Source organism: Lycium barbarum, chromosome 6 (assembly GCF_019175385.1).
Source record: "Lycium barbarum isolate Lr01 chromosome 6, ASM1917538v2, whole genome shotgun sequence".
Classification (NCBI taxonomy): Eukaryota; Viridiplantae; Streptophyta; class Magnoliopsida; order Solanales; family Solanaceae; genus Lycium; species Lycium barbarum.
This window is the reverse complement of record NC_083342.1, coordinates 120769029-120841117: the sequence shown is the minus strand read 5'-3', so window position 1 is coordinate 120841117 and position 72089 is coordinate 120769029. Positions and strand designations below refer to the sequence as shown.

The 72089-nt window shown below is 34.4% G+C and overlaps 3 protein-coding genes and 1 long non-coding RNA gene across 5 annotated transcripts; 1 reads left to right on the top strand and 3 right to left on the bottom strand.

Moving 5' to 3' along the window:
- Nucleotides 1-33657: 33657 nt before the first annotated feature.
- LOC132645976 (large ribosomal subunit protein eL22y) lies at nucleotides 33658-35783 on the bottom strand. Its single transcript, XM_060363274.1, has 3 exons — nucleotides 35647-35783; nucleotides 35307-35571; nucleotides 33658-33989 (listed from the first exon to the last, which is right to left on the bottom strand). Exons 2-3 carry the CDS (start codon nucleotides 35537-35539, stop codon nucleotides 33845-33847), a joined length of 378 nt encoding a protein of 125 aa, XP_060219257.1. The 5' UTR covers nucleotides 35540-35571; nucleotides 35647-35783; the 3' UTR covers nucleotides 33658-33844.
- Nucleotides 35784-40534: 4751 nt separating this feature from the next.
- Nucleotides 40535-46412, top strand: LOC132645975 (uncharacterized). 2 transcript variants are annotated; one of them, XR_009584213.1, is made up of 3 exons: nucleotides 40731-40950; nucleotides 42371-42595; nucleotides 45727-46412. It is a non-coding gene; the product is annotated as an uncharacterized LOC132645975 (long non-coding RNA). The 2 variants fall into 2 exon arrangements; XR_009584212.1 differs by having other exon boundaries at nucleotides 40535-42595.
- Nucleotides 46413-49124: 2712 nt separating this feature from the next.
- On the bottom strand, nucleotides 49125-50759 carry LOC132645974 (uncharacterized). The gene is made up of 3 exons (XM_060363272.1): nucleotides 50548-50759; nucleotides 49639-49729; nucleotides 49125-49528 (listed from the first exon to the last, which is right to left on the bottom strand). The coding sequence occupies exons 1-3, from the start codon at nucleotides 50621-50623 to the stop codon at nucleotides 49378-49380; spliced, it is 318 nt and encodes a 105-aa protein (XP_060219255.1). The 5' UTR covers nucleotides 50624-50759; the 3' UTR covers nucleotides 49125-49377.
- Nucleotides 50760-68973: 18214 nt separating this feature from the next.
- LOC132644541 (uncharacterized) lies at nucleotides 68974-70209 on the bottom strand. The gene is made up of 5 exons (XM_060361127.1): nucleotides 70179-70209; nucleotides 69887-70128; nucleotides 69407-69631; nucleotides 69229-69321; nucleotides 68974-69133 (listed from the first exon to the last, which is right to left on the bottom strand). The coding sequence occupies exons 1-5, from the start codon at nucleotides 70207-70209 to the stop codon at nucleotides 69104-69106; spliced, it is 621 nt and encodes a 206-aa protein (XP_060217110.1). The 3' UTR covers nucleotides 68974-69103.
- Nucleotides 70210-72089: the final 1880 nt, after the last annotated feature.

Here is a 72089-nt window from a genome sequence, read left to right as displayed (position 1 = left end):
GTGTCTGCGTTAAGATGCGCATATTTGAAAGTTATCAACACTGGCTAAATGTTAAATGATTTTTCAAAATTGGTTATTATAAACGGTGTCATTCTAACGAAATTGTTTCCAATGAAAGAAAAAACATTTAATTGCACGGTTCGGCCTTCAAATGGGCTGGTCTTTGATTTTTTTCCCCTTCAAACGGGATGATCTTTAATTTTGGCTCTCCAAAATCGGACTCATGCCTAGCGAGGCATAAATTTTTAGGGAGCAGAGATAACTTGTAAAATATTACGATACGAAAATATAAATTTATACCCCGCTAAAAATTATTTGTTATGAGGGGAAAAAAATTAAAGACCAGCACAAAATAGGAACAAAGTGCAAATGAGCAAAGAAAAAAAAAGTTTTTAAGGCCTATGAGGAAAGGAAGTGGGTGCTTAACTGCTTACCGAGCTAAAGCCTAAATGCTTCTAAGGAAAGACGAACATCAACAATATCTCGTGAGGATTGGTTGGTTCATGGACTATGCTAACATAGAAATAATTGAACAAAAGATGAGATAATCGGGAACAGAATTTGGTGGAATTGAATTAACCCGGATTTTTCTTTTTCGCTTTAGACATTTACTAATTCCAATTTATGTCGAGTAAGTCCACTTATAAGGAAATAAAACACTCTCTAGCAAGAGGTTTTCGTTCCTAGAACTTAAACATCATTAGGAGTGATTGGTTCATGGATGGGCGAAAAGTACTAATCTTTTAGAAACTGCAATGTTTCGTTCTTAAATGAGTTTACGTTTTATGCACAACTCTTGTATTTTTACACATTCAGATCACTTAATAGCTATGTAATTACGAGTAAATCTGTTGGTAAGTGTTAATTGGTAATCTTTTGGGGAAAGAATGAAATAACATTGAGTTTAAGTTTCATTATTGATAATGTGAGAAAATATTTATAATCAAACTGTTTATGTAAATTTCTTTAATAGGCATCGACGAAAAGCTGTTAAAATGATAGCTAGGTATAAATAACTTACTCTAATTCATTAAAATATAGGAGTACTAATGTTATGCAGAAAATTTACATTATTATTATATATCCAGATATGACCCAAAAATGAGAATAGGCGGCAACTAATAAGAGTCCATTTTCAAAAGAGAAGTAAATGAGAGACTGGCAAGAACATGATTAAGTGAAGGACTGAAGGGCAGGCATGTGCGTGTATACATATGTATAATTGTTGATAATCATGATTCATGAACAAGGCTAGGAAAAAAACTTTAGGTTTCATCAGCTGAACTGCTGAAGTGCTGTCGACTTCGTAATTAAGAAGCCAAAAATTATTTTATTGTCAAAGCCTCGACGTGTGTGCATTGCGTGTTCAAACATCAACTAGTAGTGAGTAGTAACTACATTGATTCCCATTTCTTGTCCCTCTGCAACTACTCTTTACTTTTCCCTGTTGTTTCACTTTTTTACGCTATTGCTGTTGCAGTTTTGTTTAACTAAGGGGTCATTCTTTCTTTCTTACTCTTCTGTAACAATTTAGTAATTAACTTCACATCTTCATTTCAATTTCCAACAAGTAATGGCCCTATAGCAAAGAAACCATCTCTACTGCAAGAAAATCCCCCACTTTCTTAGGTAAAATAACCCTCACGACTACAGTTTTACTTTCATTTTGACTGCCAAATCAACTCATAAAAGACTTGGTAGTGTGAGATGTGAATATAGCTGCTTACGCCAATGTGCATCATTATCCCTGCAAATAGGACAGATCCAAACGTGTGTCTTTGCTCATAGAGAGTCCGTACTCACCGTGGGTTCTGCTACTTCTGCCCTTCCACAAAATACCAATTGCCAATTCCTCTGTCGGATATTATGCTCTTTCTTTTCTCTCTCTTATGCTTTGGTTAAAACTCAGTTTCAACTATCTGAAATTTAAGGGGTTATTTTGTAGCTGGCTAAAGTTATGCACGAATTAGTAACATAGAGATAGAGCCTGTTTGGATGGGCTTAAAAAAAACAGTTTATAAACTGCTTTAGATAAGTTAAGCCAAACGGACCCAATTATTTTTTTGGGCTAATTTTAAGCACAAAATGACTTTAAGCTGGCCAACTAAACACTCAACAAAAGCTGAAAACAACTTATAATCTGTTTTTAGCAACTTATAAGCCAATCCAAACGGGCTCATATTCATGTAGAAATTAACTATGCAGAGTTAAGCTATTCATGTATTACTAATTCATGTACTCCCTCTGTCTCAATTTATGTAATACAGTTCGGATTTCAAGAGTCAAACAAGAAAAACATTGATCGCGATTTATTCGTATGCAATTTAAATATTTTAAATTGTTGATTATTGTGACTTATGGTACTTTTTATATAGTTTCTAAATATGTAATTATTTTTCAAAAAACTTAAAGATTGTATGTCCATACTTACGGTCGAAATAAAGAAGTTTGACTCTCGAAATTCGAACTGGATCACATAAATTGGGACAAAGGGAGTAATTAGTTATTCCATCTACTATGCTACATAAAATAATACTTCCTCAGTCTCAATTTATGTGGCACTGTCTGACTAAAAACAAAGTTTAAAAAAGAAAGGATGACTTTTAAAATTTGTGGTCTAAAACAAATCTTAGACATTTGTGTACCTATAAATCATTTCTTAAGCGTAAAAGGAGAATTTTATTAAGTTGCTTTCTAATTATAGAAAGATAACATTTTTTATTGGACATACTAAAAAGGAAAGTGTTTCAGTAAAATTGAGACAGAGGGAATGCATAAATTGAAGCATAACTTTCATGTTTTAGTTATGTACCGGGATGAATTGTAAAACGATAATCAAACATCATAATTGGTGTGTTAAATTTTTTACAATGCAACTAAAAAGCTACCAAACATGATATAAACTATGCTAGTTTTAATACATGAATAGTTCCCTCTTGAGAAGCAACCAGACGACCCCTGAGAGCTGAACTTTTTATCTCTAGATCAATAAAGATTTATTTAATTAATTCCAGTTAAGTGATTTAATGAGGGCAAATATATTTTAATTTAACAATGATTTTGTGGTGAAAATTTATGTACAAACACATAGCATGCATTAATTGGTTTGATATAAATATCCCGTACAAATAAATTTTGGTTCTTACTCCATGTAAGTAGCAATTGATTGACCAGAAGGTCTTAAATTTCAAACTTCTATTTAAAAATGTCATGATGCCATATCCATACAATAATGACAAAATAAATTTGGGGAGTATCCCTTACAAGGTTTGTTAAGTTACAAATTACGCAAGATCTAGTTGGATCTAAAGGTTCTCCGCACCAAATTGATAGCAATAGTTTAATGAAATATACAATTATTTCAAATTAATTAGCATTAAGTAGTTAAACGTGTCAAATTATCTGGCAGCTGGAAACAAGGGTAAAGTTGTGAACTAGGGTTATAGCAGTATGTATCGTATTTCTGTCATATTACTCACAAAATATTTATTTATATAAACTGGTCATGTTTATGTCAATTATAGTACTCATCATTTTCAGAGTAATTGATGTAATTTGAGATCACGGATCAAAATATTGAACTTCTCAGAATCCATTTTTCAATTATTAAAGTAAAATTACATAAAAAGTAGTATATTATAAATCACAATTTGTTGTAATGAAAATATTTAGTACATATAATATTTGAAAAAATTATAGCCAAAGACTAAGAACACTACTATAAAAGTCACGTATTTAACATACTCATCACGTACGATATTGTCTAAGTAATCGGTGAAGGCTCGATTCTTAGAACTATTATATTGTTCTTACTTCTTAGAGGTGCAAGGTGCTAAAAAAATCCCTCCATTTTTTATTCCCTCCCCTTGTCTTGGTAATCTGATAACGAAAGACTAATAAGCTCCCAGATTTTCAATATAAGGTTGTTGTTAAGAGTCCCCCTATGCCACGAACAACATAAATTATTACCAACTCTAGCTAATATATGTACTTTTGATCTTTACAGAAACTGTAATTACATCGGCTAATTTTGTTTCCCTCGATATACTATATCAGGTAAGAGAATTAATTAACGGTTTTAAGTGCTACAAGATATATATTAAAAGTCCCTATCAAAAAATAAAATAGATATGTATATAAATTATAAGGGCCTAAAGTTGTAGAGGCCTTAACTGTTGTCTAAAAATAATCTGTATAAGTCTAAATAAAGTTTCTGAATCTATAAAACACTTAGTAAAAGCAGATTACACAATCTATAAAAACTTAAAACCAGTAAATTACAGAAAATGGACAAATGAACAGAAACAGTGTTAGAAAAAATATATTCAGAACATAATCGAGCCCACTTAGTTCAAAGTGTGTCCTTAAGGAAATTATTCCCTTCACAGTACTCGAGGTTGATGGAATATCCCCTCCCAGGATAGAACGATTATCTTACCAAAATAGTAGTACTCCAAATTCTGGTAACGGCGAACCACTCAATGGCAGTATATCACACAGAAAGAAAACTTTTAAGAAGAGTAGAAGAATAGAGGATTTCAGAAAATTCGTAAGTAATAATCTGAATATTAACTGGAATTTATAGCCATTAACGCACTGGTTGGGAAAAGGGTCGCGGGTCAGACACGCGGATCCGGGTCACTAACGATTATCAATCCAAATCCAAATCCAAAGCCGAAGCCGAGCGAGCGACGACGGTGCGTGGGGTCCTTTCCCCCTCAACCCTTTTAGCAACTAGAGAAGGTGTAATGTAATATGTACACCTCTCTTTTTCTCTCTTTTTCCTATGTGGGACAGATGCTTTAACCAAAGCACAAGGAACCTTTTACATTTCTCAAAGCAAAAGGGACCTTTTATATTCCCTTCACTTTTCATCCCATCATTTCCCATTCACCAATATCAAAAAACCCAACATTAACAAGCTTCGGCCTAATAGTTCTTCTAATTCTTTTAATCAAACTTGTGATTACATGCAATAGTTTTTGAACTAACACGTCGGGAGAAGATTCGTAACAGTATGATACTTTTTTTTTGGTTTCCCCGTGTCTAATGTTTGGTATTCGTATTGGGGACAACTAAATTTTTATTTGCGCCGGAAAGTTCCACATTGAGATCAAAGCGCTCCATAATAAAGACAACTCCGTACCCAGAAAACTCAAACCCGAAATCTCTAATTAAAGATGAAAGAGTACTTGTTAGTTGTCACTCTACCACAACCTTGTTGGTAACACTATGACACTTGACTGAATACTTTTAACTTCATAAATTCCACCTACTCAGTTTCAATTTCATCACAAATGTTTGTTACTGTAAAACTAATAGTAGTGATCAAAATGTTTAGTAACCTTAATAATGATGCCTCAAGATGGGTTAATTCAGTTTTCAAATTGAAGGAGGTTTAAAAGAAACTAGAGAATTCTTAATAATATAGTAATTAATTATTTTAAGAATATTTCGAATTATTACTTTTTGCTTTTACTGAGAAATGATAATTGCAAACGACCAAAAGATAAATGCTAGAAGAAAGATTCACAAGAGAACAGTGAGGCCCATCTGTTGAGTATACCTTGCCATTGTACCTAGATTGCACTGTTTTTTTTAATTACTATTTTCCTTATTCTTTTGTCTGCAGGAATTAAATCATCATCTCTAATGACATTGCCGTATGTGTTACTATATGTAAACACTGGCATAGGACGTCAGCTAAGCAGGAAACATTGTTTTTCTAGACTAATGTACGAGGCTGCTTTAGATCTTCGTGGACTACTTCCCCTTTGAGTGTAACAAGCCTGTTGTACTGTTTCCTGAATTCTCTGTTTTGGATTTGCTTTTAAATGATCCCTTCCAGCAAAATCTAACAAAAGATACACTTTAGGTCAACATGGACCACCAGCAGTTTATCTTCAATATTTCTCCTAACACTAAATTAAATAAAAAATGTTCTTACCTCCGTCACCTTTTAAATTATTTGGTTTTGCTTCATTGGAATTAGCAAGTTCTGGCCTTAAACTGTTTTTTTCTCTGTTGGAGGCTTGGAGCTCATATTGATTATTAAGAACTAGCCAATACTACATTGTCACAAGGAAAAGAAAGATAACTTTAACTTGCTGAATATCCAAATTACAACCAAAAATCCATTGATATATAAATTGGAATGTCCTTACATATAAGGAACGTATTATTGAAATGTTAAGAAAAATTTACATTATCATATTACAAATAGAAGATGCAAAAATGCAAGAATTCTTCAGGGTAAATGTACTCAAACTAATTGCCAAATGCCATATTAAGGAGAGACAGAACATAATGGGTAGCAAAGATAGACAGACTGCTTTAAACCATACTGCGTAGGACCACTAGCCAGATCCACGTTTGGTCCATCTCCCTTCATTGTCACCTAAAAAGAGCATGACAAGAAAAACTTATTATAGGTCTATAGGTTTCCTTCATTCTACAAAGAAACTCCCACTGTCAATTCTCTAGAAAGCCTGCAAAAAAGAATTGTTGATATTATCATATCTTAACCAGAAATTAAGCTATTTAAAGAAATATACTATTATATATTTGTATTATATTCTGTCATATTTAAGAGCATAGTCATGCATGCCATTAGCCGTTAATTTTCCTGAGGTGCATATACTTAAAAGTAACAACAACGATAATTACGTCTCAATTTACAATAAATTAAAATTATAAGTTGTGATTGACTATATGAATAGTTAAAGAAACAACTCCTCTAAATTCTGAAGAAGCTTGAGAGCAGAGGAGGGAGGAAACTCATGTTGGAGAGGTAGAACACGTGCAAAATTCATGCAAGACAAAATGCATATATCTTTGAATTCAAGAACTTGCACGTGCCCTGCTTCTCCAACAAGAGCTACCCACCCAATTAATCCAACATTTCCATAACGAAAGTTAACTCTACAACTTCAACAAACAAACAAAAAAAAGATGAAATATTTTCTTGAGGAGGGGGAATTATTCATTTTGAACTTGGTAGTGACAAAGAAGCTTGGGGTAGCTCAAGTATTTATAGCTGGAAAAAGATGGGAGGGGGGTGTTAAGAATGGGGGGGTGGGTGAATAAAGAGAGACAGAATTAAAGTAAGGAGGGACAACAAGAGTTAAAGCTTGGAGTCTTGGAGTGGCCAAATCTTTAAAGACCCATGGGTGAAGCAATCACAAATTGTCTTTTGGATCATTCATTTTTCAGTACCAATTGATGCTGTGGAGTAAAAAGTCTATTCATGACTTTGCAAAAGTTTAAAAGACCCTCCCACCTATTTATAACTTTTACCACTATACTACTATTTACAATTTACAAGAAAAGAAAAGAAAGATTGATGGCATGAGGGAGATTTCAAAACAGAGGGAAAAAATCACAAGCAAGTGAAGTACTATAGATGATTTCTTGTTTTTTTTTTTTTTTTTCTTGCAATGCAATGCCCAAACATCAATCTCTTTTGAGTGCACCCTTGTTTGGGTGGACGTGTTGCATACGTTTACAAGTCCAAAGTGTATGGCTTGCATTTCAAAACCTATCAAAACACGAAATATTATTAGATTTGACCTCTATTTGACACCACACTTTTCCCCCCCACTACTCCCCAGTTCAACGCAAGTGAAGTTCTTTTTAATTTCCTTCTTATCCAATTGACATTTGAAATTTATGACCACTTTCTTTGCTTTTCTTTGAGGGGGCCTCAAGTTATTGTTCATATAACTTATATACTATTTAAATAAACATACTTGACAGAATTCTTAGATGAAAAGTTAATTATATTAGGCCCAGCTAAAAAACAAGATTTGGTTTCTTTGTCAGTCGGAACACAATTATAATAGATATGCCTCAATTCCACCCTTCAATAAATGAGTTTTTATTTTCCATATCATTTCAATTTACAACCGTCATAGTTGAGCATTGGTCACTCACGATTAATTATAACAACATCAGTTTTTTAAGTCGATTGACTCTTCTCCCTCGAAAGATTGTCGAACTTCATGTTATTCATTCATATTTTCTTTTCTTCAATCAATGAGATAATTCAATCGTCAATTAGGATTACTATCTACACTCAAATTTCCTTTTTGAGACCAATTAAGGTCCTAGCTTAAAAACACATTTCGTGGTACTACTAGTATCATTTATAAAAAACATAAACTTTGCCACGGAAAGAAAACTAGACTCACGCAAATTTATGTGTTCTGACCTTAAAACTGCCAATTTCAAGAATGGTTCCATTTTCAATTTTTAATTTTTAACTTTCATATCTTTATCGCTGTTTTTAAATTTCTTTGTGAATAATTTGACTTAATATTCTAATCGTAAATAGTTATTTGAATTATCTGGTGTAACTTACGGACTTTACTAATACTCATACACATTGCTGATCACCATAACGCATTGTCTTTCTGAGAAAAACGAATTAGTAGTAATCTTTAGTAGTTTATATATCTATTTATGCTTCATACCAATATATATGAGTTTTACTACTACTTCAATATAAGTAGAAGCACGCATCTCATATCTGCTAGTATTTACTTTAACCAGCACAAATATTAAATAACTTTGTTCTCTAATGAGTTTCAGCGTAGGATATTTGGAACCAAATGGTACTAAAAATAGCAAACAGAAACCAAGATTTTGAAAAGAAGGAAATAAGAGGGGCAACATCTATAAGCAAGGGATATTGAACGCTACAACACAGAATGTTCCTGTTGCAGCTAAGCCTTTTTTTTTTTTTTAAATTAAAGTCCATTGGGCTTTTGACCTAGGGCTAATTTTATAAATTTTATCAAAAAATTCAGAAGTTTGTACAACTCTAGCCAAAAGGCTAATGAAAAATACAAATTTAAACTAATGATCAAATTAAGACTTATAACTTGTCTTAATTTGATATTACAAATTGTTAAAAAATTACTAATAGAATGAAATTTGAAATAATTACTCCATAAAGAACTTCTGTTTCTATATCTCACATGCTCTATATTTGGCCCTCTATATGCACCAAGGCAGTACATTTTCTAACTAATGACCAGTTCTCAGTAGGATGAGTATCCCAGGGTGCTAATACCACCAACTAAGAAATAACCACTAAATAGAAACTGTATGCCCATGTGTACTCAAGAGGTCTGTTGTGTTCCATGTGCTCAATCATTAGGAGCAGTAATTCCACTTCATGTCATTTGTCAAAAGTGCCTCCAACCAGTTGCAATTTATGCTGGTAAAACATCTCAACATCCTGATTACACTGTGTTTCGCTGCTTGTTGGTATTCCTTCGGTGTGGTTGTTCTGTGGTACCTATTGAATTAAAATCCTCCATTTATGTTAGTTTGTGTACCTGCAACCATTAGCAAACAGTTAGTGTAAACCAAATCCTTCACATTCTCCTCCCAAAGGATTTGAGTGCAAGGACCTCCTTTTCTCCCACCTTCCCCCTATATTCAGTCTCCTTAACATGATCTAATTCTTAGATAGGGCAGCTGTAATTTGTCACTGTTCACAATTCTTTTACAGTGGCTCTCCATGTCATGAAAGGAATTGAATTGTATGTCCCCTGTGTCCAAAGCTAAATTAGCCAAGTGATCTGCTAATTTGTTTCCTTTCCTATAAATATGCTCTATCACCACCACTTTTTCCTCACTTATTCTCCAAATTTCTTCCACCATAGTAATGATTTGCCAAGGAATTTCTCATGTCCTTTGAATAGAGTTCTTCAGCAAAAGTGAATTTGTCTCTATCCTTATTTGATCCCATTGATTGTCTTTTAAATACCTGAGAGCCTATAAAATGGCTAGGGCCTCTGCCTCGGTGTTGGTGCTTTGAAGATCCTCTATTTCTCTGGTCTGTGCTTGTATTGTCACGACCCAACTAGGGGCCGTGACGAGTACCCGATACTTGTACCGAGCACCCCTTATCTATCATGTATAAACAGAGCCATATTTTTTTTTTTTTTGAACATTAATGAACATTAACATTAGCAGCGTCATTATGAACATAGACTAGTAAACTTCGTTAACACTTTATACAACAGCATTATCATGCCAAACATCATATATCTAGTTGTACCTGACTGACTGTACATAGCTGTCTACGAGCCTCTAGACATAGTATACTTATACATAGAAAGGGCCGAGTACTATCGTACCCGAATGTACATATACAAAATAGTACCACTGAAGTGAAGCTCCGGAACAACTGGAGCACTGTAGAGTACTGCTGGTAAACTCCTAAAGATCAAGTCCACCTGTCTGCTGACCTGCGCGGCATGAAACGCAGCGTCCACAAGAAGGGACGTCAGTACGAATAGTGTACCGAGTATGTAAGACATGGAAGATAACACAAGCAATAACATAGTGTATGATGAATAACGTCATGGAGTCATAGGACATAGAAAATAGAACTATTATCATGTCATGTATTATCATATCGTATCGTATCGTATCATATCTTATCTTGTCTTGTCGTAGCATGTCGCGTTATAGTATATCGTGTCATAGCATAGCATGTTATGGCGTGTCGTGTCATAGCATAGCGTGTCATAGCATGTCTTACCATAGCATAGCATGTCATAGCGTATCATATCATAGCATAGCTTGTCATATCATGTCATGTCGTGGCATATCATAGCATGTCATATCGTAGCATAGCATGTCATAGCATATCGTATTATAGCATGTCTGGTCTTGACATAGTAGGTCATATCATAGCGCCGAACAATGTCGGCTCACCCACATAGCGCCGATATGTACCGGCTCACCCATATATCCCGCGTCCGGGCACCCCGCGTCCGGGATGATAATCCAGCTGATCAGGTGGCAGCGAAACATATTTCCCTTCCCTTTCCCCTATGTATCCCTTTCCCCCCAGCCCAGGTTCATATACATAGCTTGTATACATATACATGTCTTATATACATTTACTTATCTTATATACATATACGTATTTCATATACTTATACATATCTTATATACATATACATGTTTTATATATATATATATATATCATATAAGCACACAAGGGAGCCCAAGGAAGAAAAAAAATCATGTATTCATCGGAGCGACGTAAGGTCGGTGACCTCCGATTACATCATGGAATGCTAGTGATAACTCCGTCTCACCTTGAAGGAACAAGTATTTTAAGGCGAGACTATCAACGAAGAATAATATTACGGTAACCGTAGAATGAAATCGTGGGAATTATAGGTGACAGTCATAGGCGTTGGAGTCTTAGAAAATAAAGTTATAGCTAGGAAATATAATTACGATTCAAAAATTAGTTTATCACTTTCATTGTTTACATAAGATACTTAGCTTAGTCATAGAGTCGTTCCGGTCGTACTGATCGTAAGTACACTCTCTCGTCTAACATTGTCATTATCATTATCACCGTAGAAGCATTCTCGTTAGAGTGGTCATAGTACTTATCATTAGCGACGACATCGAGATCAAAGGCCCCCTTTGGATTCGCTTCAAATAAGTCAACCGAGACTATAGGAAAATCCGGGGGTAACGGGCCCACCTCGGGCCGGATGAGGTAGCGTATACGATTTACGTATGTTACGTGTCGTAGCGTTACTTGTGAGGGTCTTAGGGTAATCGGGTCCCATTTATACAAGTTCTAAGGGCGTAGGAGGTTTTTCCAACAATTGGCACACTTTCTATTTCAATTCTATTGAACAAAAAGTGGAAAACTTTAGGTGCGGATTCCGGGGAACCGAGTTGTCCCCGAGGCTCGTACCCAACCTATTACAACTAAGACATGCCATAGAAAGAAGGGTGAAGCCTCACATACCTCTTTCCGCTCCTTTAGCTATTCCAAATTCACGTCACAATTTCGTCAAAATCTGCGAATTGGTCATTTTTACCAAAACTTCCATTAGTATACTTAGAGTCAAAACCTTAAGGAAACATTTTTGCTACCGAAATTTCGGCAGCATTTCCCCTGTAAATATACCATCCTCGACATTCAATTTAGTCAAATCCTCATCAAACACAATCCGGGAATTCAAACCCGGCCAAACTATTAACATAACTCAACAATCGCACTAACAATTCACATATTTCCTTCAATATACATAATCTCCCAATTATCAATACTTCCAAAGTTATCAAACCTTTATTTGCGATATGAAATCTACGATGATTACAACTTCATTTTTATTATTGAATCCATGATAACAACAATCAAACACTACATAAAAATCAATTCGATAGTCCAACACAACAACACTACATTCGGCCACCATTATCAATCAACACAACAACCAAAATACTAACTAGCACTTGCTTACCATTTCTTCATGCTTCAACACATATACACTACTATACATACAATATACACGGCCATACACACACCATATACCTCACGGCCACAACACAACATCAATATTCTCCAAACTCATTCAATTTCCATTTTCCACATATCATTCACAACAATAACAACCAAACACTAGTTAAAACAATTGAAGCATGGCTCCTACACATACATATATGTACACGGCCATATACTATATTTATCTCCTTCATGAATTTCATCCATTTTTGCATACTACAACACATATAACCCATGTATAACACATAAAACAAGGTTAGAATTTACCTTTGTTCTTCAACTTCTCACTTGCTTATCTCTTGGCAACTTATATGATTTTGAATCTTTCTTGCTCCAACAACAACTCTACCTTGTTAAGCACCCTCCACTTAGTAGGAAATGATTTTTGGAAGAATTTTATCAATTTTTCCTTGTGGATCTTACTATGGCCGAATCTTGCTTGCCTTTGTCCTTCAAGTTTTCCTTCTTGAACCTTCTTGAATTGTAGAGTAGTAAATTAGTCTTCTTTTGAAAGACTTGAACACATTTATACACACAAATGGGCACATGGCCGGTCATGTGCCCCCTATTTTCCACTAATTTCTTTAAATTGTTCAAGATTATCCTTTAAGGCTTCAAATTTGCATAGTCTCTTGACTTGGTCAACTTTTGCCCACATGTGCATGTCTTGCAATATAATATAATCTCATGTCCCCTTTTTATGGTCTAAATCAATTGGCCAACATGGCCTTTTCATGAAGGCCTTGTGAAATTACCATTTTGCCCTTAGACCTTTGCGTGATTACCTTGAGTCATTTCATGAATTTCTTCCTTCACCCTTAATATTTCTCAATAATTCCGTGCTAATAATACCCATAAACAATATTCATAGTCCATTCATATTTAAAATAACCTTGAGAAATAGTCACTTCCTTAACTCCCCGCGATTACCTCAAACTATCTGAACGTTCAAAATGCGGGCTATAACATCCTCCCTCCCTTTAGAACATTCGTCCTCGAATGTTAAACTGGCCACATACATAGTATAGTACTTCGGGGAGGTCTCCTTTGTAGATGCCTCATGTCACTTAACATGTCCACCTTAGGAGCTTAGGTTGCCCTCTTTGCGATCTTCACAGTTGTAATTCCTCCTTCGTGGCGTCTGCCGCGTCTATCCCCTCACTAGACATGTTCCCGCACACCGCCTTATCATGAATTCCTTGCATTAGATAGTGTGGACTTAATATCGGTCTCACCCTGTGACATCTGTACTTTTCTCCTTCGTTCCCAAAGTTTTCTGTTGTCATGGCTCCCCCTTTCTTGTTAGTTTAGTCCGTCTCGGCCTATATGACTCGTATGGGGTTTCTAACCACTTTCCACACCCCAATTTACTTTGAGCTGCCTACTCTTACACTCGTCTCTTGCTTTCACATTTACGAAATTTTCAGCATATTTCCCAGGGGGTCACCCATCGTGGAATTACTCCCACCTGAGCACGCTTAACCTAGAAACTTTAATGCATTTCAGTGTCTCGGTGTTAGTATTTTTACTTCCGCTTCACCGTACTGCCTACATCACATAATGTGGGGCAGGTTGGGGTCTCGGCAATGTTCGAACGCACTCATAGCGCATATTTCTCTTTTAATGACTATTTTAGCCTTCGAGGTCACTAATGTTCACTTTTTACTCGTGTGTACGGTTGCTTTTGTCCTGAATTTTCCCGAATTCTTTATATGTTCCGCAATACACGGGACGGTGCAAGATAAAGAAAAATCCAATTCAATTTAACTCCCATATATTATAGAAAAGATGCCGGAAGTGTACCTGTGGCCGCGTCGGTGGAAGGTCCAGCATCCTGCCGCCCTGTCAATGCATATATGCGGCGTGAAGGACCGGCTGAGCTAGGCGTCCCTCCTCTGCCTCGGCCACGACTTGCTGGAGCCTGGAAGGCCTGTCCCGGAGGGCGCACGGACGGTGACGAATCCACAGCTGATCCGGCAGGCTGGACTCTGCTTCCCTCATTCCTTAGCGGACAATCTCGCATCAAATGGTCGGTCCGTCCGCAAGCATAACATGCACCTGTGTCCCGGTAACACTGTCCCGAGTGTGGCCTGCCACACCGAGTACACCGTGGCGGGGGTGGCATCATCCTGCCAGAATCATCCCTATACTGGGATCCTGAAGCTCTAGTGCCCTGACCCGCTCCCGAATCATTAGAACGGTCAAATCTCCTATCCGCAATTCGAGGAGGTGCACTGGCCGCCGGTTGGTCTGAGTACCTGAATTGCCCCTGTGCCTGTCCCCCTCTGTACTCGCTCCTAGTCCTGGAAAACCTGCCCCTTTTTCTGGGACCCCTATCCGGATAACGCTCCTCTCTCCGTGGCTGATATTGTTCCTCCAGATTTTGGGCGTGGGCCTGGATGCGGGTAATAGTCATCCCATCCTGGAGTGAAGCCGTCAAGCATTCCTTCACCAAATGTGGCCCTAGCCCACTCACAAATCGGTGTACATGATCTCCCCTATCAGCTATCATGGCTGGGGCATACCTGGCTAATGAGTTAAAACGGAGGCTGTATTCTCGAACGCTTATATTTCCCTGTCTCAGGTTCAAGAACATATCGGCTCGAGCCCGTCGAACCTCTGGCGGTAGGAAATGTCGTAGGAATGCCTCAGTGAACTCCTGCCAAACCGGAGGGGGTGCATTTGCTCCCCTCGATGATATCCAGTTACCGTACCACAGAACTGCCACATCCCGCAGCCTGTATGAAGCCAACTCCACGGACTCCGTATCCGAAGCATGTATAATTCTCAGAGTCCTCAGCATCTCGTCTATGAAACTCTGCGGGTCCTCCTCTGGTTTTGATCCATAGAACTCTGGCGGCTTCAGGGTAATAAAGTCTCGGGCCCTTGCGCTTACCGCCCTGTCTCCCGTGTCTATATCTTGCCGCTGAGCTTGTGCGGCAACTAACTGGGTCAATAACTGGATGGCCTCTGCCATCTGCTGGCCCGGAGCTGCTGGCGGTGGAACTGGGGGTGCGGGGGCTGGAGCTGGAACTCTTCCCTGCTCTGCTGGTGCAGGGGGAGCAGGAACAGTCTGAGGGGGAGCCTCATTATGAGATTCTTCTTCTTCTAGCTCCCGTTCAACTCTGCTGGCCGCCACTCTCTTGGCTTTCTCGGCCATCGTAGCCTTTTTCTTCGGCGGCATTACTGAAACCATAACGTAGGATTAGGAAAGGAATGTGGAAGCCTGGTAGCATAGCTCTATCGCACGATCTTAGAATGCAAAGAAGGTCACATTTCCTAAATGCCCTGTAGCCTCCCGTCTATAAGTGTGGCGCGCTACACACCCATAAACAAGACTCTACTGGACACGGCTCGTAGACATACCCCTAGGACCGAACTGCTCTGATACCACTTCTGTCACGACCCAACTAGGGGCCGTGACGAGTACCCGATACTTGTACCGAGCACCCCTTATCTATCATGTATAAACAGAGCCATATTTTTTTTTTTTTTTGAACATTAATGAACATTAACATTAGCAGCGTCATTATGAACATAGACTAGTAAACTTCGTTAACACTTTATACAACAGCATTATCATGCCAAACATCATATATCTAGTTGTACCTGACTGACTGTACATAGCTGTCTACGAGCCTCTAGACATAGTATACTTATACATAGAAAGGGCCGAGTACTATCGTGCCCGAATGTACATATACAAAATAGTACCACTGAAGTGAAGCTCCGGAACAACTGGAGCACTGTAGAGTACTGCTGGTAAACTCCTAAAGATCAAGTCCACCTGTCTGCTGACCTGCGCGGCATGAAACGCAGCGTCCACAAGAAGGGACGTCAGTACGAATAGTGTATGATGAATAACGTCATGGAGTCATAGGACATAGAAAATAGAACTATTATCATGTCATGTATTATCATATCGTATCGTATCGTATCATATCTTATCTTGTCTTGTCGTAGCATGTCGCGTTATAGTATATCGTGTCATAGCATAGCATGTTATGGCGTGTCGTGTCATAGCATAGCGTGTCATAGCATGTCGTATTATAGCATGTCTGGTCTTGACATAGTAGGTCATATCATAGCGCCGAACAATATCGGCTCACCCACATAGCGCCGATATGTACCGGCTCACCCATATATCCCGCGTCCGGGCACCCCGCGTCCGGGATGATAATCCAGCTGATCAGGTGGCAGCGAAACATATTTCCCTTCCCTTTCCCCTATGTATCCCTTTCCCCCCAGCCCAGGTTCATATACATAGCTTGTATACATATACATGTCTTATATACATTTACTTATCTTATATACATATACGTATTTCATATACTTATACATATCTTATATACATATACATGTTTTATATATATATATATATATCATATAAGCACACAAGGGAGCCCAAGGAAGAAAAAAAATCATGTATTCATCGGAGCGACGTAAGGTCGGTGACCTCCGATTACATCATGGAATGCTAGTGATAACTCCGTCTCACCTTGAAGGAACAAGTATTTTAAGGCGAGACTATCAACGAAGAATAATATTACGGTAACCGTAGAATGAAATCGTGGGAATTATAGGTGACAGTCATAGGCGTTGGAGTCTTAGAAAATAAAGTTATAGCTAGGAAATATAATTACGATTCAAAAATTAGTTTATCACTTTCATTGTTTACATAAGATACTTAGCTTAGTCATAGAGTCGTTCCGGTCGTACTGATCGTAAGTACACTCTCTCGTCTAACATTGTCATTATCATTATCACCGTAGAAGCATTCTCGTTAGAGTGGTCATAGTACTTATCATTAGCGACGACATCGAGATCAAAGGCCCCCTTTGGATTCGCTTCAAATAAGTCAACCGAGACTATAGGAAAATCCGGGGGTAACGGGCCCACCTCGGGCCGGATGAGGTAGCGTATACGATTTACGTATGTTACGTGTCGTAGCGTTACTTGTGAGGGTCTTAGGGTAATCGGGTCCCATTTATACAAGTTCTAAGGGCGTAGGAGGTTTTTCCAACAATTGGCACACTTTCTATTTCAATTCTATTGAACAAAAAGTGGAAAACTTTAGGTGCGGATTCCGGGGAACCGAGTTGTCCCCGAGGCTCGTACCCAACCTATTACAACTAAGACATGCCATAGAAAGAAGGGTGAAGCCTCACATACCTCTTTCCGCTCCTTTAGCTATTCCAAATTCACGTCACAATTTCGTCAAAATCTGCGAATTGGTCATTTTTACCAAAACTTCCATTAGTATACTTAGAGTCAAAACCTTAAGGAAACATTTTTGCTACCGAAATTTCGGCAGCATTTCCCCTGTAAATATACCATCCTCGACATTCAATTTAGTCAAATCCTCATCAAACACAATCCGGGAATTCAAACCCGGCCAAACTATTAACATAACTCAACAATCGCACTAACAATTCACATATTTCCTTCAATATACATAATCTCCCAATTATCAATACTTCCAAAGTTATCAAACCTTTATTTGCGATATGAAATCTACGATGATTACAACTTCATTTTTATTATTGAATCCATGATAACAACAATCAAACACTACATAAAAATCAATTCGATAGTCCAACACAACAACACTACATTCGGCCACCATTATCAATCAACACAACAACCAAAATACTAACTAGCACTTGCTTACCATTTCTTCATGCTTCAACACATATACACTACTATACATACAATATACACGGCCATACACACACCATATACCTCACGGCCACAACACAACATCAATATTCTCCAAACTCATTCAATTTCCATTTTCCACATATCATTCACAACAATAACAACCAAACACTAGTTAAAACAATTGAAGCATGGCTCCTACACATACATATATGTACACGGCCATATACTATATTTATCTCCTTCATGAATTTCATCCATTTTTGCATACTACAACACATATAACCCATGTATAACACATAAAACAAGGTTAGAATTTACCTTTGTTCTTCAACTTCTCACTTGCTTATCTCTTGGCAACTTATATGATTTTGAATCTTTCTTGCTCCAACAACAACTCTACCTTGTTAAGCACCCTCCACTTAGTAGGAAATGATTTTTGGAAGAATTTTATCAATTTTTCCTTGTGGATCTTACTATGGCCGAATCTTGCTTGCCTTTGTCCTTCAAGTTTTCCTTCTTGAACCTTCTTGAATTGTAGAGTAGTAAATTAGTCTTCTTTTGAAAGACTTGAACACATTTATACACACAAATGGGCACATGGCCGGTCATGTGCCCCCTATTTTCCACTAATTTCTTTAAATTGTTCAAGATTATCCTTTAAGGCTTCAAATTTGCATAGTCTCTTGACTTGGTCAACTTTTGCCCACATGTGCATGTCTTGCAATATAATATAATCTCATGTCCCCTTTTTATGGTCTAAATCAATTGGCCAACATGGCCTTTTCATGAAGGCCTTGTGAAATTACCATTTTGCCCTTAGACCTTTGCGTGATTACCTTGAGTCATTTCATGAATTTCTTCCTTCACCCTTAATATTTCTCAATAATTCCGTGCTAATAATACCCATAAACAATATTCATAGTCCATTCATATTTAAAATAACCTTGAGAAATAGTCACTTCCTTAACTCCCCGCGATTACCTCAAACTATCTGAACGTTCAAAATGCGGGCTATAACATCCTCCCTCCCTTTAGAACATTCGTCCTCGAATGTTAAACTGGCCACATACATAGTATAGTACTTCGGGGAGGTCTCCTTTGTAGATGCCTCATGTCACTTAACATGTCCACCTTAGGAGCTTAGGTTGCCCTCTTTGCGATCTTCACAGTTGTAATTCCTCCTTCGTGGCGTCTGCCGCGTCTATCCCCTCACTAGACATGTTCCCGCACACCGCCTTATCATGAATTCCTTGCATTAGATAGTGTGGACTTAATATCGGTCTCACCCTGTGACATCTGTACTTTTCTCCTTCGTTCCCAAAGTTTTCTGTTGTCATGGCTCCCCCTTTCTTGTTAGTTTAGTCCGTCTCGGCCTATATGACTCGTATGGGGTTTCTAACCACTTTCCACACCCCAATTTACTTTGAGCTGCCTACTCTTACACTCGTCTCTTGCTTTCACATTTACGAAATTTTCAGCATATTTCCCAGGGGGTCACCCATCGTGGAATTACTCCCACCTGAGCACGCTTAACCTAGAAACTTTAATGCATTTCAGTGTCTCGGTGTTAGTATTTTTACTTCCGCTTCACCGTACTGCCTACATCACATAATGTGGGGCAGGTTGGGGTCTCGGCAATGTTCGAACGCACTCATAGCGCATATTTCTCTTTTAATGACTATTTTAGCCTTCGAGGTCACTAATGTTCACTTTTTACTCGTGTGTACGGTTGCTTTTGTCCTGAATTTTCCCGAATTCTTTATATGTTCCGCAATACACGGGACGGTGCAAGATAAAGAAAAATCCAATTCAATTTAACTCCCATATATTATAGAAAAGATGCCGGAAGTGTACCTGTGGCCGCGTCGGTGGAAGGTCCAGCATCCTGCCGCCCTGTCAATGCATATATGCGGCGTGAAGGACCGGCTGAGCTAGGCGTCCCTCCTCTGCCTCGGCCACGACTTGCTGGAGCCTGGAAGGCCTGTCCCGGAGGGCGCACGGACGGTGACGAATCCACAGCTGATCCGGCAGGCTGGACTCTGCTTCCCTCATTCCTTAGCGGACAATCTCGCATCAAATGGTCGGTCCGTCCGCAAGCATAACATGCACCTGTGTCCCGGTAACACTGTCCCGAGTGTGGCCTGCCACACCGAGTACACCGTGGCGGGGGTGGCATCATCCTGCCAGAATCATCCCTATACTGGGATCCTGAAGCTCTAGTGCCCTGACCCGCTCCCGAATCATTAGAACGGTCAAATCTCCTATCCGCAATTCGAGGAGGTGCACTGGCCGCCGGTTGGTCTGAGTACCTGAATTGCCCCTGTGCCTGTCCCCCTCTGTACTCGCTCCTAGTCCTGGAAAACCTGCCCCTTTTTCTGGGACCCCTATCCGGATAACGCTCCTCTCTCCGTGGCTGATATTGTTCCTCCAGATTTTGGGCGTGGGCCTGGATGCGGGTAATAGTCATCCCATCCTGGAGTGAAGCCGTCAAGCATTCCTTCACCAAATGTGGCCCTAGCCCACTCACAAATCGGTGTACATGATCTCCCCTATCAGCTATCATGGCTGGGGCATACCTGGCTAATGAGTTAAAACGGAGGCTGTATTCTCGAACGCTTATATTTCCCTGTCTCAGGTTCAAGAACATATCGGCTCGAGCCCGTCGAACCTCTGGCGGTAGGAAATGTCGTAGGAATGCCTCAGTGAACTCCTGCCAAACCGGAGGGGGTGCATTTGCTCCCCTCGATGATATCCAGTTACCGTACCACAGAACTGCCACATCCCGCAGCCTGTATGAAGCCAACTCCACGGACTCCGTATCCGAAGCATGTATAATTCTCAGAGTCCTCAGCATCTCGTCTATGAAACTCTGCGGGTCCTCCTCTGGTTTTGATCCATAGAACTCTGGCGGCTTCAGGGTAATAAAGTCTCGGGCCCTTGCGCTTACCGCCCTGTCTCCCGTGTCTATATCTTGCCGCTGAGCTTGTGCGGCAACTAACTGGGTCAATAACTGGATGGCCTCTGCCATCTGCTGGCCCGGAGCTGCTGGCGGTGGAACTGGGGGTGCGGGGGCTGGAGCTGGAACTCTTCCCTGCTCTGCTGGTGCAGGGGGAGCAGGAACAGTCTGAGGGGGAGCCTCATTATGAGATTCTTCTTCTTCTAGCTCCCGTTCAACTCTGCTGGCCGCCACTCTCTTGGCTTTCTCGGCCATCGTAGCCTTTTTCTTCGGCGGCATTACTGAAACCATAACGTAGGATTAGGAAAGGAATGTGGAAGCCTGGTAGCATAGCTCTATCGCACGATCTTAGAATGCAAAGAAGGTCACATTTCCTAAATGCCCTGTAGCCTCCCGTCTATAAGTGTGGCGCGCTACACACCCATAAACAAGACTCTACTGGACACGGCTCGTAGACATACCCCTAGGACCGAACTGCTCTGATACCACTTCTGTCACGACCCAACTAGGGGCCGTGACGAGTACCCGATACTTGTACCGAGCACCCCTTATCTATCATGTATAAACAGAGCCATATTTTTTTTTTTTTTTGAACATTAATGAACATTAACATTAGCAGCGTCATTATGAACATAGACTAGTAAACTTCGTTAACACTTTATACAACAGCATTATCATGCCAAACATCATATATCTAGTTGTACCTGACTGACTGTACATAGCTGTCTACGAGCCTCTAGACATAGTATACTTATACATAGAAAGGGCCGAGTACTATCGTGCCCGAATGTACATATACAAAATAGTACCACTGAAGTGAAGCTCCGGAACAACTGGAGCACTGTAGAGTACTGCTGGTAAACTCCTAAAGATCAAGTCCACCTGTCTGCTGACCTGCGCGGCATGAAACGCAGCGTCCACAAGAAGGGACGTCAGTACGAATAGTGTATGATGAATAACGTCATGGAGTCATAGGACATAGAAAATAGAACTATTATCATGTCATGTATTATCATATCGTATCGTATCGTATCATATCTTATCTTGTCTTGTCGTAGCATGTCGCGTTATAGTATATCGTGTCATAGCATAGCATGTTATGGCGTGTCGTGTCATAGCATAGCGTGTCATAGCATGTCGTATTATAGCATGTCTGGTCTTGACATAGTAGGTCATATCATAGCGCCGAACAATGTCGGCTCACCCACATAGCGCCGATATGTACCGGCTCACCCATATATCCCGCGTCCGGGCACCCCGCGTCCGGGATGATAATCCAGCTGATCAGGTGGCAGCGAAACATATTTCCCTTCCCTTTCCCCTATGTATCCCTTTCCCCCCAGCCCAGGTTCATATACATAGCTTGTATACATATACATGTCTTATATACATTTACTTATCTTATATACATATACGTATTTCATATACTTATACATATCTTATATACATATACATGTTTTATATATATATATATATATCATATAAGCACACAAGGGAGCCCAAGGAAGAAAAAAAATCATGTATTCATCGGAGCGACGTAAGGTCGGTGACCTCCGATTACATCATGGAATGCTAGTGATAACTCCGTCTCACCTTGAAGGAACAAGTATTTTAAGGCGAGACTATCAACGAAGAATAATATTACGGTAACCGTAGAATGAAATCGTGGGAATTATAGGTGACAGTCATAGGCGTTGGAGTCTTAGAAAATAAAGTTATAGCTAGGAAATATAATTACGATTCAAAAATTAGTTTATCACTTTCATTGTTTACATAAGATACTTAGCTTAGTCATAGAGTCGTTCCGGTCGTACTGATCGTAAGTACACTCTCTCGTCTAACATTGTCATTATCATTATCACCGTAGAAGCATTCTCGTTAGAGTGGTCATAGTACTTATCATTAGCGACGACATCGAGATCAAAGGCCCCCTTTGGATTCGCTTCAAATAAGTCAACCGAGACTATAGGAAAATCCGGGGGTAACGGGCCCACCTCGGGCCGGATGAGGTAGCGTATACGATTTACGTATGTTACGTGTCGTAGCGTTACTTGTGAGGGTCTTAGGGTAATCGGGTCCCATTTATACAAGTTCTAAGGGCGTAGGAGGTTTTTCCAACAATTGGCACACTTTCTATTTCAATTCTATTGAACAAAAAGTGGAAAACTTTAGGTGCGGATTCCGGGGAACCGAGTTGTCCCCGAGGCTCGTACCCAACCTATTACAACTAAGACATGCCATAGAAAGAAGGGTGAAGCCTCACATACCTCTTTCCGCTCCTTTAGCTATTCCAAATTCACGTCACAATTTCGTCAAAATCTGCGAATTGGTCATTTTTACCAAAACTTCCATTAGTATACTTAGAGTCAAAACCTTAAGGAAACATTTTTGCTACCGAAATTTCGGCAGCATTTCCCCTGTAAATATACCATCCTCGACATTCAATTTAGTCAAATCCTCATCAAACACAATCCGGGAATTCAAACCCGGCCAAACTATTAACATAACTCAACAATCGCACTAACAATTCACATATTTCCTTCAATATACATAATCTCCCAATTATCAATACTTCCAAAGTTATCAAACCTTTATTTGCGATATGAAATCTACGATGATTACAACTTCATTTTTATTATTGAATCCATGATAACAACAATCAAACACTACATAAAAATCAATTCGATAGTCCAACACAACAACACTACATTCGGCCACCATTATCAATCAACACAACAACCAAAATACTAACTAGCACTTGCTTACCATTTCTTCATGCTTCAACACATATACACTACTATACATACAATATACACGGCCATACACACACCATATACCTCACGGCCACAACACAACATCAATATTCTCCAAACTCATTCAATTTCCATTTTCCACATATCATTCACAACAATAACAACCAAACACTAGTTAAAACAATTGAAGCATGGCTCCTACACATACATATATGTACACGGCCATATACTATATTTATCTCCTTCATGAATTTCATCCATTTTTGCATACTACAACACATATAACCCATGTATAACACATAAAACAAGGTTAGAATTTACCTTTGTTCTTCAACTTCTCACTTGCTTATCTCTTGGCAACTTATATGATTTTGAATCTTTCTTGCTCCAACAACAACTCTACCTTGTTAAGCACCCTCCACTTAGTAGGAAATGATTTTTGGAAGAATTTTATCAATTTTTCCTTGTGGATCTTACTATGGCCGAATCTTGCTTGCCTTTGTCCTTCAAGTTTTCCTTCTTGAATTGTAGAGTAGTAAATTAGTCTTCTTTTGCAAGACTTGAACACATTTATACACACAAATGGGCACATGGCCGGTCATGTGCCCCCTATTTTCCACTAATTTCTTTAAATTGTTCAAGATTATCCTTTAAGGCTTCAAATTTGCATAGTCTCTTGACTTGGTCAACTTTTGCCCACATGTGCATGTCTTGCAATATAATATAATCTCATGTCCCCTTTTTATGGTCTAAATCAATTGGCCAACATGGCCTTTTCATGAAGGCCTTGTGAAATTACCATTTTGCCCTTAGACCTTTGCGTGATTACCTTGAGTCATTTCATGAATTTCTTCCTTCACCCTTAATATTTCTCAATAATTCCGTGCTAATAATACCCATAAACAATATTCATAGTCCATTCATATTTAAAATAACCTTGAGAAATAGTCACTTCCTTAACTCCCCGCGATTACCTCAAACTATCTGAACGTTCAAAATGCGGGCTATAACATGTATCACATCTCCCCTTTCATCCCTTACACAAAAGGCCCATGAACTCCTACCCGGGTTTCCTCTTGAGGCTCCATCAGTATTGACTTTTATCCATCCAATATCTGGAGTTCTCCAAGTCACTGGTGTTACTCTTATCTTTGGAGAATATCTCTGTAATGCCTCAACAATCACACTCCAATTATATGGTGCATACCTAAAATTTCTCCTTCTCACCTTCATGAATTGAATCAAAGTATGCATCACCTGGTAAATGAGTTTTGTGATTGACACCTTCCCTTCATGTCTCATAGTGTTTCTCCTCTTTCAGAGTTCCCAAATAATAATAGCAGGGACAGCTTGGTTGATGCATTTGACATGTAGTCTACTAGGCATATCCCACCATCTGTTAATTATTTGGGTAACTTGCAAATTCTCAGTATTTATTCCCACTGATCCACAAAAATACTTCCAGATGGCTTGAGCTGTTGGTGAGTGTAAAAAGACATGGGAGGTATCTTCCACTTCTGGATGTTGACAACAATAGCATCTGGAAGGGAATTGGTGTCCAGTCTGCCAAACTATAATAATTTTTTTGTTGCCGCGACTGAACAAATTCCGAACTATACACCCGTGTCATCAAAACAATTATTTATGACTTTTAATTATTATTAATTTTGACCAATTGGGAAAGTAAGTGATGAATGATGACGGCAGACAGCACTCCAGCAATGAACCACGAGTTAGGTATGTCAAATAATTGAGTTGAACAAAATTTAAACATATCAAAATGAACGATTAACTCGTCCAAAAGTTACTTAAATTAAAATGGGCTAAACACAGGTTGAGTTCAGTTGCTTTTGTAATGAACCATAGTTTAATATATTCACCTCTTATCAAATTTTACTTTTCGTAGTTAAGCTAATAAATGAACGAGTTATTAACTCGTCCAAAAGTTACTTAAATTAAAGTGGGCTAAACAATGAATCATAGTTCAATATATCCATCTCTTACCAAACTTTACTTTTCATAGTTAATGGAGTATAACATACTAAAAATTAAAAAAAAAAAAAAAAAAATTGACAAGATTTATTATGGGTCAATTTGGACTATATCTTTATTCAATTTTTTTTTTTTAGATAACAAGTCGAAATGAAAAGTCATCCAAATTTAAACGAATCATATTTTCGTAGACTAATTTATCTTCCGATTGACAAGATTAGTTGGTAAGAGACGGAGACTTGTTGATTTTTTGCAAGAAAGAGGAAAATAGCAAAAGAAAAGAAAAGGGGGAGGTGAGTAGCAGAATACAAGTCTTACCTGAGCAGTGTAAGAAAATGCATGTAGAGGGGTTGCGTGTTCTGCGCGAGTTATTCACTCCATTATTATTACATAATATATTTGTAAGCTACTGTAATTTTTAACAACGGTGGAGTGGCATTCTCAAGCAAGGTTTATAATTAGTTAGGGGTGACAAATAATTTGGTTAAATTCATTAGATTTTCACATAGAAAAGATTATACCAATTGTGTTAATTGATTAAATTTATAAAATCAAATCAAACCACATATTATTGTGACAGAAAAAATAAATACAGCACTATTTTTTTTCTTAGGAATATTGAAGCGTATTTTTTGTTATATATGTCCTTAATTTCTTTTCTTTTTCTGGTTTTCCATTTGGTGTCTAGTATCCGCATTGAAGTCCCGACTAATCCGGATTCGTGCCGCATAAAGCCCATTTAAAGGAAAGTGCTCTCTAATAGAATTTTTTCCATAGCCAAAACTCGAACCCGAAATCTCTAATTAAGGATGGAGGACCCTATCCATTACCCCACAACCCTTAATTTCGTATATTATAGTTATAAAAACAAAAAGGTAATCACCAATATTTCGTTTTTATTTATAATTTCGGTACAAGGTAAATGTGATCTTTGAATACGGATTCCTTTTTCAACCATAGTGCATGTTTTTGAGGAACGCAGAGGGAGTCCCAAGATAGATATGATTCTCTAAGTTTAATTAGCAAGGGAAAGGTTTTGCTTCTTCCAGTACACCACCTCCATATCCAAGCATTTTTCCCCCATGGATTGTGAGGGGTAATTTATGTCTTTTCTGTTCCCCACCTTAAATCTTTCATGTCTATCAGTCACGCTCAATACTTCTCTCTCACGCTAAATAAATAAAAAATAAAAATATAAGTCTTTGGGTAATTAGTTAAAAGAAAAATCTTATACCCCCTTTTTTTATTTTTTATTATAGTACTAGTAGTTTTTAACTATTCCACCACTTACTTTGGTGTTTGGTACTCATTTAGACGCTGTAATAGAGACACCATTGAGTAGCGATGGATAAAATTAGCCCATAAGAATATGATTTGTCTAACTCGTTCAAGTTGGGCGCATCAATCGCACTAATTCATTTGTCAATTCAGTTCACTTCCGCCTAAATTTAGCTCATCTAAAGTTGCAGTGATTGGGCTATGTATTAAAAAAAAAATGATATGCTATATATAACAAAGAAGAAGAAAAGCCTTATTAGTTTTGTTTGATAATTAAATAAATTATAGGAAACTAAATTAAAAAACTAAAAATTCTAAGAGCTAAGCAGGTTGGATTATATATATATATATTAACCCATATTGATCGAGCTCATCTCAACTCAACTAACTTTTAAATAGGGTTGGGCAATAATTCACTTATTAATTCAGCTCATTTAAACTCGTTTACATATCTGCTAACTACGTAAAAAGTATTATAAGTCACAATAATTGAATAGTCACATATATACACATAATTGGAGCAGAAAGCGATGTATTCAATTGAACTCAGAGAAATACGATCGTGAAATAACCAAGTTGGCAAGTCAGTGAGCTGTGACTGTGACGTACAGAAGGAAAATCCAGATTATAAGGGGAAACAAGCAAACTCTTAAATGCTGCTTACATTAGATTAAATGGGGATAATAGTACAGCAGAGCAGACGAGTCCAGCAAGGCTTTTGTTTCTTCCTTTAATGTTTTTCCACTCTAAGTTAAGTCGCTTTCTAATGAATTTACTGTGTGATTTTCCTCTTTTTACCCTCACCTGGAGCCTGTAATCCCACATGGAAATTTACCTTTTGGAGTTACCGTCTAAAATTGGAATTGAAACCGACTTGTTGTGCTGAAATTGTTTCTTTCTTTAGTCGTCCGTGTCTCTGTGATCCATTCAATTTATTACAGACAAGCGTGGATTAGTCCAGTCTTTGATAAATTGGACAATTTAGTAATTATTGCGTGATGAAACGATGTGTAGACAAAGTTAGGAGCCGTTTAAACATGATTTGAAATCATGAGATGAAATCATATTTGGACATACAATTAGATTTCTTAAATTGTATTTTTTTTATAGACATAAAATTCCATAAGTTGTGAAAACTATCAAAACTTTTCCAATTATTATACAATCTTACTAAATGAGCAAGTCATAGTTCGTAATAAAATTAGTACACTACTAGAAGGCCTTTCTAAAAAATATAACATCAATTGATCAAACTTTAATTCAATAAAAAGGAAAATTTAACATGAATAGTAATGTAACTACTCTTTAATAATGTAATTCTCCCACATGGTACGAACATAAATAACGGTTGTTGGAAGTTAATGAGGTTGGTAAATGGTTGGTGGGAGTAATTGTTAAAAATATCTATCGACTTATGAATTTTTTTTTTACAAAATATAAACTTATAGATCAAGTTTTACATTTAAAAATTTTTGAAATCATGTCTTTTTGAACGATTTGGGATTTCATCTCATGAGATAAAATCGCATGTCCAAACGCCTACTTATACATTTTGGAAAGCCACTCTTTCAAGAACCTAAAGCACCTAAATTATATATGAATCCGTCAATAAGAACATTAAAAGAAATTGTAGCTATGATAAAAACTTCAAATATTTTAAGTTAATTTTGTTGCAGGAAATAGAAAATGCATAAAATTAACTCACTAGGAGCAAATTGTCCATTTTAGGTTACAAAATAATTTTGTTACATTAAAGTTGAAAGACTGGATGTGTAGTATAGCCTAAACTTTCTCAGAATTGGTTCCATGTGCCCACATTAATGTGACAATATAGCTTATGAGCATAGCAACACCAATCGTATCACGGGAGAGGTGAATATGAAAATAGTGATAACATCTCGTAACATAAAGATACTTTTTTTTAATATATAGATATATTTATAGTTTGAGCTACATACATCCGCTGCTTATATGTTGAATGATGAATTTTAACTCTAATGGGCACCATTGCCCTATAAATGATATTGATAATGTAATGAAATCCTTGCAGTTGCAGATATCTCATTCAATACACAAATTACAGAGCATTACAGATTCCTGCTATGTAGAAATTTCGTAGTACTAACATGAGTTTTACCTACATAAAATTTTCATTTAATTTACACACAACTAAAATGCAGTGACTGAAATTTGTTGGAATTCTTTATTTTCACGGAGATGACATCATAAAACGCATCTATAGTAGTTACACTTTCTTTTACCTTCATGCACTCCTGTTTAATAGTGAAATTCCTATTTTTCCCATTCAAAAACAAGCAGCAGATGTGAAGCATGGATTTAGCTTTACCTTGACAAGCTTAACAGCGGGTTCCAATTTCCACGCTGAGAATAAAAACGAAGGAATCTCTGTCAACTCTGAGGAGGCCTGACTAGCTCAAAATTGGTGCAACTGAGAGATTACTAGCAGTGTAACCAATGCAAGCAAGGTTGAAGCTGACTAGCCGCCGTCTCAATTTATGTGATGTAGTTTGACTGGGCACGGAGTTTAAGAAATAAAGGAAAACTTTTGAATCTTGTAGTTTAAAATAAGTTAAAGATATTTGTGTGGTTATAAATTATCTCGTTAAGCGTAAAAAGTAAAATTTAAAGTTAAATTGTTACCAAATATGAAAATGTGTCATTCTTTTTTAGACTGACTAAAAAGAAAAATGTGTCATATGAATTGGAACAAAGGGTACTATTTTATTTCTAGGACCAGATTTATACAAGCGCAGTATCTCTGATGAATATTTTATCACTCAAATGAGAACTTCCACGCAAAAAAAAAAAATAATAATAATAATTATTGCAAATGACTTTACCTTACACAAGTTGAAGTTTGAAATTCTTTTGGCACGTATATCTTGCATGTGTGAAGATTTCACTTTCCATTGTATACCTTGTGAGAGAGAGAAACACGAAATTGCTGCAAACCAGGTGCGGCATAGCAGATGGAATGCGACCCATGCCTGGAAAATAGGGCGAGATGCTATCGAAAATGCCAATGTTAATAAGTAATGGAGATTGGAGAGTCACCACCTTAGACAAATATCAGAAGTTCAATAATTGGTGACACTCTTATCTGATAATACATGTGTTTCCTTGTCAATGCTCAACTGAATACATGTTTTCTCCAATTAAAAATTAGTGCGCATAGATATTTACATAAGAGCTTTAGGAATATTACAACTATATTAGAAGCACCGGTTGGTGATTCTTTTTCGTCGGCCGTTGTGAACCCCTAAAAAAAAACAAATTGGGTAAATAAGCCCATAAAAAATTGTAAAAAAAATTGTGAGCCCCATATATATTAAACAACAATTAATATTAAAAAAATTTGTGGGTCCATATTAAACACCATCCAGTATTAAAAAAAAAAAAAAAAAAGTGGAACCCACCACATCTAAACTCACGGAAAAAAAAAGTGGACCCCATATTAACAAAATCAAGCAATATTGAAAAAAAAGTGAATCTCATATTTAAAAAACAAACAATGTTTAAAAAAAAATGTGGGCCCATATTAAACACCATGCGTATTCGTAGCAAACACTAATACAATAAAGTTTTAAATACGGAGAACAAACTACAATGTTATATTAATCGTATTTTGAACATAGTATCCCATATTGACAAAATAAAGCAATATATAAAAAAAATAAAAAAAAATGCAGACTTTGTATTCTTAGCAAACACTAATATAATAAAGTTTTAGATACGGAGCACAAATTACAATGTTATATCAATCGTGTTTTGAAAAAAAAAATTTGGGCCCCATATTAAACAGGCCCATAAAAAAAATTGTAAAAAAAAAATGTGGGCCCCATATATATTAAACAACAACTAATATTGAAAAAAATTGTGGACCCCATATTAAACACCATTCGGTATTAAAAAAAGAAAAAAGAAAAAAAGTGGAACCCACCACATCCAAACTCACGGGAAAAAAAAAGTGGACCCCATATTAACAAAATCAAGCAATATTGAAAAAAAAAAAAAGTGAATCCCATATTTAAAAAACAAACAATGTTAAAAAAAATGTGGGCCCCATATTAAACACCATGCGTATTCGTAGCAAACACTAATATAATAAAGTTTTAAATACGGAATACAAACTACAATGTTATATTAATCGTGTTTTGAACATAGTATCTCATATTGACAAAATCAAGCAATATATATATAAAAAAAAAAATGCAGACTTTGAATTCTTAGCAAACACTAATATAATAAAGTTTTAGATACGGAGCACAAATTACAATGTTATATCAATCGTGTTTTGAACATAGTATATATAAAAAAAAAAAAAAATTGGGCCCCATATTAAACAGGCCCATAAAAAAAATTATAAAAAAAATTGTGGACCCCATATATATTAAACAACAACTAATATTTAAAAAAATGTGGGCCCCATATTAAACATCATTCGGTATTAAAAAAAGAAAAAAGAAAAAAAGTGGAACCCACCACATCTAAACTCACGGGGAAAAAAAAGTGAACCCTATATTAACAAAATCAAGTAATATTAAAAAAAAGTGAATCCCATATTAAAAAAACAAACAATGTTAAAAAAAAATTGTGGGCCCCATATTAAACATCGTGTGTATTCGTAGCAAACACTAATATAATAAAGTTTTAAATACGGAGCACAAACTACAATGTTATATTAATTGTGTTTTGAACATAGTATCTCATATTGACAAAATCAAGCAATATATATAAAAAAAAAATGAATCCATCATTGTGGGCTCCATATTAAACAATATCCAGTATTAAAAAAAAAAAGTGGAACCCGCCACATCCAAATTCACGGAAAAAAAAAAGTGGACCCCATATTAACAAAATCAAGCAATATTGAAAAAAAAAGTGAATCCCATATTTAAAAAACAAACAATGTTAAAAAAAATGTGGGCCCCATATTAAACACCATGCGTATTCGTAGAAAACACTAATATAATAAAGTTTTAAATACGGAGCACAAACTACAATGTTATATTAATCGTGTTTTGAACATAGTATCCCATATTGACAAACTCAAGCAATATATATATAAAAAAAAATGAATCCATATTAAAAAAATAAACAATGTCAAAAAAAAAAGTGGAGACTTTGTATTCTTAGCAAACACTAATATAATAAAGTTTTAGATACGGAACACAAATTACAATGTTATATCAATCGTGTTTTAAACATAGTATATATATATAAAAATAATAAAAAAATATAAAAAAAAAATTAGGCTCCATATTAAACAGGCCCATTAAAAAAATTGTAAAAAAAATATTGTGGACCCCATATATATTAAACAACAACTAATATTAAAAAAATGTGGGCTCCATTTTAAACATCATCCAGTATTAAAAAAAATAAAAAATAAAGTGGAACTCATCACATCCAAACTAATGGGAAAAAAAAAAGTGAACCCCATATTAACAAAATCAAGCAATATTAAAAAAAATAAAAAATTGTGAGCCCCATATTAAACACCGTGCGTATTCGTAGCAAGCACTAATATAATAAATTTTTAAATACGGAGCACAAACTACAATGTTATATTAATCGTGTTTTGAACATAGCATCCCATATTGACAAAATCAAGTTGTTATGTTCACTAAAATAAATATACTTAAAATATTTATATTTTAAAATAAGATAGAATTTAATGCAAAAGACAACATGACAAGTAAAATGAGCTAAACCGAAAATATTACCAAAAATTAAAAAATACTATTTCTTCGTTTAAATAGAAAATCAATTTCTACTTTGTTTCGTTTTAAACATGTAAAATTAATTTAATAATTTGAATTAGAATTATCCAAATCAAAATTTGATAAAAAATAATAAGTATTTTTTAACACCTTTAAATTAATCGAATTAAAATTGAAAGTATGCTTAAATATTGCTATTGTTTATCTCAAAGAGAGAAAAATAGTTTCCTTTTAAACAAGTCTTCTCTTTTAAAAAATATTAATAAATTTACCGATTTTGTATTCGTAGCAAACATTAATATAATAAAATTTTAGATACGAAACACAAAATACAATGTTATATTAATCATGTTTTAAACATAATATATACTCTCTCTATATATATAAATATATATAATCACTATTCAAAGGTAGCTACATACATACATAGATGAGCCCGTACTCATAGGCCGTCTAATCTACTCCTAAGTGGCTAACATTAGCAACGGTCGAACAGAGTTGAGAATAAACAAAGTAGGCGTTTCGCTTGATTAGATTAAAATTCTAAAAAAGAAACATTTGAAGTTGAAGTTAGAAGCTATTCAACCCATTCACCGTAAACACCTGTCACAAGGAAAAGTTGTAATGAAAAAAAAGATGACAGGAAATCAACGTGTTCTAAACTTCCTACTAATTATTGTTTGGCCAAAAATACTTACAATTTTAAACTTTCCAAGCTTCCATTCTGTTTTAACTACTATTATGTTATACCTTTTTGTTAGCCGAAAGAAATCATACCAGCATTGCATCTAGAGTGGGCTACAAAAAGCTTTTAAAGCATCCCAAAAAAGCCCTTACCTAACAATTATTTGGGACCTTCAAACAAGCTGATGTCACAGCAAAAGCTTAGAAAACAATGGGTGTAGATTGATCATAGCATACCCCTAAAACATCACAATATAGAAGAAATAAACCAACTACAAGATGGCTAATCGCATTTTCTCAATTTAGCAGGGCAAAAGTGCAAGATTTGATTTCACTGACAAAATTGTAAATAAAGTCTCACAAGGCCAACAAGTTCAGATAATGGAAGAAGCTACAAACTAAAACTTCAACAAAATTAATAAGATTGACCAATTCCAGCGTCTCAATCTTCCTCCTCAGCCTCATTCTCAGCAATGTTGAAGTACCTCAACTCATAAACATTCCTTTCCTTGTTTGAGGAAATGACTCTGAGCCAATCACGGACATTGTTCTTCTTTAGATACTTCTTAGTCAGGTATTTCAAATACCTAGTCATCAAACAAGCAAAATCACTACAAAGAACACAATGGTTGTAAATACATGCAGCATCCAGCAAAATACGGCAAGTCACAGCAGTTCAGATATCCAAATTACAGTGAAAATAAGTTCATAGGAAGTACTCAGATAAAGAAAGTTATTAGTCATTGTGGAGACCCCTTGTACAGCAAAAATAAGTATTAGCTGAATAATTAGGTAGAATTTGGATTAACCAAGTGTGTTTACCATTAAACTGAAACAGAAATAAAGAGAACTTTGTTTCAGTCCAATAAAATTCAATTCATTAAAATGAAGCTAATATTCAAAGAGGACGTTATCTAAAAAGCAATGCAAGATAATAGGAAGGCAAATTGAATTTCAAAGCAAGTTTCTAAATAAATGAATCAAACAAAGATGCTCCTTTGCACCTCACTGTTGTGAAATAACATTACCCCCAATTTTGGGGGTATTAAGAACAACTTCAGGTTATCTATTCAACCCTACACTATAAACTTGGGTAATTTCTCAAGTTCAAAGACCAGAATTTCAAATTTAGAGGGTGTTTGGATTGGCTTTTTAAAAGTTGCTTATGGGCTAAAAGCCATGAGTTGGAAATACCCAACTTTTGTCTTTTGGCTTATTTTTGTACTTTTTTAGCCTAAAAGTAAGTGCTTCAAAGCACTTTTTATCTTTTCCAAACATCACAAAAACTAGAAAAGAACTTAAAAGCCAATAACCACTTAAACTAAGCCAATCCAAACACCCTTTTAAGCATCAATTCACCCCTATTTTATTAGCCAACAATATACTATCTAGTCATATGATACAACACTACTTCCTTCAGTCAGCCTTTCTAAGCTCTTTCGTCCAAGTCCTTTATTTTGTTTCGGAAGATCCATCCAACATGCTTCTATTGAGGTAATTTCATATGTTATTACCCCCATTTGGTCAATGCCTTCATTATGTTCTGTCCTTTCACTCATTGTGAATGAAATTCAATCATTTCCATATGATTTCTATTCACATTGCCATGTCTATTTATTATGTCCTACCTCATTAAACATTGATTGTTCAATACTTAATTTGTTCAGTAAACAACGTTACAATACTATCGTTCATCTGACTTCACTTTTGAATCGCAACACCAAAAAATATAACAAACACAACCTACCCTCTCTCTACAGCATTCAAACATTAATTGTTCAAGACTTAATTTGTTAAGTAAACAAGGTTATAAATACTATCCATTTATCTGAAATCAGTTTCGAATCGCAACAAATACAACCAATCCTCTCTACAACATTCAAACAGTAACAGTTAAAATTTACCTCTTAGAGAAGGTGCTCTCGGAGGTGACGGTAATTTTGGTTTTGTCACGAGTGACAGTAACGGCATCACCAAGTGCTCCAGCCTTCCCACCAACCTTGATGCGCTCCTGAAGAAACTTCTCCAATGAAGCGATTTCCATGATCTTATCTTCAACAGGCTTTGCACAATCAATAACGAAGGTTGCTCCCTTCTTCTTTCCACCCTTGGTGGCTCCACTGCTTCCTTTACTCATCTTTGATTACAGAAAACAAAAAAAGATCTGCCCTGCATTTCCATGAAGCGCACATAAGTAACATACATCGAAGAATAAATTTGAGAAGAGAGGATTGGAGAACTGACCTGAGAAGCTGCTGCGGCGATTTGAGAAGAGAAAATGGTTAGGGTTCTGAGTGTGGGTTTTATATATTAGGACTGCTGAGATTTGTTGATTGGCGCTGCGGTCCATCAATCTTTGGGCTTTGTTATGAATCCACTCGCCTAGGCCCATTATTAAATCCAGGCTGCTTGTGATCATTATTTAACACTATACTTTGGAGGAAACGAAAAAAAGGATTTTGAAATTTTCTTCCCGTGATTAGAATGAGTGAACTTTACTTACTTACTGTTAGAATTGGTGCAAAAATATCCTCTATCCACCTTTGAGCCCCCAAATACTTCTGTCATCCACTTTTGAGCTCCCAAATACTCCTGTCATCCACCTATGGGGTCTAATATACCCTTATTTTCTAACAGCCCCATGTTGACACCCAATTTTGTCCATCCTTTCGTCCAATTTACATCGTTAAGCTTTTATTTTATTAGATTATTAATTATATTTTTTTTATCACAACTTGTAGTCAAATTTCTTGATGATCTCTATTACTATTATTACTTTTATTATTATTATTATTATTATTATTAATAATAATAATAATAATAATAATAATCTTGAACTTGGACGGATTTTTTGAATAGATTCGGGTCCAAACTTCTGTCATTTTGTTCTTGGCATATTAGATGAAAAGAGGAAAGTTTCGATTTCACAATTAAGGAGGATATTAAGCTATGATTTTTATGATTACTAGTAAGAAATTAAGGTGAATGAATTAAGGAAAGAAAGTGGAATTGAAAAGAGAAGAGAAGAGAAAATCAAACTAGAATAAATGAAAGAATATAAAAGGCACAAAGAAAGGGATTTTGTAGCCGGGGAATTTCGACGAGAATCGGGGAATGTTTGATTTTAAGGAAATTTAGAGATAACGGGGTCTTAGAAATTTTGAGTAAATAACAATGAGTTATGGGTATTTGGTTTTGGGGGTAACCTGATGCCTTTGGGAATTTTTAGTTGGAAAGGGCTGGGTAGAAACTTTAGGAAATGGGTGGAAAAAATTTATTTGGTTTATTTGGGGAATATAGTAATTTCAAATAGATTTTCTCGATTTTCATAATGATAATAAAAGTAGATGGAAGTAATAGTAATAGTAATAGTAATGCTAATAATAATAGTAATAATAATAATAATAGTAATAATAGTAATACTAATAATAATAATAGTAATAATAGTAATACTAATAATAATAATAATAATAGTAATAATAGTAATACTAATAATAATAATAGTAATAATAGTAATACTAATAATAATAATAATAATAATAATAATAGTAATAACAATAATAATAATAATAATAATAATAATAATAATAATAATAATAATAATAATAATAATAGTAATAGAGATCATCAAGAAATTTAACTATAGGTTGTGATAAAAAAAAATATTAAAATAGAAGCTTAACGATGTAAATTGGAAGGATGGACAAAATTGGGCATCAACATGGGACTGTTAGAAATAGGGGTATTTGGGAGCTCAAAGGTGAATGACAAGGGTATTTGGGGGCTCAAAGGTAGATGGAGGGTATTTTTGCACCAATTCTAATAGTTAGAGGGTATTTTAGGCCCTTTTCCGATATATATATATATTACTACTATATAGAGACCCATGCTTCGTCGTCCGTTAAGCATTAAAAAAAAAAAGTGTGGTCCTCATATTAAACACCAACTAATATTTAAAAAAAAGTGGAACCCACCATCTCCAAACTCACGGGGAAAAAAAAAGTAGACCCCATATTAACAAAATCAAGCAATATAAAAGAAAAAGTGAATCCCATATTAAAAAGCCAAACAATGTCAAAAAACAAAAAATGCAGACTTTGTATTCGTAGCAAACACTAATATAATAAAGATTTAGATACGGAGCACAAACTACAATGTTATATTAATCGTGTTTTGAACATAGTATCCCATATTGACAAAATCAAGCAATATAAAAAAAAAAGGGAATCCCATATTAAAAAAACAAACAATGTCAAAAAAAAAAAAGTGCAGACTTTGTATTCGTAGCAAACACTAATATAATAAAGTTTTAGATACGGAGCACAAATTACAATGTTATATTAATCGTGTTTTGAACATAGTATATGTATATATATTATATGCACAAAAATAGTACAAACTAATAATGTCAAAAAAAAAGTGCACCCCATATAGGGTGTACCTCATACTAAACAACATCAAGCAATATAAAAAAAATAAAAAAAAAGTGGAACCCACCATCTCCAAACTCACGGTAAAAAAAAAGTGGACCCCATATTAACAAAATCAAGCAATATATATATATATATATATATAAAAAAAAGTAAACCCCGTATTAAAAAAAAAATAATGTCAAAAAAAAAGTGCAGACTTTGTATTCGTAGTAAACACTAATATAATAAAGTTTTAGATACGGAGTACAAACTACAATGTTATATTAATCGTGTTTTGAACATAGTGTGTGTGTATATATATATATATATATATATGCATAAAAATAGTGCAAATTAATAATGTCAAAAAAAAAGTGCACTCCATATTAAAAAATCAAACAATATTCATGTAATTTCCAAAGTATCTCATTAAGTCAATAATGATGGATTCATTGCCAGTGGAAGCAAATGAAATTGTTTTTCTTCAAAAGGTTAAGTAGTCAAACCATACGATTTTTTTTTTATATTAGCCTAATATCTAATCTAGATATTAAACTGTTGTATTTGCTATTCCGCCATTTCATTTATTTGTTATGTTTACTAAAATAAATATACTAAAATATTTATATTTTAAAATAAGATAGAATTTAATTACTTTTTTATTTTTATTCTTACTCTAATAAATGTGAAAAGAGATTAATGTCGTAAAAAAAAATATCAAATGGAGATCAAATAATGATAAGATAAATTAGTCAAATTATAATTCTAATCGACGTTTTCTTAAAAAATCATGCAAAAGACAACATGACAAGTAAAATGAGCTAAACCGAGAATATTTACCAAAAATTTAAAAATAGTATTTCTTCGTTTAAATAGAAAATCAATTTCTACTTTGTTTCGTTTTAAACATGTAAAATTAATTTAATAATTTGAATTAGAATTATCCAAATCAAAATTTAATAAAAAATAATAAGTATTTTACACCTTTAAATTAATCGAATTAAAATTGAAAGTATCAACTGATGCTTAAATATTGCTATTGTTTTATCTCAAAGAGAGGAAGATAGTTTCCTTTTAAACAAGTTTTCTCTTTTAAAAAATATGAATAAATTTGTCGATTTTGTATTCGTAGCAAACATAAATATAATAAAATTTTAGATACGGAGCACAAACTACAATGTTATATTAATCGTGTTTTGAACATAATATACTCTCTCTCTCTCTCTCTCTCTCTCTCTCTCTCTATATATATATATATATATATATATATATATATATATATATATATATATATATAATCACTATTCAAAGACAACTGTATACACATAGATAGATGCACTATAATCTAACGTGTTGAGCCCGTGCGCAGCACGGGCATAGGCCGCCTAGTGTATATATATATATGAGGGACAACCAAAGGATATTTGTGATTCTCACAATTTTTTTAATAAAATATCAAAAATTTCAATTAATTACTTCTAGGTCTTTATCTTATTTTTAAGGTCAAAATACTTTTTATTTTTATGGTTTACTTCTCAAAAGTTGTTGAACTTTCTACCTTATTTATCCTTTTTTTTTGTTTTCTATTCGGTGTCCGATATCAGCATAAGAGCTCGACTAATCTGAATTCACATCGCGTAGGGCCCAAAAAGGGGAACCACTCCATACCAAGTATTTTTTCATACACAGGCTTGAACTCGAGACCCTGGTTAAGGGGGGGGGGGGGCAGCCCCATCCACCGCATTTTAATTTTCAATGTTACTTTCTTATGTTGATCTTATCTATTAAGCTTAAAAATAGTCATATCTTCGCTAGATATTTTGCTTCTTGTTGCTCTCTTGTTTTCTCCTTTTTTGTTTGTTGTTTATTATAAACTTTTATATGTAAGCATTTCTTTTACTTTATATTTGTAATATGAAATTTGAGAATTTATGAAAATTCTTTTACTTGCATGTAGACATTTCTTTTACTTTATATTTATACTTTAATGCTCACAATGGAGACCGTGTTTACAAAGGTTTGTACTAAAATGATTTTCGAATAGTTTTAAAAATTATTAAATTATGCCATATAGTGGTGAAAATAAAAACAATGTTATTAGTCAAGATTGGGTTATCTTTAAATCTCTTATTTGGTTAACTAAAATTAGTCTTTTAAATTTAAAGCAGGGTGGAGTTAGAGTGTCAGCTACGGGGTTGATCAGATTCGGTAGCGATTTGGTTCAAATTCTATATTTTTTTTAAAAGTTCATTAAATATGTATAGATTATTAATTTAAAACTAAATAATTTAAAAAATTAGGATCCAAAACTCATAAACTTCAAATTCTGACTCTAAATCTGTTTAAAGTAGACAATATCATCAAAAAGAAAGTTAAGATATTAAGCGAGTGAAATGAAAGTTTTTCTTCTATATATTAAGATTATACTTATTTGAAATGTGATTATATTTCTTTAATAAAATATTTCTCTTTATATCTTGAGTTTGGGCTCGGAATTAGCACGGGCCTCACGAAACAAGTAGTTATACATACATACCTACATCTCTTCTCTACTATTATAGAAATGGAAGATGAGCAGGGGCAATTTTGGGATTTTGAAAATTTCAAGGGCAAATTGGGGAGTCTAATGCTTCAATAGTTTAACAAATTTGGTCTCATCTAGAGCCCGTTTGGATGGGCTTATGTGTATAAGGTGCAAACAGCTTATAAGCTAAAAAAAAATAAGTTGGGTAATCTAATTTTTTTTTTTTTGGTTTATAAGCTGTTTTCAGCTTATAAGCTGCTTTAGATAAGCTAAGTCAAATGAGTCTAATTATTTTTATTGTGCTTATTTTAAGCACAAAATCACTTTAAGCTGGGCCAGACAAACAGTAAAAAAAAAAAAAAAAATTTGAAAACACCTTATAATCCAATCCAAACGGGCTCCCAGACTCTTCATCTTCTTCTTCCTGATAGCCTAATCCAAAATTGCTTCTCTTTCTCACTTTCCCTGCTTCTCCGATCAGTTTCTTTGTGCCCTAGAGGAAAATGATATTCTTCTTCTCCGGCCTTTTTTCCTTCTTCTCAACCATGGAAAGCCATTTTTTAGACGCAACGTAATGGCAATTCTAATTCGTTAGCTCAATCGACCAGTTGTGTAAGTTCATCTCTTTCGTCCCTTATTAGTTCATTTATTCTAACATTATATTTCCTACATAAAAGGTACCCCTATATCTTGGACTGGAAATTGATACCCATTTAGTTGAATTGGGCTTTCTTTGAATTTATCACTCATTTGTTTACTTGGAAGTTCAAATTGTTTTCACAATAGTCACCAGCTTTACACCCCGTCATTAAAGAAAAAGAATACTGAACTGAGAAAAACATCATTTCTTTTTTTAGAGTATTCTGCTATCTTAATTTTCTGTGAAAGATAGTAAACTGAGAAAGTCTCTTAATGCAAACAGTGGAGAAGATTTATCAAGGGAACTCTGCCTATTAATTTATCCATAAAAATGCCTGTGAAAGTGGAATTAGGAGTAAAATCTGTAATGTAGATATGGTAATTAGTTGGTCGTTTAAAGAATCGTAATTGAGAATATGGTTGTAAATTGGACAATTTTAGGCTCCCTTTGATAGAAAGACCAATATTTATTCCATTCCTTCTCTTATTTATTATCGGTCCTTTTTAGTAGACTTAATTATTGGCAGAGGTGGATCCATGATTTAAACTATGTGGGTTCAATCTTAAGATTTATTTAGTATAGAATGTGGTTCTCCGGGGTTTTAGAAACTAAATTTGCGGTATGATTGATACGATTCAGAGACAGAAAAAGACTTATACATCAATAGAGGTAAATAGGGTGCAATATTCTGGAAGTTCATGAAAGCAAACGAAAGACATAATCATTCTGCCCGACATAATTTCCTTTTCGAATGATTTTTGCTTGACATAAATTGGCAGCTTATTCAAGGCAAGGTATGGTCTTTTGATTAAGTTCACAGTAGAATGCTCATACGTGGTACATGTAATTACCTTAACTTTATGTGGTCCGATGAGTTTTAGGGCTCTTGAATCTAAAATTTCTTTGCGGTGGAAAAACCTTTTGTTGCTCATGTGATATTGTGTATGGGCAGTATGTTCAAGAGCTCATAACCTTTCGTTGGAAAACCTTTTGTTGCTCATAACTAAGAAAAATTACACAAAAAGCAGTACGTTCATTTCATGGTATTCTTGCGTCCACACATAGAAAAAGAAAATTGTGCTATCTTCTTATTAACCTATGTGATGAACGGATGATGAATGAGAGTAATAATCAGGAAGCTTTATGTAGTGTCTTAGCTAAAAAATTGTTGGTCAGTGTGTTTACCTTCTTTAATCATGTTGATAATTGATTTATTTTACTTGAATTTTAGTGCACATGTTAGCTTATACCAACCAAAAAAATATTATGTTTAACTTTGCAATTCAATTCTAAAAGCTCCTCATATAACAAGGGGTATTTTGGTACTTTCACTTCAATGGCAACGCTTTCAAATTTACTATGCAATTGACAAACACGTGTTCCCTCATACAGGCAACAGCCCTTTTTGACGAATGAGAATGCTATTTATTCAATTGTTGAAAATTACAGTTTTTTTACACTTATGGAGTGTTCAATTTGATTCAATTTGAAGGAGAAGAAAAGAATCAGAAATGAAAGTAAAGCGAATTGATGGGAAATTAGAAAAGACTGATTCCAGTTCCGAGTTGGTGGATCAATCTGGTGATGAAATTTCACATTTAGCTATCGATATTGAAGGTAATGTTTGTTCTAATCGTAAATTTCTGGGTTTTTTTCCTTCGAGTTTCTGGTTTATTTGCTTTTTTCCCCTAAGATATTGATTTTCTTATTTATTAAGTCAAAATTGCCTTTTGACTTTTATGTGTTTTGGTTTGGGAATTTGGAAAAAATTACATTTCTTTCTGTTTGCTTTGTAGTTTGTTGGCATTGCTTTCCTTATTGGATTGACAGTGTTAATAGAAAAAATGAAAAAGCAACAACAACAAGCTCAGTATAATCCCACCATGTGGGGTCTGGGGGGTAGAGTGTACGCAGACCCAACCCCTACCTTGAAAGGTAGGGCGGCTGTTTCTGAAAGACCCTCGGCTCAAGAGAGGAAAACAAGACAAAAGGTCAGATAGGACCAAGCATATCGAAAACAATATGAAAACAAGACAAAAGGTCAAATGAAAAAGCAAGTAGAAGAAACAATTAACTATTGAAACTCATCACTTCAATAAATCAGTTGTGCCAACTAGGGAACATTGAAACTTGTGAGGACTGAGGTCCATGGTTCGTAGTTAGTATTGACAATCCATACACAGAATACTCCATTGGTCAAATTGTATGATTTCCATCTTTAATCTGTCAATTCGTCCTCTATGAAATTTCTGTGACTTTGGCTGCTATCTTAATTTTCTGCGAAAGACAGTTTACGGAGAAAGAGTCTGATTTAGTAATGGGAGTTGGGTGTACGAACGCTGCTCTTATGTATGGTACACAAAGATGCAAAAATTGTACTGTAGAGGGTACAAACATTGCTCTAACGATTGTACGCAAAGGAGTGAGAATTGTATTCTCGATATTGTAATTCTTTAAGGATTACTATGCAACTTTCTTCATCCCAAAGCGACAAGTGTATTTTTCCCTGCCACGTGTTTAAGACTTTATCTGTGTGCACTTTCAGTTCTATTTGTCAAGTTCCACCCTCTTCTTTATCGTGTTTAAGGCTCTTCTTTATTAAATTAGAGTTGTATCGTCTGAGTTTCTATAGGTTATGGGACTTTGTTCTGTTTAAATATATCTAAACATGGTAATGTTTATTTTTTTGAAAAGATGAAATGGCTATTGATATACTATTTACTCTTTTGGTACTATATGAATGTTCCTTTGAGTGTATTTAACTATTCTTTGTGTTTCTAGAGTTGATTTTTTTAAGCATTTGGTCTACCTGTATGCCACCATAAAAACAAATGATGTGCGTTTACTTGAAATAGTCAAAAGTTTACGTGCAGGGTGGGGCCAGCCCGTGTCGAGATATTTGGAATGTTCGAATATATTGATAAAATGGAATTCTTTAAAATAAAGAATGACTTGGCATTTTGTTCCCAAACTAACATTTCTATGTAGTCATGGAAAGATAGTAAGTTGATGATTCTAACATTTAAACCACTCCTACTGGAATTCATAATCTTTGTCATTATGTATTCTTCCAGAAAAGTTTTCTATGTAAATTTTTTTAAAGAAGTGTGTGATGTAATAGGAACAGAGCTGCTTAATTTGAAGGAAAAGATGCTGCTGTGTATTTGATATGCCCTCATCAAAAAGAAAATTTAAGTATTTCCAAGGAAGGAGACACTCATTTGAACCATGTGTTGTGTTATTTGTCATACCTAGGAGAAACCTGACAATCTTACTACTCCAAGAAGTTCCTGATAAATTTGCGTAGGCATATGATATATATGGATCTGACGTAAAGCACTGTTGCATTGTCTCCATTTTCGGTGTCTTTTCCTTATCTGGAGGAGATATGAATGCTCTTCGTGAAGTTCGGGAAGTGCTTACCATGGTAAAGAAGAAGAATCCACATATATATGACTAAAGTACTGCAGAAATGCCCCAATAAGGCATTCTATTGACTGCTTTGATTCAGATGCCACATCAGTGCAATCCTCAATTTTATTGCTATATCTATAAAGTTATTTTGGCAAAAGTAGATGTTAGAGAAACCTAGACATGAGTTGTTCATAATGTTCATTGTTGCACCACGTATTTAGAATTTTTAGTCATTGTAGTACAAGTTTGAAGAGCACCATGGCAGTAGATTGCTAGAGAAATTTTTTTGTAGTGAATTGCGTTGCTACAAAACTTAAGCATGGTGAAAATCGGAATAACTAAAAGTATCTTTAAGAAGGTGGGAGGGACAGTTAAATAGAAAATAAGTCAAGCAGATGGAAGACGAGTACTTGAAACTTGGATTGATGAGTATTTGATTGAAGCTATAAAATCTTTAGGGTACCCTTTAGAGAGTTCTGAAAGTTCTAGGGATGAAAATTCAGTCAAAAAGTTTAATACTTTGTTGTATTTAGCATTTCAACATCCCAAGTGTAGGAGGATTAATGCAAAACATCTGGACTAGGGCATTCAAGATTGGTTTTTTAGGCAGCAGATTCTTGAATCGACTCTATGTGAGCTTTTCTTGCAGAGTTAATCTGAGGAGTCTTCTAGTCAAATGAGGGAAAGGGTGTATGCATTGATTGGGAAAATGTATCTGCCTAAGCGGATTTAAACGCCAGCTTGCAGAATTTGATTTTCCCATGATGATATGGGTAAGTTGAAGGATTAGATAGCAAACCGCATGTTAAGTAAGTTAATTTCTTGATTCTTTGCTTGGCATTTGATTGTGGCTACTCTATTTTAGTTGGAGACATAGGCCGAAAAAGCTCTCTTAGTGAACACTATGATGTATAATTGTATTCGGTTAGTTTTAATTCGTCGGTTCGTGTAGTTGCACATTTTTTAGGTGGAACTGTAATCTTATTTGTTTAATTTTATTTCATCATTTCATGCTCTTAAAAAATTTGTTAGAGAAGATATTGAGGATGTTGAAAAAGCTTTGGGAAGCATAGGGAAAAGCATTGTTTCCAAGAAAGTGAAAAAAACTTTACTTACATACTACTGTGGTATTGAAAAGCTCGACCTTTTTGTTGGATCTTCAGTTTCTTCGAATGTTTACAGCAGACGGTTTGCAACCTTGGTTGTGGAAGTGTATATTTTATTCATATGTCCATAGTCGAATAAATTACTATTTATTTGTGATTTGTTTGGCCAGTGATGATAATTTCCTTCAAGTTTGATGTTTATGCCTTTTGAGCTTATTTTTACTGCAGATGTAATTGGTTGTCAAGTAGAAGTATTCTAGGTCGTGGCCCATCTAAGCAGTTTCCCCGCAGCTGTGACATGCAGAAGTGTACTCGGTGGTGCCTCTATCTAAGCGGTTTCCCCCGCAGCTATATTACAGTATCGAGAATCTAATCCAGTGAAAGTACTACCAATGGCGTTCAGGTGGACTAGGTTTTCAGTCTATGAAAGCTTGATTTTGGTTGGTGAAGGATGTGTTAACTGTTCCAAGGCAGCATTTGTGAAATGCTCACTCTGTTGGAAGGGGAATGTGATGATTCAATTGAAGCATGACATGTCTACGTATGCATATCCGCTATTTTTCTTCCATGTGCTAAATCATATCAAAATGTTAATTTGAAGGAATGAAATTCTATAGCCTGCATTTGACATGTAGATTCATGTTGGGTCTCTGCGTGCAATTGTGCTATATCATATCAAAATTGTTGAGTTTCAACGAATAGAGTTCTAGAGCCTGGCATTGGACGTGTAGATCTTCTGTACGCACGGGCAACGATATCTAGTATACATATACATAAGAGACTAGAAGCACACACCTGTTCGTCAACATGTGTGCTTCATCATAGGCCCGTTTAACTTTTTCATTCACAGAGTGACTTATTTGGCTACATTGTTAGCCACGTGATTATATATAACTGTGAAAACTTGCTTGTGATTTTGGGGTCCAATTTTCTCATGCTCATCTTGTACTTAATTTACTGGCCAATTTATTTAATTTTCCTATAACAGTTTGTTTAAGTTAACTTGTATAGTTAGAGAATTAGATTAAGAATCTTCCATGATATCTTTATTAATTATAAAAAGTTAATAATTATCAATTCAAAAAAAAAATTATCCATCAATTTCGATATTTTCGCCCCTGTTTGGGCGCGTGCACAACACTGGATTTTATAACTAGTCAAATTACAAGAGAAGTGTAGATTAGAAAGGGTAAATTGGGGATAACAAAAGAGTGGTAGAAAGAGTAATTGGTATAATTTATATATTTATTAATATATTAAAATAGTTGTTAGTAAAAGTAAAAATAATAGAAGTAAGTGGAATATTGTAAATCATAAGCGATGTTAGTTTTAAGTTTTAACTTTTATGAAGCCAAAATAGAGAGAAATTTTAAGATTCTCTCTTTTTATTTAATAAAATTTAAACCTTTTCTGAGAATAGATAATGGGTAGGGGTTGAGGTTGAGGTGGGCGAACTTTTTGTTCCATTAATAACAAAAAATGTTTTAAAAAAAAAAAAAAAAAAAGAGTTAAAAATCTTGTAGCTTAAGCGTGTCAAGAACATTGTCCTTAAAAATCTTCATTGGTGCAGGCAAACTCTCCAAAATTTAGTGGAGTAGATAATCAAATAACGCTAAACCATTTCTGAGCTATCAAACCAAAAACCCGATATCAATAAACCAGTAACATTTTTCTGGATTGATTTATCAGTTTTACCAGCAATATGCACAGCCCTAATTGACTACAATGCATGCTATTCTCATTTTCTAACAATCCATAATTGACAACAATACATTGAATTTTGTATTTTCTGCACTATAAATTAGATTTAAATAAAATAAAATTTAACTTTCAGAATAATTGATGAAGTTTTTGAACCTTTATGAACCAATAATTCTTATTATAAGTTAAGTGTCTTATCTATTATATTATACCCCTAAAACTTTGTTATTTATTGCGATTTTTGCGAATAGATCATGTGAGTGTCAGGTTGTGCTCTATGAACGACCTTACTTCACACTAATATAAGTTTATTCATCAAGTGTATTTTATATCTCAATATACCATTTGATTCATAAAAATATAAATTGGCAAGAGTTTAACTTAACCTCGTCTTTTCATATAGTATTATACACACCATACGGGGGACATAATTCAATAATGCAGGATAGATCAATCAAGATTTGTTATAACTCATATGAAAGTAGTATATAGGATCACCAATCACATGAGTGATTACCATTGTCGATGTCTTCGAAATGACAAAAGTCACATATTTTTTTTGGTCAATAAACGATATTTCATATTAATAATACTAGTTAGCATAGTCAGTGCCAGTTGCAACATTCGTGCTACACCATGGAGCGTCATAGTTTACAAGTTTCACAAAAGTATTACAACCCGGAATAAAGCGTTTACAAGTAGTTCCTAAAATGTCTGCCCAAAATACTTCATTTGCAAACATTCAAGGAACTATCAAAAACTTTTGAGTTGCCAAAAACGTCATCCTTCATTCCTTGCTTTGTTAAGGCATATGCCACTCTATTCTGCTCCCGGTATATGTGTTGTGTCAGCGGCTTCCTTAGCTTCATTAGACAAAAGTCACATATCTCTCCACGGTTTCACTTATTAATTTTCTTCCCAAATGTTTAGTCAGAGGATCAACAAAATTCAGCTATGATTTCATATAAGTTAAATTAATTTCATCTATAGGCAGTTGCTTTATGACCCTGTATCTCAAAAATATGTATCTATTTTTTTATACGTTTTTTATATTGGAGGATTTATTCTCCCGCTACAACTATTGTTGATTGGACAATTTCAATATACAAATATAAATGATGTGAGTTTTATTCCAATTTGAACACCTTTCATAAACACTCTGCATTATTACAAGCTTAACTCCAAAGCTACAGAAATCCGATCAATCTTGTACGGAGGGTATTATGATCAAAGTCAAAGGATTTTTACTAATTGTACATTTTTATGTCACAAAAATGGCCATTTTGGAGTACAATGAGTAAAATAGTAACACACATTTTCTTTGGAATATATATAAAACTTTGATTTGAGAAAATATTATCGTTATCGCTCAGTCTCATTCTTAATAACAATTCAATAGTCAAGAAGTGACAATCTGAACTGAAGTATTATAATTTTGAAGCTCTCTAGTTAGGTCTTTCCTACTCTCCTTTTTTTTTTTTTTGTTTTTCTTAACATGTTATTTTCTTTAACATGAAAGAGAGTATTAAATTGTGCACTCCCGCAAAATTTCGTTGTTTTCCATCTCCACTGACCACTCTTTGGAAATTGCTCTCTCAGGAAGAGTTTTAAGGACCTTGTACTGGTTTTTTACCACAATACCAGTGTTGGTGGAAATATCCCTTTCTAAATTGTCACATTTGACTATTTGAGTCCGAAACTCATAGGTTTCAATGACTCGAGAATGTATTGTGCTTGCATTGATTTTTTTTTAAAAAAAAATATTAAAATGAAATTAATTATTTTCTTCTCATTTTGATGTCTGTAACTCTCACCTCTCATTCATGCTCTTTTGTTTTCCCGTACTTTTCTCAAGAAAGATTTTCGATTATTTTCTAACTTCCTTAAGACCCAAATTTCAAATGAATCAGAAGGATAGAAGAGTATCACTTTACAACTTTCACGATAAGATTTTATTGCCATACAAAATTACAACCAGTAATAATCTTGTCCATTCACTCAAAATGGAAAGAGAAATAAGAAAACTGCTCTATGTTTTGGTATTATCTTAAACACTTCGATTACAAAAGACACGTTAACCCAACTAGCATATAACTAGTGTTACCACGAAGAATTTTACATAAAATAGAACGGCGTGCATAATGCTTTTGTTCCTTAACCGCCTACTGTATGATGAAGTCATATACGTAGGTTTATTTCTTCTGTGCAATACGAATTCATGTCGATAAACCTGGGATAGCGTTCAGTATTTTTGCTGGCTTTATGGTCATAGTACTCAACTGCCGCAGCACCAGCTAACGCGGCAAGTGTAAGTGCTTGTGCATGCAACCTAAATCACACATCAACCCAAAAAAAAAAAAAAAAAAAGATGTTAGCAAGAAATCAGTAAATCATAGTCATTTTTCATCAAATAGGTGGTAATTGGGAATGAATAGGTACCTGGCATGGATGAGCCTGACACTGGTTTTCATGTTGGGTTTTGACCAATTGTAAGCCACTGATCCCGTTATTCCACTTAGCCACAGAGATCCTGGGAACAAGAATTGATTCAAATCAGTTACGATAAATCGGACGATGGGGAGGAAGTAAGCGCCCAAATTATTTAATTTAAATAGAATAAAGCACGATATGAATTTAACATATTAAAAATTGCAGCAAAGATATCAAAATTCCTAAATCAAAAAGAACAATACAATGTACTCCAAAAAGTGACTGAATTATCTGGATATCATAACAACCTTCTCTAATAATATCCAACCAATGGAATACTTATAAGAATATCTAAAAAGTAATATATCCTGGAGCATATAGGATAAACAATTCAAGCATAAACAGAATACTCTAGTGTTTAATGAGCACCAATCGAGATATAAGATGTGTATGAAACAAATGTTCGTAAACTTAGGACCCGTTTGGCCATAAGAATTATTCACTTTTTTTGGATTTTTTTTTTCACTTTTTTCAAAAATTAGTGTTTGGCCATGAAAATTTCAGATACAAGTTGTATTTGGAATTTTGAAAACAAGAAAAACTTCAAGTTTTTTACGACCAAAACAAATACTACATTTCAACAAAAAATATTATTTACAAAAACTATGGCCAAATACAATTCCAACTTCAAAATTTCAAAAAACGAGATTTTTTTTTTTTTTTTGATTTCTATGGCCAAACACCTACTAAATCATTAGTTCACTATTACTTTATCTCCACATTTTTATTTCTAAGACCGACTAACCCCAAAACGATAATAATTTTGTCCTTTCACAACAAGAAATTCAAATTAACAACAAATATGAAAATTTGGGAGGAATTTATAAACAATGAAGAGTTAATTTTATGGGAAATTACCGACGGCGCGAAGCTTGTTCTCGGAGACCCACTCCCTTGCAGATTCAAAGGTAGATTTTTGGTTAGATCCCTCCATCTTTTAGATTAAAAAAAAAAAAAAAAAAGGATGGAGAATCTAAGGTTTGAACAAGGAATGTGTAAAAGAGAGGGGGGCCAAAAACAACAGAGTAACAGACAAATGACAAAAAGGTTCCCTGATAATCAAATTAGTTAGGGGGCATGTTTATTTATATTTGCGGTTACGAGAGATGGATGGAGAAAGAAAAGGCGAAATTTGCCACCAAAGAAGCATATTTTTCACCGCGTGGTAGAAAGGCGGTCCGCATATTTTCAGCGTGTGCAAAAAGAGACCCTTTTTCAATACGCCACCACGACTTATTTTTTCATTTTTTTCATTTTTTTCTGTCTAAAAAAGTGGTCTTGCTTTCTATATTCAATAAGTTGAATCAAAAAATATATTCATGGAATACAAATATCTTAGTATTTGACAAGTTTGTATTCACGAGATTTAAAAAAATATTTTAATATATTATACACATCTTTAATTTAAAATCACAAAATTCAAAAGTCTCTCTTAACTTTTAAGCTCTATGCCTAGTTAAATTAAAATATTTAAATTGAAACGGAGTAATTAATAACCAACAAAAACAAATCTATTTTCTTAATCTACTTTTTTTTTTCTTAGATTGAAAATTTACTCTCTCTCTCTCTTTTTTTTTTTTTTTTTTTTTTTTTTTGCTTTTTGTGCTTGAAAATAAAGAAGAATGGCTGACACTCACATATGGTCTCTCAGTGGCAAATATCTTTAGGCTATTCTACATTTTTTTTCTGGAAGTAGTAGAGAAGCTTTAATTCTTTTATCAACCCTATATTTAGATCATCTCTGTAGACATTAAAATTTTCTGGGACTCTACAAGATGGGTCAATATCTGTTAGGGTTTCTTGGAGGCTACTCTACCCTAAACTTTAGCTTACCCTATATAAGGAGGCACATATTCACTTGAAAATGCATCTCAGATATCCCATAAACTCATGGGTATTCAAGAAGAGGTCAATATGTGGCCGGATATTTCTTGACAACCAAATACTTCAAGAAGATCCACAATATACTTTCATGGATATCAAATACATCCCAAGAAAGTCCACATATCCAAATCCAAATCATCCTACGTTCTAGAAATAAGCTACTAACAACCCTTGAATTACGGAGAAATATTAGGAGAGAAGAATCAAGAGAGTAAACAGATCTTGTACCCGCAATATTCATCAATAAAATCTCTGTTTCAACATATTTTGTTTGTGGTTGTAATTTATTTCCGCATATTAAAATTTGTTGCAAACAATCTCATATATGCTTTAATTTAGTTAACACAAATAAAAAAAAAAAAAAAAACTTTGTTTGGCGGTTTTGTTAGGGTTGATGGACTTGTAAAAATTATAATGCATTTGTTGCTATCGTGAAAATGGCTCAGCTAAATTAAATGTGATATGCTAAGTATTAAAGTTGAACTAGCCTAAGACACCTGATAAACTATGGAGCTTTACGGATAGGATGTTATTTTTAATTTAGTGATTGACTAATTTAATGATACACAAACCATGCGCAACTATAAATTGGGTTATGGTCCCCTAATCAACCATAGGGTTCTTTTCTAATATCCGTTGTTGAAAAGAATGAGCCGCTTTTTCTAAAATTCTTACAATAATCGTAGACTAAATAATTTCATCAGCTCTCGTGAATTCAAGTACACTCAATCTACACGTAGACAATAAAATTCGCGTCGAGAAAATAATAATCAAGACAGGAAAATATCGCAACAATTTTTGTATTTGATTTCAGAATATGAGTGTTACAATCTCTATGATTCCTCTGATTCGTCTTTTCAACAATAAATTCAAAGGTTTTTGAGCTTGATCTTGAACTTGATGGATTTGATTTTGACTTGGACTTGAATTCAAGGGCTTTTGAGCTTGGTCTTAAATCTTCGTCTAGATCTTTAGAACTTCTAGAGAAATACTTGAGTGCTTGAATGCTTTTAGCTTGTAGAGAAATCTGCGGCGTTTGATCCACGAGTTCTCCCTGGCTTCTTGTTAGAATTTCTATCTCTTTTCTGAATTATGAGACCCCTATTTATAATTGTAGGATGGAGAAGTTGTGATAAGGACAGACTTCTTTCGACCAATCAGAATTAAGCTGACATGCCGATATTTGATTGGCCGGAACATGCGCATCTTCATTGACCTTTGATTTGACTAGGCATGCTGCATCATTTTGACACATGACATGATCCTATTGGCTCTTTCGTTTGACTTGGCGTGCCACGTCATTTGACATGTGGCACCAAGCTGGGCCTCTTGGAAAAGACATCATCTTGGGCTTAACAAAATAGACTCGTCATTTATAGCCCAGTTAAATGGGCTAGCCCAATGCATTTGGACCTTTTTAATTAAATCCATATTTATTGGACTTAAACAATTAATCCAATTACATTAGCCCATAATTTATTTGGATTAATATATCTTGAATTTAATATAATCCAAAATTATTGTACGGATTTGAATTTAATAAAATTTACACCACTACACTATACATTTGATAAATTGACATGATAGATCTTGGGAAAGATAATAAATTCATCTTAAAGTTTGTCCTAACGTGTTTCTTATAACAAAATTGATGGCAAGTGGAGGACATAAGTCACCGGAATTTGACATTCCAGATACAACCACAATGTACGGGCCGTACATGGTGCTCGTACAAATCCCGATGCAACAAATAGTATAAATACGTGGGTTCAGTTTTTAATCCCATTTTACATACTCTCAAGCTCTAGCATGAAGGTTCTTTCCTCCCATCAATCCAATACACCAAGGTAAGCCTATTCTAAATCTTTCAAGTGAATTCTAACATATATCCATTTCATTGTTCCTAAATCTAGGGTTTCGAAGAAAACTCATCTCAAGGATTCAAGATTAAAGTTTTTGGATTTCTTCATGAAGTTCAGACCTTTTCTACAGTTTTGGAGTGATTAAAGTATGTTGAGTTTCTATCCATGTGTGGGAATATCATTGCTCTTCGCTACGCCGCGTTCTGCCATGAAAATACAAAGTTTCACCAAAATTAGGGTTTCTAGTCAAGCTCATAATGACTCTAAGTACATGTACTATGATATATTGTGTTCATATTAATAATTCGTTATTGTGTTCTTAATATTTCATTTTTGGTTATTAGAAATTCGTCCCTAATCCATGAACACCATGCTTTGCATTCCATAGGTTCTTAAATGCAAGATATGAATTATTATGCTTATTCTCATGAAATTCTACATGCTTCCATGTTTTCATACAAGTTATACTGTATATCTATATTTATGTTATATTACACTTACGAATCATGTTTGCAATCATGTTTATGTAATTCATGGGCTTCTAAGCCAATCATAGCCACGTTCATGTTTTGGGAGTTGCATAGATTACCGAGAAGGTTTAATAACTGAAATTACGTATGCCAGCGCAAGATAAGGATCGCTCTACCTAGTTAGGACGATTCCTTTATGTTACTCATTGCGGGTTATTGGATCTATTCATGTCATGTTCATGTATTGTATCCCGGTAAAGTACAAGATGGCTTAGCTGATCAAGTAGAGATCAGACACTACGTGCTCATGTAGCGGTTACATATCGGTTATACTAAGGCTCTCCAACTTAAATTCTTTTATATATATAATATATATATATATATATATATATATATATATATATATATATATATATATATATTCATGGCAGGTGATGCTCATGCTCATGTTCAACTTACTGTTTCAGTTTCAATTCTTATTATTTCATGTGCCATGTTTATTTCATTCAATTGCTTTACATACCAGTAAAGGTGTTAACCGGTTTCAACCAGAACCGGACTGGTAACCGGTTAGTTAACCGGCCGGTTCCGGTTAAAAAACCGGAACCGCTTAACCAGTTCCGGTTAAAAAACCGGAACCGCTTAACCAGTTCCGGTTTACCGGTTTTAAACTCCAAACCGGAACCGGTCCGGTTTGGAGTGCTTAAAATCTTTTTTTTTTTGTATTATATATATATATATATATATATATATATTATAGTATTTATTTGTATATTGTAGGTATATTTACATATGTTATACAACTTTATAATTAAAGTTTAAATATTTACTGACTAACAGCCTAACAGCAAGTCAGCAATACAAAATAGTGTTTTTCGTATACATATATATGTATATATGTATAACTTAATATATATACTATATATATGTATATATATGTACTATATACTATATATACTTATATATAGGTATAACTTAATATATATACTATATATATGTATATATATGTACTATATACTATATATACTTATATATAGGTATAACTTAATATATATACTATATATACATATGTACTATATACTATATATACTTATATACTATATATACTTATATACTATATATACTATTTTTTCTATATATACTATATATACTTATATATGTTTAAGTATACTATATAACTTAATATACTTATAAGTATATTCTTAGTATATTTTAGGTATATTCCTAACTTAATAAAAGTAAAAATATGAACACAAGTAAATAGAAGAAAGCTCAATGAGCCATGTATTTTATTCATTCTTGGATAACATTTATTTGCAAGTTGTATTTTTTTTTAACTTGGAAATAATACATGAGTTGTACAAAAATAGTAGAATAATAAAATCACCAATTTTGAACCATTTCGTTAATTTCCCCCACATCATATTCGGTCATGGAAATATCTTCAAAGTCTTCCATTTGGTCCGGTCCACTAGCTATCAAATCTTCAATTTCTTCCTCTTCGCCTTCCTCCGCTTCTGAGTTTTGGTTGCGTCGCTCCGATCTAATCCAATCTCGAATGCACACTAGTACTTGCAAGCTAAAGCCGAATAATGAATGTCTATGGTCTCCAATTTGCTGTCTTCCTTGGCTAAATGCGCTCTCCGAAGCCACAGTTGATACTTGAACCGTAAGGATATCTCGAGCCATTCTTGAAAGTACCGGATAACTTGCCTTGTACTTCTTCCACCATGCTAAGACGTCCACCTCATCCAGTTGGTTGATATCCACATTTGGCTGCATCAAATAAAAGTTATATTCATCAAAGTTTGCAGTAGAAGAAGAAGTTGGCTGTGAATGTAAAACTTTTAAACCCGACAAGCCCTTTTTGCTACTCTGAGAAGTAGTAGGGCGTGGAGCAACAGGTGTAGCACGTTCTTCCAAACTAGAATAATGAGTAAAAACTCTTCGAAACTCATCGTCAATAGCGAGATCGGCTTCAGCTAAAGATGGTTGAACTCCCTCTTCAATTTCTAAAAATGTATAAATTTGACTAACCAAATTTTTAGTATAAGAAACTTTTAAACAAGGATTTAAAAGGGAACCCAATATAAATAAAGTTGGGATGGGAAAAAAATACTTCTTAAATTTGATTATCATTTCAAAAATAGCCACTTGATAATCGGGTTTATATTTATACTCTTGTAAAACTCTAGCTATTTCCGCTAAGTAGGCTAAAATTCCGGTTACCGTGGGATAGAATTGTCTAGAAAAAGCAAGAGTTGCATTATAAAAAATTTCTAAGAGTTCAATACATTCTTTAACATCTTCCCAATGCCTAAAGGTTAACCAATCCTCACTATCAGTATTATATTTGTTGTGAACTTGTTGTATGGGAATCCTATACTCATATGCTTGTTGTAGCATAATGTAAGTGTAGTTCCACCTAGTCTCAATTTCTACTTGAATTTTCCTAGGTCTAAGGTTATTTTCCACACAAGCATTCTTAAAATCTCTAATTCTTCCCCTATTAGCATTACAAAAAAGAAACGCAACATCATTTCTAACTTTTTGAACAGAATCATCAAAATGCACAAGAACATCTTTAACAATTAAATTTAAAATGTGACAACTACATCTTACATGAAAAATATTTCTTAGAGGAGGGTTTATTTCTCTTTTTAAAAGACCAATTGCCTTTGTATTATTAGAAGCATTATCTAAAGCAATACAAAGTGTTTTTCTATAAATGTTAAAAAATCTCATTATAGTAGACATTGAATCGGCTAAAAATTTTCCATCGTGACGACCTTTTCCTTCGTCATATAAAAAAGCTATAATTCTTTTTTGCATAACCCAGTTGTCATCAACCCAATGACATGTAATAGCAAAAAAATCTAAATGGTTAATACTAAGACCCAAATCAGCGGTAAGACAAACATTACAATTTAAAGAATTAAATACATGGCGCAAATAAAATCTATATTTTTTAAACAAATCTATAACATCGGCTCTACAAGTACTTCTAGGAATACCCTCAAATAACGGGTTATAACAACGTTGAATGTAAGTAACAAACTCCAAACCCGAGGGAAAGGAAAATGGTAAACAATCATAAGCTACCATTTTAGCTATTTCTACGCGTTCTTTTTTCTTGTCATACTTAAATTTTCTACCGGTTCGTGGGTCTATCGTCATTTGAATCCCCCCCCCCCCCCCCCATTTGAACCCGTTTGTTCTCCCTAAATATCCATATGTTTGGTTCTCATATGACCATTTAGTGTGTCCGTTCCACCATCCTTACCAGTTCCTTGCTTAAAACTAAATACTTGTCTACATAGGGTACACGTAGCTGTTTGGTTTTCCCTATTCTTAGTCATAAATTTTCAAACTTTAGCTGTTGGCTTACGAGTTCTAGGCGGTTTGTCTTGTGTATGTGATTGTGCAGGACATGTATCTCCTATGGGATTTTCGGGGGGTTGTGTTTCATCATCATCATCTAAGTCTTCATTAAAAGTGTCGGTAAAATGTTGTTGCATTGCCTCATGACCTAAAAGTGGATTATTTCCACCAACATCAATACCTAAATTAGGTGTTTCTTCCACAAATGTTTCCTCATTAAGCGCACCCCTAACAGTACGACTACTACTACCGGCACCACGTCTTAATCTCTTTGACATTATTAAATAGAATTAATTTAAATCACAATCAAATAAATCACAAGAAAATAAATTACAACAAATTAAATTGCTAGAATTAAATTGCGTAAATTAAATTGCGAAAAATAAATTGCTAGAATTAAATTGCGAAAAATAAAGATAGAGTTGGAACGAAGGTACCAAATTGCCGGATTAATTTCCAACAAAGTGAAGGCGGCTAGAATTGCAAATCCACCAAAGCTACTTCAGATTGTTGCAAAATCACCAACTCCACCAACAATATTATAATTGCAAAATTAATAATTGAAAGTTGAAACTATAATAAGACTTTGTGGCTAATTATTGCAAAGAAACTATAATTGAGAGATTGAAATTTGAGAGAAAGATGAAGAAGAGTGAATTGATGTGAATTAAAATGAAAATGAAGAAGGGTTTATATAGGGGTGGGGATGGGTTAAAGTGTTAAAAAAAAAATTTGGGGGCCAAAAATTAAAAAACTGACCGTTTGGCAACGACCATTTTTGCAAATGGACCGTTGCCAACGGTCCATTAAGGCCCACCGGCTCTTTCTTTTTTTTAAAAAAAAAAAATTTCACCGGTTAAACCGGTTCTGGTTTCCAAAATATTGGAACCGGACCGGTAAACAATTACACGGTTAACCGGAACCGGTTAACCGGTTCTACCGGTTCCGGTTTAACCGGTCCGGTTACCGGTTAAAACCGGTTAGCCCGAACCGGTTGCCACCTTTACATACCAGTACAATTCAAATGTACTGACATCCCCTTTTATTGCTTGGGACCTGTATTTCACGATGCAGATATTGATTTACAAGATGAGAAATCTGCTCATTTGGACTACTAACGTATCAACTATTGGTGAACCCCATTGCATTTGGAGTGTTATCTTTACTTTATTTTCATGTTAATTATGTAGTGAAGGTATGTCAGGTGCCTTGTCTCGGTAAACAGTTTAGCAGTCAGACTCGTGTCAGAGGTTTCATAGACTCGTTAGTTATGTCATGTCAAATGTTCAGTTGAGTAGCCTCGTTGGCTACATTACTATATTTCCGCGTTCATGATATAATAGTATTTCTAGACTAATGATTATTGAACTCCATGTTTTCACAAGTCATACATGTTTAACTTATATTCTGCATCAGTTCATGTCCCATGTTGACTCAACAGCCATGTAGTTTGCTTGATCACATGCAGCAAGGCACCGAGTGTCTTGTTACGTCCAGGCCATGGTTCGGAGCGTGACAATATTATACTTCAACACTTTTATATTCTTCTTTGTTTCTTCAAGAGAGTATTTGATTATATTGCTATGAAAGACACGAGCTACAACACATGAATTTGCTATTTTTGTGTTTTTTTCTCGGGCAGCAATAAGTATTATCAAATCATGTAGTCAACTTCCTGAATCAGATTATATTATTTCAATTTTGTTAGTATTATTTTCATCTAAAATTTGCTTGTTTTTTATTTTACTATGTAATATATATTATCTCTTTAATTATTTATTAGAATATAAAATACGTCAACTAGAAAATATGAATCTGATTGTTCAAAACTCAAAAAAGGAGAACGAAAGCTTTAATAAAATGTCAAAAAAGAGCTCTTGAGGAAGCTAGTGAGATATCTTACATAATCCTTGAAAAGTTGATTTCAAATGAAAAAAAAACTATTATTATTTTTGTAATAAAAATAATAATTAAGGCCCTCATTATTGAAGTTTGATTTTAGATCCACAACAGTATTGAGCCGCTATTGCCTTTGAGATCATAATTCCCTTTAACCCACTATCTGCGCCCACGTGTAAGCTTTGCTAGTAGTGACTCCAAGAGTAATACGTCTATTCCTTAGAGAGACGAGTTTTAAAGTAAACTTAAATGAAATAATGGCATTTTGTTCATAAAAGTCTAATTAGCCAAAAGTTCTTTTTTGCCAGAAGCTCAAATTTGAAGCTTGTATGACTACTTTGGACGTAAATTGGAAATCAAAAAATTTTCAAAATCATTATTTGTATACAATTTAATTGAAGTAAAAAATATTTCAAAATTAATTTTTTGAATCATCAGATTGTAAGTGCTTTAGAATTGTCTAGATGCCAAAAATCCATCCAAGTAATTAATTATATATGTTTTTTTCCTGAAAGTAATACTAATAAGTATTTCTTTGTATTTAAGTTATATATTCTAAAAGTATAAGTAATTTTCACTCCATCTAACTGGTTATAACATGTTACTTTCTATTTTTCATATTACCATATTACACTTAACCTGATGATGTAACGAATTTATACACTGACAGACACAAAATTTAATTAAAATTCTTTGTTAATTTGTTTTGAGGGTCCTTTGGGAAAGAAAAAAAATCTATATCTATATATCTATATAAACGCAGGACATAGCCCGGTGACGTGGCGCAACTAAAACTCAAGATTTGTATTTATCTATTTTGTCATTTTTTTGCCTTTTTATATTTTAAAAATGGTTTAAAAAATGACTCTTTATTACATTTAGTTCTCAACAGTCACATCTTTTCGGTGAAAAACAAAGTGTGGGTTCTTTTAGTGGCTTAATGAGGGCTGCCTCTATTATCTTCCTCCTTTACCCAGGCTAATCTCATCTTCCCTAACGACGCGTTCTTTCCCTCTTCTTTATCCCTGCCAAGGTAAATATCATCTTTCTCACATTTGTTTGGTTGGTACTTCATGTTTCTCTGTATGTTGAATTTATTCTCGATTATAGATTTGTTGCAGCATTATCGTGCTTTAGGTTGGCCTGTCCGAATAACTGTTCAGAAACGAACTCAGATTTCATTCATAATTTCGCTAATAGTAGGTAGTTTGACTTCAAAAATACATATCTGTATTTTTTCCCTTTTTGATACATTGACTCCTTCCGTTTGACTTTTCACTATGGATTTCAGGTAATTGTTATGAATAACAATAACAATGGACGTGGCACAGATGAATCCAGTTTACAGAGCACAAGTACTTACGTTATTCTACAACAGATTCATCGAAATCATTTAATGGGACTTCATCAAACTCATATTCTGCATTAGAAGAATATGTTACTGGGAAAGAATTAAATGAGTCAAATGCAAAAGAACTCCAGCAACCACTACAAAAAAAGGCTCCATTTGCGGGGTTAAATTCACACATTGCGGCGGTTGTTGTTGACACCCAATTTTGTCCCGCCTCTCCTCCGAAACACCTATTTATACTTCTGGCATGTTAAAAAAAAAAATAAGAAAAAAAATAAATAATAAATAAATAAAAAAATAAAATAAAATAAAAAATATGTATTTTTATAATTATTAGTCTTTCATTAACACCCACGTTGTATTATTCCACTGCAGCTATTGTTATTATTATTATTATTATTATTATCATTATTATCGTTTTTATTATTATTATTAATTATTACTATTATCCTTAAAATATTATTATTACTAATTCTCATTATTATTATTATTAATTACTAATCATTATTATCAGCGTTATTTTTTGTTATCAATTATTTATCATGATTATCATCGTTATTTTTATTATTAATTATTATCATTGTTTTATCAATAATTGTTATTTATTATTATTATTATCATCATTATTTCTCTTATTATTATCATCATTATTATTTTATTATTACCCCTATTATTGTTATTATTATTAATTCATTATCATTTTGTTATTTGCAATAATTGTTATTTATCGTTTATTATTAATTACTATCATCTTTATTAGCTTTATTAATTATTATCATTTTTTAATTATCAATATTTGTTATTTACTATTATTATTATATCTATTATTGTTTTTATCACCATTTATCATCAACGTTATCATTATTACCATTATCATTATTGTTATTAACAGTATCACTACCGCTATTTATTTGCTGTTATTATTTAGTATTATTGAAACTTGCATTTCTCAACGTTTCTACCAACTTCCGCATACGCATCGCATTTACTTCGCACATTTTAATGATAGCATTTGTTATTAAATATTACTGCACGGTCGTTTGCGACATCATATAATTTTTTACCGGGTCTTTATAATTACATATTTCCGTTTTAGGTGATATTCTGGCACCCTTAGTACATCGTTAATCAAAATGTGTCTCTTATTCAAATTTAGAAGCCAAACTATTTCTTGCACTCAGTCCGTATTTTGACTTACCGGACCCCAAATTAAAGTCTGATTAATTCCTAATATTTTTTTACTAGACCATATTTTCTATCTCAATTTTTAGACCAGTCCATGTTTTAATTCACTAGTCCACCCTTAAATACCCAGTCTAAAATTTGACCCGGTCCACAAATGGACCGGGTCCAATTCATTTCTCAGCAAAATAAGGGAAACCCTTTTAGGGTTTCCCTTCATTTTCTTTTCCCTCCTTCGCACCCCGCCGCTTCATCTCTTTCCTCTTCCTCTCCCATTCCTTCGTCTCCTCTCTTCCTTTCCCGCCTCCCTCGCCGCCGCCCCCACTCTCCCTTGTTCCCTCCTTCTTCTCCGCTCCCCACTCACCCTTGTCCCCCACTTTTCTCTCTCTCCCGCTCCTCCTTCCCCTTTTTCAGTACAAAACGACGAAAACAAAAAAAACCTATAAAGTACAGTAAACAACAACAACAAGGGAGGGGGAGGACAGAGAGAAAAACACGAAAAAAAAAGGGATAAAAACGGAAAACCCCAAGAACAGTTTCACTTTTGATTGGGGAAACCCCAGGAATAACTTGTTTTAGCCGTCAAAATCCCCCTAGAAATTAGGTTTTAGATTCGTTTAAACCCTAAGAAATCCCCTCCACGAACGACATTAGTTTTTTAGCAGTATTACCCGATATCGAGTCGAAGTCCACATCACTGTGTTCTGTTATTCCCTTGGCATCTGTTTGGGTTCAGGGGTGTATAAAATTTGGGATTTTAGTATTTTGAAGTATATTTGAAGTGTTCGAGGTTAGATCGGAACCTTCGCTCCACTTCGCTGCATCCGAAGAAGGTAAACCCCCTTCCTTAACTATTTCTGTTTGTTCGAATTGTTGTTTATACTATTTAGGCTATGTGTTTAATCCCATATTAGTAGTAAATTTGATTGGGATAATTTTGTTGTTTGTTAGAGTTACAGTAGTAAGCATGATTAGGATTAAGTTATATTAGTTTGTTTAGTTATAATTATAGTTAGTAAGCAGGATTAGTGGTTAAATATTTTATGCATACATTGCTTAACTAGAGTTATTGTTTAGATGTTATGTAATGAGCATGATTAGGGTAAAGACATGCTAATAGAATTGTTTGTTTGACTAAATTATCAGAATGTTCTAAATAAGCTTGACTGGGAGTCCTTAGAACGCTGTTTAATCAAATGCTTTCATTAAATGCTCATTTAAATAGCCTGTCTATCAATTAATTGGACCCTGTTTGATTTAAAGCATTTGTTAGTTTTCGGTTAGCATGTTTTTTCCAGTTGACAATGTTTGAACAAGTTTAGATGTGAAGTTTGTTAACTTAAGAATCTGGTGTGCACATATGATTCATGTTAAGGGCAGTATAATATGTTAGTCCTTCTGTATTGATATTGGGTATCCCATCTATGTGTTCGTTTTGAACTGGTTTGGTTTTCCTGTAATTTGCTAGCCCTGCTCTGTTTATCTTAGATTGGCAGTTTAAAATATGTTGATATGTCAGCAAAATTAGTTAAGTCATTCCAGTTATGTAGTTAAAACATATCTTATATGATTTATGTGTAAGGATGATTTAGTTAGCATAATCCCCTTGGAAACATATCTTATGAGTCTTTTGTAGTTTGGCATAACCCCTTGGAAATTCATTGGTACCTGTTTCTGTTCCCTTGTTTTTTTTATTGGTTTCAGTCATCTATAATTTGCAAAAAACATATTTAGTATGATTTGACACATTATTAGTACAGTTAGTAAATCTTGCTTGGTGTAGAGATCTCTTGGGATTGCCATGTTATTGCTGTTAGTTGGATCATGATTCAGTCCAGTTGTCATACATCATTCTAAGTTGTTTTTTTGTGGTTAAATTTGTATGATGAGTTATCTGCAATGTTGTAGCCTACTTGATCAAAATCTCTTGCCTAATACCTAGGACTGTAGTTGTTTTGCTGGTATCATGTTGCAACCTTCCATGCCTACTGTATTTTTGAGTTTGGAACTGTTATAGTTAAAAGACTAGTGGGTACTTTTTGGAGTAGATAAACAATCGATGGCTGTTTCTATCTTTCAAAATGGACACTAGATTATTGTAATTCTGAGTCAGGTTATTATAATACTCTCGGGCTGTCTCCTTATTTTGTTGTTATCTGGCAGTTTGCTTATAGGTCTAATCCTTGATGTTTCTTTCAAATTGAATACAGCCTTTCATGATATGACCCTTGTTTGCTATCCTCTTCCTGTCATTTCTTTTAAGAGATCTGAAAAATACAAACATGAACTGGTTGACTTCATCTCACAGCTTGTTCTAAATTTTGTCCAAGTTCAGATAAAAGGCCCTAATATAGTTTGTTTTGAATTGGATATTTATTCCCTTCGTGTCTGAAATATTCCTTTGGGTATCTCTCTTGGTTTGCTTCTACTCCCCTGCTTGCTTTAGTCTCATTTTCTACTCAAACATGAGCTGTTGATATGTGTTTAGCCACTTAGTGTTTGCTTGGTGTTGCTGTTGGCAAGAAACTATCTTCAGCTGTTTTAGTTTGTTTGTTTACTATGGCAACTGATAAAAAACTGCATTTAACATTCAAATTGGTTTGCTGGCACACAGTTGGGTATGAAGCCATGCCCAGTTATTAAGTTTGTCCTGTGTGAGTGTTGCAGTTAGTGTAAAAATCATACTCAAAAGAGCACAATTTGCTTATTCAGTGGAGACTGTAGTCACAGTTCAAAGAGTTACGGGCTGATATTTGATTGATCCTTTTGTTAACAGTGCATGGTTAAAATATGATGCCTATCTCGTCAAATAAAAATGTTCAAATCTCTGTCTAGGCACTACCACTACCAAATCCTGATATTAGTTTTGCATCTGCGTTTGCTCAAGTTCATACGCACACGAATTGCATTTGATAAACCCCATACAATCATATGAAACAACTAAGTGTACCACCTCATATATATATATATATATATATATATATATATATATATATATATATATATATATATATATATATATATATATATATATATATATATATATATATATATATATATACTTGTTCAAATCTGGATAAACTGTTGACATTCTAATGTGTCCTATGGAGCATGTTGGGGTGTGTTTTGCTACATTGCAAGCAGGTTAGGTTGGCTGTGCATATGTACGTATGAGATATACATTAACTATACATGGCATATACATAATTTGCTTTGAGTGTATATCTTATGTGTTTTATTCGTTTGATTATATTCTAATCCTTTTCTCTCGTTCCTTTGCATGACCATCGCATACGAGTCTGAGAGACTCGTCTCCTTCCGCGTTTGGTGTTGGGCTAAAGGCCCAACAAGACTTCTTCTCAACCCACCTCTGTCCGCAGCCCAGTTTAAGGAAATAAATTCTGGGCCAAGCCCAATTCTAATAGCAGCAGCAGCAGTCCAGTAATAAAATTTGCTGGGCCGAAGCCCAACCGCAAATAGTAATCTCAAAATGGGCCGAGCCCACTTAATTTTATTTATGCCTTTGTTTTATTTTATGTCTTTTAACTTGTATGTATTATTTGACTAACACTTTCGTATTTTTCCGTTCTTCCTTAGCTTAGTTGAACTATTGAGGATTAGTAGATAGTTTAGTAAAGGGTTAGTTAGATAAAAAGACTAACGATCAATCTCATAAGTCGTGTTCTTCTCTTTTATGTCAAAACTATTTATAAGCATCTAATATTTATCTTATTTAGAATAACTGATTTACAAATGGCCTAATTTTATATTTTTTTTTTTAGTCAAAGCATTCACGCTTTATTATCTCGGGAATTTCGAAACGTCATTAACACGTAAATAGGAATTAAAGAACATTTTGAACTTCCAAAAAATGCAAAAGTTAATCAATACATCATCGTTTAGTTTGTTTCAAATATTTGTTAAAGCATTACGCAAACTCGCGTTTTCTTTTTTTTGCTTATACATTTCATGCGAGTTCTATTAGCATCATTAATTAAAATCTTTGCAACATTTATAAGTTATTTTCGTATGACATTTGCAGTTTCTTTTACGCGAATTATTACATTTTTTTTTTATAAAATTTCACTTTATACCGCACTTTTTCTTATATTTCAACCTTAACAATATTTACAAATTATATGACATTTGAAGTCTCCTTTTATACAAATCATTACCTTCTTTTTCATAAGTTTTATTTAGTATTTTATTTTAAATCTTAGCAACATTTATAAACTTCTATTTCAAATAGCATTCTAAAATTCCCTCTCATGCGAATTACTAGTTCTATTTTGACAACCTTATTACTTGAAGTCTTTTTTATAAAATGACATTTAAAATCCTCTTTTGCATAAATTGCTATATTTTTACAAGCCTTATCTGCATAAACTATTTTCTTAAAATTTGATACTGTATCCAACATTGATTAATTAACCTAAGTTTGGTCGGATAACCGTGTTTAACGGATTCTAAAGGATGCCTAACCCCTTCCATTTAGGATGATATAGAACCCTTACCTAGAATCACATTGGTTAAGCAGACCATTAACAGAGGTTTAGTTTTAACTTTACCTTAGTTAATAATTAGGTGTCCTAATTCACCGTAAAATTAATTAGGTGGCGACTCTTTAAAACAAATCAATTTAGGAATCACCAATATGTTGTACTCCGCTTCAACCCGGTTAAAATGGGGTATGACAGTTGTCAACCCCCGCTATACGCTGTAGCAGCGGTCCACAAAACCCCCCAATTCTGGTCGCCGCAAACATTTTGCGGAGGTTGTTTTCCTGGCCGCTGCAACACAATTACAGCGGTTGTGTGATGTATGTAGCGGCGGTTCTGACCTCCGCAATTGCTATTTATTTTTTTATTAAAAAATGTTCTGGGGGTTAAAACCCCCACAATTCATTTATTTAGCAGGGGTTACAACCTATCGCTAGCAATGCTATTCTGATACCTTTTTTTCGGACAATTATTACTCCAAAACTGATTGAGAATATATTAATATAATGAAGCATCAATTTATTATTCAAATTGTTTACTAAAATCAAGTAACATCAATGTATTATTAAGCCATATTGACATTAACATAAAGCAAGTATTATGATTAGTCTCAAACCTAATATTAAACACATTCACTCCAACATCAGTATCCTCATTAGTCTCAAAAACTAACATTAAACACATCCACTCAGACCACTAATCATAAAGGATCTGCTACGTCTATTCAATCAACTACCATACTTAATTGTCTAATACAATTGCACGAAACTTCATTGGTTGCCATTACGATTACTGCCACCGAATGATCTTTTTACGTCCGTGGGTGAAGCGTGTTCACTAGCTGCATCACTTGGCTACAAAAAAGAATTTAAAATAACTAATGATCAAATCCTCATAATCAGAGATATAATTGTTCATGCTACTTATGTTTGAATCAATAGCTCTAACAGACAGTCCTCCTGATTCATTGATAAAAGGAGAGAATTATTTTTCTTAGCACTGATTCAAGTGATATTTTACAAAGTATAAGGGCATTACAATAATCTATAATCTTCCATGACAAATAGACACTACATATATTTGAGACACAACTTTCCTCATTAAGCTCATTTCCCTTTCAACTTCTGCAAAGTTCCCAAATATATATAGTATATCTTAACTTTCCTCCTAATTTCTACACAACCCCTCAGAATCTTTTGTAACCTTAACTATATACTATCCATTTTCAGTCCATGTTAATTTTCACAGGTGAAGAGAAATTAATTAAGAGAATCAAATTATGGGGTTGAATAATGGGTCCAGTTTTTTGGCTGATTTCCTGAGGCGGTGCGGTGTCTACTTAACCTTCAAAGCTTGTCCAAAATTCAGACCATCTAAAACAATAAAAAGGATGTCCATATCAACAAAATCTTTGTCCTATTATTGAAGGGACACAGAGTATCATCCATCAATAAAGGAGCTATCAAAAAATGTACCTTTATATTTGTTGTCTAGATCCAGATTCCCTAGGTATCCATTCTTGAAGAATGACAATAAAAATAGAGCATAACTACTGACATTATCATCATATTAACAGAAAAAAGGTACATAGAAGGAACTACTTCAGGTTCCAACAAGTCTACAATGAAGGGATTATAGTTTGAGATTAATCTAGGATGTGAGTAAGTTACATTTCAAAGTTAACAATCTTACCGTTGAAGGAGGAGTAGTAGAAACAAAGATCCCAGCAAATTCTTCAGGTATTCTCCCTTCTTTCCTTATCATATACATCTTGAAAGCGCTCATCATTTCAGTGTGAGCATTCATCAGAAAATTGAGGCTGTCTTGGCTTTTGTTGTGAGCACTCAACATCTGATTGTACTTCTCTTGCCATTGAGAAGAACATGAACCATTATTGTAACTTGAAGCATTCAAATCACTATAACGGGGTCTTGTTTGTTTAAAAGCTCTACTTGGGACGGCTCCTAATCCCAAGTACCTTACCCGTCCAGAATGATCTTTTCCTAGTACCTTTCCGATGGCATCATTTGGCGAAATCTCAGACTCATCTGTGGTGCTTTGAGTCATGGCTTGCTCAATTTTTTCCTAAACACAGCACACACGATTAACTCAAGTACCAGTTGACAAGATAAAAATAAATTAAAGCAGATTTTTTAGACTTCCTGGCCTTGTTTTTTCAAACCTTCTTATTGCATCATAATTCCTCACTTCTACTTGATCAAAAAGAAAAAATTCCTCACTTCTACTCACTGCTTTGCCAACCATTTTCCCTATCTTAACATTTACCCTAATGATGGTGGAGTCATGGCTTGCTCAATTTTTTCCTAAACACAGCACACACGATTAACTCAAGTACCAGTTGACAAGATAAAAATAAATTAAAGCAGATTTTTTAGACTCTCTGGCCTTGTTTTTCCAAACCTTCTTATTGCATCATAATTCCTCACTTCTACTTGATCAAAAAGAAAAAATTCCTCACTTCTACTCACTGCTTTGCCAACCATTTTCCCTATCTTAACATTTACCCTAATGATGGTTGCAAGCATTCTGGTATGATCTTACTACATTTTCTCATTTTAACACTCAACTAAAGTTTGGAACTATTCTGGTTAAAACCAAGAACAGACAGTTTTCCAAACTCTAATATCATTAAGGTCCTTGTAAATGTATTCATTTTTGGACAAGGTCCTCATAAATGGACTCATATTGTCAAGAATCATGTCAAACTATATCTACATGGATTACAGTAAGAACTATCCACTTGGAAGATGATTTGAAGAAATTTACTGAATCCACAATTACATAAAAACTTACACATATCTCTTTTGCTGCCTCATTAACATATGATCCATCTTCATTCCTATGAGTAGCAAGATAAAGTTGACCTCATCCAGGATTTTGTCCGCTATTAGCCATCTATAAATAGAAAAATCAAAGCCACAATAACTTAACTAACTAGGAACAGATTCTAGTTTCACTCAAGTAATCCAAAATGAAGTAAAAACATTCACCATTTCAGCCCTTCTTCTGGAGTCGGGTTTGGAGCCACCGATGTGTGAAATGGTTTGTGTCTTCCGAATTTCAGCATTTCTTTTGCACATTTCCTTACAAAAAGATACTCAAAAATTAAGATATATAAACAAATAGCTATATAATTACACATACCAATTGAAGCATTTAAATAAATACCCTTGTTTTTTCTTTAAGGCGGTAATCAACATAAGAAATCCATTGATCCCGTGGAATCCCATCTGGAACTTTATTAATTGCCTCAGCTCTTATCTGATCTCTGCTCTTAAGTGGGTCATCAATTGCATTAAACAACTTTAGCCTTCTTGCACCCCACTTCTTACACATCGAACTATATGCATATCGCCTTGCATTTGACTCGCTGGTCCTAAAACAAAATCGCGGCTGCAAGAATAAAAGAAATGGTTAGCTTATCTATTATATGCAAATATACAGTCCAATGACATAAATTTAAGGTAAGGAAAGAGCTGTCCAATATAAGCAAGCACACATTTCGTCTACTATTTAGCGCTTAAATATATTAGCTTTTGCATATGTGAACAGTTTTCTATGTCACAAACAATTCCTAACCAAATCACGGGTGATTAGTTATGATTAAATAGAAGAAAAGAGGAAATTAAGCCTCATTATAGCCTATACCTTTATAAATTGATCAAAGCAATTGTTGAAGTATGCTGCAGGTAAATCCGACCATTTTTCAAAGTGAACTGGAAATATGGAGCTGTCTTTTGCTAAAATTCCACAAAAACCTGCAAGAATGCCTTGTCCTTCGCCAATAGGAGAATCTAAGTCGTCAAAATCAACCACAATACGTTCTCCATTAGATAGATTGAACACGTCCGTTTTCTTCAGTTTGAGTTTTTTGATAGCTCCTTGTGACTCTGAAATGATAAAAACCCGAAATTCAGAAATCACAATCATTTGTTCTTACCATCAAGAACTTTAGCAGAAGACAAGCTCATTTAAAGAAGCTTCAAGATTGCGCATCTAATGTCCAATTTTCTGTCATTTTCAACAGCATGGAAGCTAAACCATCTGCAGCAGAACTAATTTTGCCAGTCCCACCCCCACAGCAGCGAGAAGAAGAAAGAAGAAAGAAGAAAGAATAAGAATAAGGCGGTTCTACCGATTCTACTGATTCATGTTAATATCAGTAGAATCAGTGAAAAAAAAAAACTAAATAACAATTTGTAGTGACATTTTTTATTTACTAATTCACCGATTTCTGATTCAAAATAACGAGTTCATAAGTTCCAAAATCTAGTTATTATCCAAATCACAACAACTATGTATACCTTCAAACTATCAATTCCATAGTTCAATGCCTTCAAACTGTCAATTTTAATGGTGGAAAAATACAAAAATCCAGCATTGATGCATAGAAAATCCACATGCAAGATGAAAATAAACTAAATAACAATTTGTAGAGAAAAATCAAAAAAAAAAAAAAAAAAGGAAGAAGAATACCTGAAAATCAGTAGAAACTTGAAGAAATCTTATATTTTCAACATTTATTTTGGATCTTCAACCTTAGATTTTCTAAGAAATCTGAAAATATGAGCGATTTGGGGAAATTTTAGAGAGAGAGAGAGTGTGAGAGTGGAGAAATTTGAGAGAGAGAGTGTTCTGGTGGGTTTGGCAAAAAATGAGGGGCAAAATTAAAAAAAAAACGAGGTTTTGGGTATGTAGTTGTGGCGCCCTTTTTTTAATAGGTCTAGCGGGGGTTAAAACCCCCGCAAATCTAATGAAAAATAGTGGGGCCTACACTAACCTCCACAATTAGTATAATTTTGCGGCGGCTATAATAGTCCCCGCAATTAAACCTCCGCAAATCTAGCATTTTTTTGTAGTGAGCCACCCAAAAAAGGGAGCAAAAATTCATGATTTTGTTTGGACATTCCCTTTGGTGAGTAACATCCCATACGCTAAGGAGGCTGAGGAACATATAATACTTCTCTATTTAAGCCACTCCAACTTTTTATGCTCTTCTTCATGATGCTTATAGCATGGTACAAACAAGTGGAATTTATTCTCTTTGCTACATCATTTTCCAGTATCAAGTTGATGCCCGGTTTTAGAAAATGGGAAACTCGAAATGTATAAGCTTTCCTCCTTCATCAACAGGTGAAACCATTAGCTCTTCTCTTTATTCCATGATTGCATCTTCTGATGAATCCACCATTGTGAACCAGTATCAAGTAAATTAATTTCCTTCTTTTTTGCTCCTTTTACATCAGGGTTCAAGAATGTAGCAGGACAAAATAATCCAAAAAAAGAAAAAAAGAAGAACATAGTTGTGCACCTTTGCTCTTCTGTTGGTAGTGATTAAATTGTAATGACATTTATTAAATCCAATTAGTGTATTAAAATGATTACCCAAATTAAAAAATAGAATCTATTTTGAGGCGTAAAAGAATGTTTAAAATATCCTTAATATTCAAATAGAAGGAAATCATTATTTCGTAAATTTAATCTTAGCCCCCAATTAAACTTCATCTTATTTCTGAATTGTACACTGGTCCATTATTACCATTTTGGCTAAGTTTTTTTGGCTTTTGTTTCAAGGATTTGGCTTCTTCATGATTTGTTAGTGCATAATTATGGTTAGAGTAATTGGAGGAAATTCTTGAAATAGAAATAATGAGAAAGAGAGAGAGGAGGGAGAGGACAACCGTTATTTTGAGGATGATGGACGCAAGTTGATATGAAAAAAGAATTAATCGAAGACTTAACATAATAACAACGTCGAATTGACGAGAGATTCCCTAATTCTGTATTAATGGCTATTTCTTTGTACATATGCATGGAATTTCAGCAATGTTTATATCTCTTTTCTTGTGAG

Bases quoted from the DNA above. Each gene is read 5' to 3' on its own strand.
- LOC132645976 (XM_060363274.1), bottom strand. From the start codon at position 35,539: ATGAGTAAAGGAAGCAGTGGAGCCACCAAGGGTGGAAAGAAGAAGGGA. The intron at 33,990-35,306 runs GTAAATTTTAAC...TTTGATGACTAG, and splicing joins GAGAGCACCTTCTCTAAGAG to GTATTTGAAATACCTGACTA.
- LOC132645974 (XM_060363272.1), bottom strand. From the start codon at position 50,623: ATGGAGGGATCTAACCAAAAATCTACCTTTGAATCTGCAAGGGAGTGG. The intron at 49,730-50,547 runs GTAATTTCCCAT...TCTTGTTCCCAG, and splicing joins GAACAAGCTTCGCGCCGTCG to GATCTCTGTGGCTAAGTGGA. The intron at 49,529-49,638 runs GTACCTATTCAT...TGTGTGATTTAG, and splicing joins GTCAGGCTCATCCATGCCAG to GTTGCATGCACAAGCACTTA.
- LOC132644541 (XM_060361127.1), bottom strand. From the start codon at position 70,209: ATGAGCTTGTCTTCTGCTAAAGTTCTTGATG. The intron at 70,129-70,178 runs GTAAGAACAAAT...TTATCATTTCAG, and splicing joins TTCTGCTAAAGTTCTTGATG to AGTCACAAGGAGCTATCAAA. The intron at 69,134-69,228 runs GTGAATGTTTTT...TTCTATTTATAG, and splicing joins CCAGAAGAAGGGCTGAAATG to ATGGCTAATAGCGGACAAAA.